Source organism: Puma concolor, chromosome B2 (assembly GCF_028749965.1).
Source record: "Puma concolor isolate L17-30 chromosome B2, mPumCon1.1.hap2, whole genome shotgun sequence".
In the NCBI taxonomy this organism is placed as follows: domain Eukaryota; kingdom Metazoa; phylum Chordata; class Mammalia; order Carnivora; family Felidae; genus Puma; species Puma concolor.
Genome location: NC_141671.1, coordinates 153,275,704 through 153,345,495, shown reverse-complemented (window position 1 = coordinate 153,345,495; position 69,792 = coordinate 153,275,704). Strand labels below are relative to the sequence as shown.

Genomic DNA, 69,792 nt, shown 5'->3' with positions numbered 1-69,792 from the left:
GTAGATCTCTTGTAGATAACTGGTCGTGACGTCTTGTTTTCTTATCCACTCTTAAAATTCCTCTTTCAACTGGTGTTCTGAGGCCATTCACACTTCAGGTGATCGATTACTGGCCCAGCTGCATTGGTATCGCCACGTCTCTAGCTAGTTTCTAGTCACTCTGCTTGTTCTTTGTTTCCATTTTTTCCACCTTTTCTTCCTTCTCTGGTTTCAATGAAACATTTTATGATTTGATTCCAGCTCCTATCTTAGGGTATTATTCATACTTCTTTCACAAAAAATCTTATGTGTTGTCTTACAGTTTGCAATATGAGTTTTCATCGAATAAGAATCTACGTGTGAATACCACCGCACCGCGTCACGGGTGATGTAGACGTCTGACCTCACGGTGTTCCCAGTACTTCCTCCGGCCTCGATGGTACCTGTGCCACTTCCTTCATTGTCTATACGCTACGGATGCCCAACACATTGTTGCTATTAGTGCTACGACATAGACACCTTCTCTCTTAGATCACTTAAAAATTAGAAAAATAAAGGATCTTACGTTACCTTCATTTATTCCTCCTCTGGCGCGCGTTCCTCTCCTAAGGCATGTTCGCATGTCTGGCACGAGTCAATCCAAGGGTTTCTCGTGTGTCCTGCGGGCGTCAGCTGGCGATGAATTCCTTCAGTTTTTGTTTCTTTGAGACGTTTTTTCGCGCTACTTTACTTTTGAAGGGTACTTTTTCTGAATACAGAATTCTAGTTTGATGGAGTCTTTATCTCTTCACTTTTAACATTCATTCCACTCTCATCTTGCTTGTGCGGTTCCTTAGGAAAATTTAGTTATAATTTATATTCTTGCTCCTTATTCCTGTTTAGGTAAATTGGGTATTTTCCCCCCTCTGATTTATTAAAAGATTTCCTCTTTGTCTTTGTCTTTCTGTAGTTTTTATTTTTTTAAAGATTTTTTACATGTTTACTTATTTTTGAGGGGGGGGGAGGGGCAGCGAGAGGGGGAGGGAGAATTCTAAGCAGTTCCTTGCTGTCAGCACAGAGCCTGATGTGGGGCTCAAAGCCACAGACCCTGAGATCGCGACCTGAACTGAAATCAAGAGTCAGACACTTAACCGACTGAGCCACCCAGGCGCCCCTGGCTTTCTGCAGTTTAAATATGACTTCCTCTATGCCAAAGTGTCCGTGTGTGTGTATGTGTGTATCTACGTATTCAATATTTATTCCACTTGGTGTTCTGAGTTTCCTGGGTCTGTGCTTTGTTTTCTGTCATTAAATTTCAAAAGCTCTTTTTCTTCGGGCAAATACCCCAGTATCTCAAATATTGGATGGTAGGGTAATACTATTTTTAACTTTTCGAGAAGCCTCCACACTGTTCTCCAGAGCGGCCGCACCAGTGTGCATTCCCACCAGCAGTGCAAGAGGGTTCCCGTTTCTCCGTGTCCTCACCAGCATCTGTTGTTTCCTGGGTTGCTGATGTTAGCCACTCTGACAGGTGTGAGGTGGTGTCTCAGTGTGGTTTTGATTTGCATTTCCCTGATGATCAGAGATTCTTGGCTGCTGTTACTTCAAATATTTTTTGAGCTCCACTATTTCTCCTTCTGGTATTATAGTAATGCGTTTCTTAAACATATTAAAGTTGTCCTTCAGTTCTTTTATACTCTGTCCTCTTTTTTTTTCAATTATTTTTTCTGTTTGTATTTTAGTTGGAAAATTTCTGCTGACGTACCTTCTGGTCACTGACCTGTTCCTCAGCTGTGTCCGGTCGACCAGTGGACCCTTCGGAAATTCTCCTGATTTCTGTTACGGTCAGTGTTTTTTATTTATGGCAGTACCTCTTGATGCGTTCTCCTCACATGAGCCATTTTTCTTGCATTTTGCACACTTACTTAAATTAGAGCCTTGCCGTACCTATGACCATCACTTTAACGCTGGTCTGATAATCCCTACACTCGTGGCGTATCTGAGTCCGGTCAGTGTGCGAATTCTCATCACCCTGCGCCATTTCCGGCCTCTTGTTGCTGGTTGGGTTACAGCGGACGTAGTGAGCTGCGCAGGGGGCCTTCCATGGGCAGTCGGGTGGGACGTGGGCTCGGCTGTGTCCTGTGGCTGTGGTGTGAGCTGCCCCCTACCCCTCGGTGGCCCTGTGCTCATTTCCCTAAGATGTTCTCCTTAGACAGAGTCTTTAGGCCGAAACCAACTGTTGTAATACAGGTGCCCACCTGCATAGCAAGGTGTGGGAGAGGAAGCGTTTCATTTATTTACTTTTTCATTGACTTTCCGCGTGTACTGGGCTTACGCCCCTGGGCTGTCCCCTTCACATGTGTCTTAGCTGTCTCCCCCTTAACTGACCCAAGGTCCCATCTTCAGGTCTGTCCACACTCAGCTCCCGCGACGCAATTCGTCCAAACTGCCACCGTGTGTGGCCCGTGTCCCCGTGAGTCTGGGTGCACTGGGGTGGAGGCTTTCCCTGTGACCCCAGCTCTCCCATGGATCGAAGCAAAGTCGCTGAGTTTCAGTTTGTTCCGAATTTCACTGTTGTGAGGAAGATACCAGCGTCCAGGCTCTGTGTGTCAGTCGGAACCTGGAATTCTGTTATCATGTGCTTCGTTTTGGGGGCTCTGCACATGCTCTGACATTTCCTGCTTTCCTGAGGCCCATGCTTGTTTCATGGACGCAGTGTCTTCTCTGAAAATATGAATTATAGTTTCTAATTACTTTGAAGCCATCTGCTGCTTTTCTGAGGTAAAAAGAATAAAAACAAAAGCCACACACTGGGAGAACGTGTTTGCAAGCCATACATCTGATCAAAGACTTGTATCCAAATATAAATAGTTCTGTCAAAACTCACAGTAAGACAACAGCCTGTTTAAAAGTGGATAAAAGGGACGCCTGGGTGGCTCAGTCGGTTAAGTGTCCAACTTTGGCTCAGGTCATGAGCTCTGGTCCGTGAGTTTGAGCCCCCCATTGGGCTCTGTGCGGACAGCTCGGAGCCTGGAACCTGCTTCGGATTCTGTGTCTCCCTCTCTCTCTGACCCTCCCCAACTCTCTCTCTCTCTCTCTCTCAAAAATGAGTAAATGTTTAAAAAATGTAAAAAATAATACAAATGAATAAAGTATTTAACTGACACCTCATCGAACAAGATATGTGGGTGACAAAAAAAATGCATGAAAAAGCGCTCCATATCACTGGACGTCAGGAATACACAAATCGAAGCCCCTGAGGGAGCACCGTAAGCCTGTTGGAATCGTCATGATCGGAAGGTCTGGCCCCGGTGAGTGCCGGGGGGGGTGGGGTGGGGGGGTGGGTCTGTCGGAGCCAGTGGTCTCTTGTCTTGCTGTTGGGAACGTACAAGCTGACTGAACACAGACTCTCGGTGCTCCTGCTCGCACTCCCACTCACCTAGGAGAAACCCAAGCCTGCGCCTTCACCAAGATTTGCACGTGGATGGTCACAGCAGCTTTATTCTTAGGAGTCAAAAACTGGAAACAACTCAAAATTTCCTCAGAAGGTGAAAGGGCAAACACGTGTAACATCCCAACAGCGGAGCCCTGCTCAGCGTCCAGGTACACGCGGCAACTCGGAGGACTTGGGACTGGGACGCCGACTGGGGGAGGCCAGGCAGAAAATCACGTGTCCTGCTGGTTCCAGGTACAGAAAGTGTAGAAAACTCAAGCCAGTCTGTAGGGGCGACGGCCTGAGGACCTTGTGGGGGCAGGGAGGTGCCAGGGACAAAGATCCAAAGGGCCTGTGGGGTCTTGTGGGGAGTGAAGCACAGACACATTACATTGGTCCTGGGGACGGTCTCACTGGTAGCACATGTCAGAACGTGCAGATTGTACGCTTCAAATATGTGCACTGATCTCACTTTCCTTATCCGTCGATAAAGGTCCTCGAGAAAAACCACCAAGGGTCACACACCGTGCAATTCCGTTTATGGGAATCGTGGAGAAGAAAAAGCCAACCCTTGGTGACAAGGAGGAAGTCAGCATTTGCCTGCGGCCCAGATGGTGGGGAAGTGTCACTGCAGAGGGGCACGTGGGAATCTGGGGTCACGGGAATGTCCCGTATGGTGAAGGTTCGCCTGTCAAAACCTGTCGGACTGCACACTTGAACTGTATGCGTTACCGTGTGTAGATTACATCTCAGCGTATTCTGTCTGGTTCCTGTGCATGGTGCCCTGGGGCTCGGCTGGGGACAATCGCAGGCCTGCACGGCCGCCGTGGCGGCCGTGGACACGCAGGTACCGCACCGACCGGTGCGATTTCTTCAGGGACCGAGCGGCTCATACGCTGCTGTGTTTCTGAGTGACTGGGCCTCATGTCTGCGTCAGACAAATATTTGTAAGATATTTGAGACAGTGAGACTGTTCATTTTGTTTTCGTGCAAGGAAACCCCACCTTAGAATTGGTGTTGACATGAATGAAGAAACTATTTGAACTATAAGGAATTCATGGGGGCAGAGGATACACTCTGTTCTGAGATTCTGATTCAGTCCACCTAATTTTAATTATTATTCTGCAATGGGTGAATGAAAACCATCTGATTCAGTCATGTTTGCAAAATGCTCTGATTAGTAACTACTTTGAATTTTTTAATTGTCTCCTTTTATATGAGTTTGGTAAAAAGACCCCTCCCCCCTCCCCCCCCCGCCCCGCCGTTTTAGTTCATATGTACAGCTTGGGTGTCACGTGAGGAACGTCCACGACTTTCGGTGCCTGGGACAGTCACGTGTGATGTCCAGGAACATCCTGTTAGCCTTTCCTCAGTGGGCTCCCGCCCCGAGAGGCTATGGATGGTTTCAATTATTTGTTGAGAGCACAAGTCTATAAAATACTAAACGATGATGCAACGGAAAGAATATTTTGAGGCAGCTACAGACGAAACCCTGCCTGTCAAGATGAAAGGCGGAGTGTGACTCACGAGCAGAGGCCGATTTGGTCCCGTTTCCTCTGCGAGGGGTCACGGCTGCGGGCCAATTGCACAACCGGGTCGGCCTTCTCAGCACGGTCCCGCCGGGCCTGGGTGGGAGGCCGGGTCAAGCCCTCGGGGCAGAGTGGCGCCACGGAGGTCCCCACACCGTGTCGAGGGGCACCTTGGGGATCCCCGGTGCGGCTACGTCTGCTTCAGAGGAGAAGACCCGGGTCTGAAAGTGTGTGCTCGTGGACGAGCTCGTGGGCGCCCTCCCCAGTCCTGGCAGACGTCGCTTCAACGGCATGGAGGGTTCACTGGAGGTCCAGGCACAGACAGTGTGGCTTTCATTCAGGTTTTGGGGGTGAAATGGTCTAAATGAGGGAGTGACAGATTATGGAAAGGCCAAGGAGACTTTTAACCAGGATGATGCCATGAATTCATGGTTTCAATACCCAACCCTATGGCGAACACAGCAGGGACACGAGAGCGATAAATAACGAGCTGAAATGTCCGTGAGAGAGAGTGGCAGGAAGCACCATTAGAAGCAGGCTTGGAACTTCCGGCAAAAATCTTCAACTCGGGGAGGCTGAGGCTGGTGACGGGGGCTTGCTTCCTGCACCCCGACACAAGGCTGGGTCACAGGTAGAAATCCTGAGCGCGGAAGACGAGGGTGCCAGTGTGAGTCACAGGCAGGGGGACGTCAGTCGCATTTTGATTATGACCTTCTCTACTGTTTCCATGGTTTTTCAGCACCTCATCTAAACATTTGCCCCTCATCTGACTGAGCGGCTCAGCACTGTCATTGCCACCCTTGGTGTGAGTGGCCTCTAATGTGTGAAGGGCTAGCAGCTCCTGGGACTTCATTCCTGCCACTGTCAGAGGCCACAGGCCCTGATTTTATTACACTTTACGGTGGCCACACTCTAAAGGGGGTGATCACAGCACTGAATCGTGATGTGATGGGGGCTCCGAGAGAGGCTGGCGAATACCGGTGTCACCTGAGAACCAGGTAAGTGTTTCTCTAAGAGGGCCCAGCCGTAAGGGTGCCCGCGGCACTGGAAAGGGAGCTGGCCGCTGTGGGACGGACCGGGAGGAAGGGACTGCAGGATGCAGGGCAGCACGTAGGAAGTCAGTAGACTGACAACCCTGTCCTCAAGTCAGCCACGTAGAAGGGCAGCGTGTTTGCTGTGGCACACGTCACAGGGTGTCACAGGAGCGTTGGCGGGGACGGCACCTACCCTCGTTGCTGGGAATAAGGAGAAGTTTCCAGAGGAATTCCCTCGGGCTGAGTGTTGAAGGAGAAGAAAGTGGTGCCCAGGTGGAGAGCCAGGATGGGGCAGGAAGGCCGTGCGAGACAGCAAGGGCACCGAAGGGCCGGAGAGAAAGGACCGGGCGGCTCTACAACCTGGGCGTCTTCGGAGGATAAGGGCAGGTGTGCAGGCTGTGAAGGTTCCACAATGTTTCCTGAGAAACCTAGGGTTTGTCTGTTGTCAACAGAGAGCCGCTGGTGGCACCAAGAACCGGAGGAGACCAGACCTCCTCTGAACGGGACCTGGTTCGGAATGACGCGTGTGGACTCGAAGGACGGCCCGGCAGTCAGAGATGGTGGGGGGTCACATCAGCAGCTCTGAGCCTCCGCTCTTCCGTGGGAACACGCCCCGAGCCGTGGCCACCTCGTGCTGGGACCCCAACGAGTTGCTCCGTCTGCCTGGCGTGTTGGCTGCACGGAGTGTGGTGCTTTGACTCAGAGAATGAATGGGTTTGCAGCTAGACAGACCTCACTCCAATGACGGTTTCCTGCCTCGCCAGCTGTGCGCAGCAGTTGGTGGGGTTAATTTCTCGGAACTTCAGTTTTCTTATCTATAAAATCCAAGGAATAACAGTCAGCCCTTCTGACGGTGGCGGGGGCTAAGTGTGCAATAGCTGGAAACTATTAACAGTGTTAATTACTCAGCTGGCGTTTCTCCCCTGCGGGCGGCTCGCTGAGGGTATAACGACATGTCCGGGTGACCTCAGGGGACGAGGTCACGGGATCAGGTTGGGAGACACTCTGGAGGCAGGTCTGTTGAAGGAGCAGAGAAATCCTTGCTGCCGCGACCTGTCCCCGGAGATCCGGGGGGAGGCTCAGGACAAGATAGTCAAGGTGCTCTGTGTTGGAGGTGAACCCGAGACACCAGGAAACAGCTGGGTCAGAACATCAGCCTGTGACCAGAAACGTGGACCTCAGAGCACGTGTGGGTCCAGGTTGTGGATTTCGAAGTACATAAGTGAACGCCGTGGTCACAGGACTGGATGAGGTTCTGCAGAACGTGCGGGAAAGGGACCCCCATGAGGGACCCCGCGAGGGGCTCGGGGGGAGGGGCCCAAGTGCGGGCGCACCGCCGGTGTCCCCTCACCTCCACACCAAACACGCAGTGGAGATTTGTGATTGTTTCGGAGTTCAGCAGAGTCCACTTGTTAACAGCACATCCTTACTTGCCCCGAAAAATCCACTGATGGTGTAATTAGGCTTGTGCTTCCTGCTTTAGGTATTGGAGCAAAGTGCTGTGATCACGTGACTCAAAATCCCAGCTTCCAACCTGATAAAATACGTAGCCTGTATTTGCTAACCAGCGCACTCTTTTCCCGCTCTTTTTTCCCTCTCCAGCATCGCAACTTGAGAACCCCGCGCAGAAGCTGTTCTCGCGGTGGAGGAATGTGGGGGCCGACCCGAGGGAAGCACGTCTGGGCTTGTCCAGGAGCAACGGGGGGCTGCTGGTTCTGGAGCATGTGCACTGCCCACGTGGGGGGCCGCGAGGGGGTCTCTTCTCACGGGGGTGGGAGGGGGCTGTCCGTCTGCCCCCGGAACCATCCCTGGGGCATCTCCACAGGAACTGGCAGAGGAGCAGAAGCTCGGTGTCTGCGTTCACCACAGATCACACGTGCCATGAAGACGCGTGTGTGCACACACACGAACACGTCGTACACACTTACCCTACACACCCCACCGGCTTGCCTCTGGCATCACCCGAGCTTCCTGCCGGGGGGTGAGTGACTGGGCCACTCCTCCGTCCGGGGCTCACTTCCTTTGGAAGATAAACAGGTTCAAATGGTGTTGAAGAGTCTCCAAAAATCAAATATTTAATTAACAACAGCTCTGTTCTATGCTTCATCCCTGCAAAGCCTTGAGTCATAGATGTGTCAGCACACGGGTGAGTTAGAATTTAATGCACTGCGTTGTGGGGACAAGCTTTACAAATGGAGCGTGTGTCCCCCCTGCTTCCTCTCCCAAGGCCGCCTACGTGTTATCTGTTCTGTGTGTCAGCTTTGAAGAGCGTGCAGTGTGGACTGGGACTGAGTGCCGTGGAGCCTCGCCCGGGTGCACTTGGGGCTCTGAGTGTGAGGGGAGGAGGGCACGGCAGAATGGATGTCCGCGAGGCCTGGCTCGTGTGTCTGAGAAGGAGGCCAGTGACTTTTGTCATAGCGTCGGCTTGTAGCAGTGATCGGCAATGAAAACTCTTTTTACAGAATAAAATTATCGTATATCTGGTGTCATGTGCACGAGTATCAACTTACTAAATATCTTGCAACATTACCTGTCAATTACACCTGAGTAAAGCTGGGACAAAACAAGCCTATCTTTTTTTTTTTTTAATATTTTTAATTTTTCTTTATTTTTGAGAGGAAGAGAGAGACAGAGCACGTGTGGGGGAAGGGCAGAGAGAGAGGGAGACACAGAATCGGAAGCAGGCTCCAGGCTCCGAGCTATCAGCACAGAGCCCGATGCGGGGCCTGAACTCACGAACTGTGAGATCATGACCTGACCCGAAGTCGGACGCTCAACCGACTGAGCCCCCCAGGCGCCTCGTTATAATCAAAACAAGCCCATCTTGTGGCAAAGCTTCCTTGATGAATGCGTGCTTTTATTTCTTTCTCACTAACACTTTTACCATAATATTAATCATAAACTAGTAAATAAGGGAAATCAATTTAATCAGATTGATGTATAATAAGATGTGTTGACTGAGAGCCTTTCCATGGTTTATGCTCGAAAAGTAATGCTCATTAGCTGTCCCTCCTAAAACTAGAAGACACAGAGTTGGGGCAGCGTGTGAGGTGACGGATGGCAGCCACGCTCGTGCACAGGCAAACACGCTTGTCGAATACCCGTGCTGTACATGCATCACTCAAGCAATGTCGTGTGTCAGCTACACTCAAATAAAGAAATTAAAAAAATCTCCCCCCCAGGTTGTACATCTTGGGCTTCAGGATGAGAAAGGGAGAGGCACCAGCCTGCTTCAGGGGCGAGTGCTTCCGTGTCCCAAGTGTCACCGGCGGTCGAGCAGCTCTGTGTCGTGGAGTCCCTCCTCCTCGTTTGCACATGTAGGGTTGTGACCGTCACTTAACTTGGGTTTACTCGTGTTGTTTCGCTGTAACTCGAAAAGACTGGGGTTTCCCATGGAGGTGCGCGTCTGAACACCCTGATTTTGTTCTCAGCACAATATTTTGTGGAAGTGGATGGTGCGTATCGACTGGCCTTCACTCGGGGTCTTAATGATAGAACTAACAGGACTCACAGGTGAAGCACCATCGAGTCATGTTTGTGAACAAAACCTTCAATTGCTTTTGTAGGTTAGCATCCAAATACTCTTCCCCTGAAAAGCTGATGGAGGTGAAGCAACCAGTGGTGAAGCCACCAGCGTCTGGCTGCTGACCCAGGACATGTGCCCCCAGCCCGGGGAGACAGGACATCGCGGTTGGCCCTTGCACATCGGTGCCCAGGTCCAGGGGCCCGAGAAGCGTATTGACCGTAAAATCCGTGTCTGATCACATGCAGCTTATCGTCGTATGTTGAGCGAGGCACGGTATTTGTGGGAACACACGCTTTATGGACTGGTTTTGTACCTGCCTGCCTCTATCTACCCCAGGCCAGGAAAGGACATGTCTTTTTCTGCTTTTTCAGCATCTTGGCGACATCAGATCCAGTTCCAGCTCAAATCTACTCGGCAGAGAGAGGTGGCTGAGAGGAGCCGTGAACAAAAAAGTCCAATGTGTTTCATACCACACATGGGTTGGCTCGAACTTGGCAATGAATATTCAACTTGACTCTTTTGTCGGAGTGGTTTCAGAGGGCTGCCTGGCTGCCTGGAGGAGGATGGCCGTGCCTGCCTCTCCTCAAGTGCTGGGTGGCATCCACAGGACTACCTTTCCAAGTTGACTGAGTCACGCCAAGTGAGTATGGCCTTTTCAGAAGTGTGCTGGAGAGGGCCCGTGTTGGTCAGTCAAACATGATATTTGAATTTTCAATGGATTGAAGCTGTTTAGATTTCAAAGTAAAGACTCTTCCTGGGAGATTTTGCAACTTTGAACTTCAAAATGTGTGTTTAAACACCGTGTAAGGTTTACTGTCAGGAGTATGTCACATGAACCTTCATGCGAACATATGAACCGAAATCCAGAGGTGCGTGGGAAACTGGATATTTGTAACAAGAGCGATTGGGGTTTCGGAAGCAGAGGGCTGAATAAGGGTCTCTCACTGCAAATATCAAAAGAGCGGAGAACGCACAGCTGTCAGAAGCTTGAAACGGTGGGTCTGTGAAATCGACGTTGAGTCTGGCCTCCATCCGACCGCCATGCTGCCTTCTCATCGGGTTGGGCTCAGGGAGCGGTGGGTGTCACTGCCTGAGACTCCAGTCGACTCTGGGCCACTGTCCTTTCTCGGAACCTCGGGACGCCCTGCCCGTCCCCTGGCCTTCATGCATTGTCTGGTCGGGCTGACCCACCTCGTGGGAGCCCTCTGGACACTTCTGGGCCGGCGACGGAGAGAGCCCGCCGCTGGGGGAATGTGACTCACGGGTCAGTGGCCGTGCAGGTGTGGGCGAGTGGTGCCGTGGCCCCAGACGCAAGGGGTGTGTCATTCTCTGGGGGCCTGTGGGGGCTGAGGGCGCACAGAGTCTGTCTTAAGGACCCTTATGCTCCTAAGTGGCTCATTAGTGTGTACAGAGGCCTGGACAGGAAACCGTGGTGGTGCGCCCTTAGGGTCCTTAAACGTCTCCCACGCCGAAGCCTTTGATGGTGGGCCCAGGGGCATGATGGGAAACTCCCTGGTCTCGAATCGTACCCGAGAGACTTCCACGGTGTGGCTTTGTGTCATTTCAAAGGACACTTGGTTTATAACGTTAAAGGTGGCTTCTCCCTTGAGGTAACACTAAACACACGTGTTTATTTGCAACAGTTCTGAGGCTTCCTTCTTCATTTTAAAAAGAGAAAAGTGTCCGTGTTGGCACTGCGGCTCTGTCTGCAGAACAAGGGTTACGCTCCCTTGTTAAAGTGTCAGGAAAGTAACGGTTTCTTCCACCTGGGATGCCGACCCGTGACTTCGGAATGTAGAACATACTTACTTTCTATTTGGGTGAATAAATGAATGACTGAACTGTTCTCACTTAGGTGGGACATAGACGTACAAATGTGAGAATCCAAAGGAGGGTCCATTTCAGTGAAGACACTCACAGTGCTCGCTGAGAAGGGCCCCTCTGAACTGGTGGGCAGGGGGCAGGGGGCAGGGGGCAGGTCGGCAGGGGGGCAGGAGGCAAGTGGGCAGGGGGGCAGGGGGCAGGTGGGCAGGGGGTCAGGCAGACTGGTGAGCAGGGGACGGGGGGGAAGGAGGCAGGAGGGGCAGGGAATCACTGGGGCAAGTGGGCAGGTGGGCAGGGGGGCTGATGGGCAGGGGGCAGGTGGGCATGTGGGCAGGGGGGCAGGGGGCAGGTGGGCAGGTGGGCAGGGGGTCAGGCAGACTGGTGAGTGGGGGCAGGGGGAAGGGGGCAGGAGGGGCAGGGGATCACTGGGGCAGGTGGGCAGGTGGGCAGGGGGGCTGATGGGCATGTGGGCAGGGGGGCGGGGGGCAGGTGGGCAGGTGGGCAGGGGGTCAGGCAGACTGGTGAGCGGGGGCAGGGGGAAGGGGGCAGGAGGGGCAGGGGCGAAGAAGCACTGGGGCAGGTGGGCAGGTAGGCAGGGGGGCTGGTGGGCAGGGGGCAGGGGATACGGGGCAGACCAGCACTCAAGCAGTGCCTCGTCAATTTGGAGCCTCAAGTCCTGTGTCATTAATTCCCCCTCCTGCTCTGAAGGATGAAGAGGGGACAGAGGACAGAGGACAATGAGGGACACGATGTCAGTCGAGTGCTATCATCCAGCGCGGGGCCGTCTGGAGGACATGGTGGGGTTTACTACCTCCTGCTGGCCACGTTGTGCAGGAGACCGGAGCGTGAAAACCACACCTGATTGTGCCAGGGAGAGAGAAAACACGGTGACTGGTCGTCCACAATGAAAGGAACGTCACGGAAGTGTTCTGGGGATGCGGTGGGTCACAGCTTCTCCAGTGTGGAGCCCCTGCTCCACAGGCAGCATAGATGACAAAGCTGGGCATCCAGCCCGCCCCGGGGGACCAGGGGAGTCACGGATGGGGCCGTGTCTCTCCCCACTAGAGGGGCTGATAGGTGAGTTGGTTCTGACCATCTGCACACTTTTTGCTTCTGTCACTTGGCTCAAAGCTGCTTTGTTCTAGACCTTTCTGGGTCCCACAAGATCAAAGGTGGTGTTGGCCATGTTCCAGATGTCAAGGATCGGTGACCAAGTGAAGGGAACGTATTGATCCCAGCGACCGGCATTTGCTGTGAACTTCATATGACCGATTATTCCCTGCTGTTCAAAGTCCCACCTCCCACAGTCACTAACATCAGGATGCATACAATACTGCTCTTCTCGTGCTGTCAACATGTGCTCAACCAGCCCACGGGGCACACGATGTGGTTAAACGTAATAATACAGCAATGCCATTATCTTTATTTTTAAAAATTTTTTAAATGTTTATTTATTTCTGAGACAGAGAGAGACAGAGCATGAGCAGGGGAGGGGCAGAGAGAGAGGGAGACACAGAACGCGAAGCAGGCTCCGAGCCGTCAGCACAGAGCCCGACACGGGGCTTGAACCCACAAACTGTGAGATCATGACCTGAGTCGAAGTCAGATGCTCAACCGACTGAACCACCCAGGCGCCCCGCAATGCCATTATCTCGACGTATCCCTGGGGTCTTAAGTTTTATGTAAATTACTACATATCAATTTATTTAAATACATCTGAGATGCGGTGCAACCCGCCCACCATGACACGGCTGGTAGGTCCCCGATCCCAGCTTGCACAAATCGGCAGTAACAGTCCTCACTGCCTATTAATCCAGAAATCAAGGAATAGAAGAGAATAGCACTTTTCCGATTATCTGGCACGGGAAACAACGGAAGCAATGTCAGGGCAGAGCTTCGTGGAAATAATTGTGCACGGTAAGTGATGTCATCACAGGATATTTAACATTTGGTGTAGACTTATTTCCAAATATCTGGTTCTCGAGAATCGGTAAAAGCAGTGAGTCATGTCACTACGTTTTGATTGAGTAGTTTGGGGCCATTCGGGAAGTTGCAAAATTAATAAACTTGGATAAAAAAATCACTCCATAATTATTTATAGCCTCTTGACTGAGTAGAAGCCAGCAAGGTGTCACGTTGGACTGGCCGGAGAAGCCGGCACTCGGACCAGTGTGGAAGGCAGCACGGAGGCCGGGCCCCGCGAGGCGGCACCCGCAGCCACGCCACGTTCCCAGAAGTGACGCCCGGACGACAAGGCGCTGAGGCAAAGCCACCTGTTGCTTATTTTACACACATGCTTCCCTGATTAGGTTTTCCAGAGCACGGACTCACTAACGGCCTGCGTCATTGAACGCCATTGGAAAATACAGCCAGAGCGAAAACTCCCTCCCTGCTCTTTGCTGTGGACATGGGCGGCCCCGGCCACGCACCCTCTCAGGACCGGTTGCGTTCCGGGGTCGCTGCTGGAGTCGATGTCCAACCGGCCGGCGATGCTCCCTACACATGGGACGGATGTCCTCGCTCCCTAGGCGGTGGATGATGCCGGGAGAACAGACAGGCTGGCTTTTGCAGCATTTCGGGTGATGTCGTCACAGGTTCATAGCTGCGGCTCCCGGGAATCTCAGCGGAGGGAGGAAGGGACTCCTGGAAGTCAGTACACGTGTGCGGGGTCCTCACGTGAAGGCGTCAGCCCCTCTGAAGGCCGTCTCCGGGGTGCTTTCTCCTCCAACAAGCCAGCAGAGGTGGTCCTTTCATCCAGAACGGGAAGGATTCTGTGTCAGTCCGCGTTTATTTGGCTGAGGGGTCTCGAGGTGTTGCCGGTGTGCCGGGCTCTTCTCCACGGCCCCTGCCTCCCTTCCCGCTCTCCCAAGTGCTCTCTGTGGGCCTCCCAAACCCAGGTCCACCTCCAGTCCCCCTCTGACCCTCTTCTCAAGTCCTGCACCCAAACCAACGTGTACCTGGTAGGTCCTCAATTAGCACTCCCCTTTGTCCCCTGACCTGCTTGAATCCTTCCCCTTCCACGCATGGCCCACGGTCAAAGTCTCAGCCCCCGTCAGTCATGGGACAGACAGGCAGTTCTACCTTCCCTGCACCCGCGACCCAGTGCCCCTCGGCCGCGCTCCCTTGTGGCGGAGGAGGTCTGCGTGGCCCTTGCATGGACGAGGACAGAGCTGGGGCCTTTCCCTGTGTCTCACGCTGTGGCCAGGACGGTCCTGGACGTGGACCCGGCCAAGGGATACGTCTGGTTAAAAACCATCACCCGCCCTGATACTTGGCTGGACGCAGGGTAATGGGGCACATTCTGCGGAGGGGAATTTGGCCATAGTTTTCAAAATTAAAAATTCACTGTCGTAGGCGACGTAGGGCACACCAGTGGCATAAACGCTGGAGCAACGTGTACATCCGCAAAGCCTGGAGGTGTCGTGACCGCGCCTCAGCAGGGACACTGGCTGAACCTCCAAACAGTGGGGTGGCATTCATTGCCACCAGAGCTGCGGCTCATCCTGCACCCTACAGGGAGGCCTCCGGGGTGTGCTGTGGCCCCACCCAGCCCCCAGAGCCCCCGGCCCCTGCCCCCCATTTCTGTGCGCACTTTCGCCAGCTCTGAGGTCCGTTCTGGCCTGTTTCTCCAGGGAGCCCTGTCTCAGTGCGTCATTCCCATGACCCCTTTTTAACACCTGCTTCTGGGAAACCTAAGTGGGGACAGTTGTTCAGCGGAGAAAGTGAGCTGCAGAGCAGTACCTAGCATGTGCCGCCCACGCGAATGACGTTTGCCCGTGCGTGGCGCGGGCTGGTGATCACACGTTTGTCTTCTGCAGACGCGAGAAACTGGGAGCCCTGGCGGGTGGGGCAGGAGTGCACGCGGACAGAGAGGCTTGCTTTTCACAAAATACCCTTTTGGATTTGTTTTTAATTTCATACCATAGGCATTTATTACGCATTTGAAAAAAATGAAAGAATATTGAAACAGACAAGCAAAATCCCGAGCCCCAGTGTTGACAGAGTGGAGGCTAAGCTCCTGTGAGTCCAGACCCTCGGTGCGTGGACCACCCGGCTTCTGTGGCCTCCCCGTCTCTCGCTCCCTCCAGGAGCCGGGGCGCAGCTTCTGTCCAGATAGGCCTCGCACACCCGTGTCCTCCCCTTGCTCAGGTAGCCTCCTCCTCCCAGGGCCTCCGCTGCGCCCTCTCGCACTCGATCTTTCTGGTGTCCCTGCAGCCGTCCTGGCCACTTCCCCGGAGCGCTGGTCTTTCCTCCTACCCAACTCCGCTGCAACATGTTTTCAGCAATATATTTAAAAATGTAAATAGAACATTTCACACTTTAAATTTCTAACAGAGCGTACCATGCACATAATAGAGGCCCACGAAATAGTAAATGACTCCAGTCAGGTTTTTACCTCTAGGAGCTGAACGTGTAAAGTCGAGACACAACCTCTGGGTTTGTCTGGAGACACAGACATGCTCCTTCACGTGATCTGTAGCAGGAAACGTTTGGTGCACGGCATGTGAGCGCAGTAGGTAGAATCCCGCCTCGCGCGTCCCCCCTGGAGGGAGGCCGCCGTGGGCGTCACCTTGACAGAGCCGTGCACATTTCATGACAAGCGTTCCCATCAGCAAATGCTACTGATGCACCTCACCTAGTAGCTTTGTGTATTGGCACCTAGCTGTTGACTTTTCCTTTAGAAAAATGACACACTGTCTCCCCGCGGGGCCTGACTATGTCCGGAAATTAACTTTGATTTGGGGCCAATTAGTTCAGAGTAAATAAGTGCTAATAGAAAAAACTTACAGCCGATGTTGACTCCTAAAATTCTGTTTGAAATGTGGTCAGAATCGTATACAAAAATATGCGCAGCGAAGCAAATGAGGGGATATTCCAAAATCTCTGGGATATTGAGAGATGTCAAAGATGACTTTGGAATGGTGGGGGCGACCAATTACTTATTTATTTCTAAATTCTTCCTTTGATTGTCTTGATTTTCTGGAGTGCCCTTCTATAATGATGGAAAACCAAGTTTCGAAAACTGGCTAATGGACGTGCAAGCTTTGCACGCAGCAGCTCTGACCTTCGAAAAGCAGTCAGGTGGCCTAGCAGGTTTTGAATGTCAAGGTGTCTTGTAATATTTCTTCAGTTGTCCTCGTAACCCTTCTGAAGACTGAACGCCTGGCAGATGATTCAGATCAATACCCTTTCCCCCACTTGACAGAGAACAATCATCGTTTACCCAGTTCTGTCCTTCTTAAAAGACAGTTTCGGGATGCCCTGTGACCTTCGAGGAGATCCTTAGGGGGTCACAGCTTACTGTATTCTGTTCATCAAATCTTCGCGGTGTTTAGCCTTCTGTGTCCCTTGACGGCTGTGGGGATACTTGGCCGTTTCTTGCCGATAAAGCGCCAAGGTTAGCGCCTGGCTTGCTCGTGTGCGCTCATCTGTGGGGAGGGTTCAGTTCACAAACACACTCAGGTAACGGCGCTCAGCCTCCGCCGCGTGTTCCTGCGTCAGGTGCTCTTGTAGAACTCTTCAGAGTTTTAAAGGCAGAGTGTCGTGCCATGATAGGAACAGCTGTAAACGCGTCTGCCACGGTTAAGGACATTTGGCAACATTTTAGAAGGAAAATTCACTAGCATCATCTTTCTCTGCAGAATGTGTACCAACGTCTCAGGAACATATTCCTGGATGTGGACCGTGGTCACGTTGGCCGCAGGTTACAGGACATCACGGTGATGACCCTGCCTCACGGTAAGGACTTCCGGAGTAAATGGAAACGGACACGTCAGGACCCGGCAGCGAGCTCTTTGACAGGACTTGTGTGGTTCGTGTTTCCTCAGGACGACTCGGCCGAGTGGGCCCGGCGCTCTCAGGCCCTTGTGGAAAACGGGACCGCAGACCGTGACACGGGCTCAGTGGCCGTGTTGGCTCACATGCCAGCAGGACCACGTAGAAGGTGTAATTACACTGAAAGCTCTGTGAGTCTGTATGAGCTCTGGGCTTCATGCTGGTGTTAATCGTGTCTTGCACTTTCTAAGTACTGCGTGCTCACCAGCCTGTGTGCCGATGACACCAGAGGGAGGCGGACGCACGCTGTCGCTTGGAGGAAGGTGCTGATTACGGAACGACTTTCTCCAGTGGAAAGCTGGGCGGTGTGATGCAGCGGACAAAACATGCAGGCCCTCTCTTCCTGTCACTCCCTGTCTTATCTGATTGAAAAGTTCTGGGTAAGTGCCCAGACTTCGGCTTAAAATCTGTGACGCTTAACAGTGCAGCTCAGCCCTCAAGGACATCCATCGGGGCCTGGACGGGGCCTGGAGGCAGCGGCTGTTGGCTTTGTTTTGGTGACGAGAGCCCTGAGTGAGAGACTGCCCAGGTTCGTACAGCTGTCTTGTGACATGACCGGTCCCCCCAGCCCAATAGATTTCTCCCGTGTGGGACATGCCTTCCCACATGCAGGTGGGTCTATGCCAGCTCGACCCCGCGGCTGGGTCTCCGAGGGGACCCTGGGTGCCATGTGCTTGTAGGCCTGGCTCGGGGACTCTGCCCCTGTTACAGGGTGATTAAACTATGGGGCGCCTGGGTGGTGCAGTCGGTTAAGCATCCAACTTCAGCCAGGTCACGATCTCGCGGTCCGTGAGTTTGAGCCCCGCGTCGGACTCTGGGCTGATGGCTCAGAGCCTGGAGCCTGTTTCCGATTCTGTGTCTCCCTCTCTCTCTGCCCCTCCCCCGTTCATGCTCTGTCTCTCTCTGTCCCAAAAATAAATAAACGTTGAAAAAAAAAAAAAAAACTATGAGCCAGTGGCGACACTGCTACTTTCTGGAAGCCGTGACCACGTTCTAGATCCGTGTGCCGGTTCAGCCCCCGGGTGGGAGCCCGCAAATGTGGGCAAGTCCCTCCTCGTGGCTCGTCACCTCACTGCTGCCTGGCGTTTGTCCTTCCTTCCAGGATTTTCACAACAAGTTGTGTAAAAACCCCTACAAAATGGGGACGTCCTTGCAAAGGAGTTTGTATATCTAACAGTTGATAACACACAGCTAGCATTCTGGATCAACCACACCTCAGAGAGGTGCTGAATTCCAAAGCAGCTCACAGCGCTGTTTCCCCCGCCCTGGAGGACCGGGAGAGTGATGGTGTGGAGTCCAGGATTTCGTGCGTCAGTTAGATGCTCTGGCCTCACCCCCATCCTCAGAAGGGGCCGACGAGCCCAATGCTGTACTCACGGCCGCCGCACAGACGAGGAAGGCCACGCTTTGAGAGGTGAGGATTGCACCCCAAAACAGCGAGCGGAACTCACACCTGGGTCTCCCAGGCTTCTTCCCTGAGCTGAACCTCCTCACCAGATGCAGATTCAAGGCAAATACCGTGATTGTATTTTTCCCTCAGTTCGCTAAATGCCTTCAGGCTCAGCTTTATGCACATTGGGATACTTGTGCTCTGTTTAAAGTTATGAAAATACTTGTGGACATTTAAAATTCTCCTACAAATTAGGCACACATAGTTAGTCTTTTGCAATGTACCCAGTGCATTTTATGGTTGGAAACTAAGTGTCTCGGACAGATTTTTCATCATATGAAAATGATCGTGAGCCTACTTACGATTACGTTGAAACAGATGTTTGAAGGTACTATATTATAATCTGAGGGCAAGATGTGCTATATAATGACCTTGAAGGCAATATGCTCGGGGAAATAAGTCTGACAGGGAGACAAACACTGTACAATCTCACTTACATGTGGCATCCAGAACCAAACAAACCAAAGCCTAGGAAAAGAGATCAGACTTGTGGTCACCAGAGGTGGGGGTGGGGGAGGGGTGGAGGGTGCGTGTGGAGAAGGGCGTCAACAGGTGCCAACTTCCAGATATGAGAGAAGTGAGTCCTGGGAATGTCCCGTGCAGCGAGGCGACTACGGTGGATGCGGCTGTGGGGTGCACAGGGCAGCTGCAGAGAGAGTGGATCTGAGAGCTCCCGTCACAAGGAAAAACCTCTTGTTTGTACCACACGAGACAATAAACTTACTGCGGCGATCGCTTCACAATGTACACAAGTCGAATCAATATATCGTCCACCTTAAATTCATCTGGTGCGGTGTATCAATTACATCTCAATAAAGCTGAAAAGAAAAAAGTTATTGGAAGCTTGAAATACACATAAGTGTCGAATGAGGATCGACTACAATAAAAAGAGACAAAAACGCGAACTAGAATGTTAAAGATACATCTACAGAGGACAAGCTCCCTCAAAAGGGGTGCAGAAATGCCACGGAAACGGGGAAGCGGTAAGGGCCGCTTACACTTACATACGGTTTTTTCTGCTCTTCCACGAAAAGGGTTTGTTCTTAGCCACAGAAAATGTGCTTGCTTTTACAAACGCCACCTGGCATTTTTAATTATTAATCTGCCATCTGCTTTGGGAGACAGAGAACCAACCACTACCGTGATTTAACGAGCATGCCACTGATACTAAAGCAAAGAAACAATTTTAAACATCAGAAATTTAAAACGCTCCTTTTAAGTCCATCACAAATGCTGCACACACAAATAGTTATTTACTGATCTTGTTCTGCTTGGATAAAACAAAACCAGAGACTACACTGTCGTTGGAACTTCAGGTTTCATCATAAAGTAAGGAAGCAGCGTAGGTGGACAAAAGCTAAGAATCTTTCGGGGTCTTTCTATGTAGAAGAACGCATTGATATAGCTAGCACCCAAGTAATTTCTATCCTTTACAACTAAAAATTAGAAGTAGTTAGATCATCTCTTCCTATAGAGCTTAACAGACTTTCACCCATGTTTTATTTTAAGCCAAGTGCACTCCAGGGTGAGTATTAAATCATTCATTCATTGATGTATCCATAAAAAGATGAACTCACCACAGCAAGCAGGTACCTGGCCAGACGCTGAACCTCTGCTGGGGAAGAAATGTGATTTCTGCCCTCCTAGAACCAGGCGTGGAGTCAGGTAAGCGGAGGGATGGGGAGATGGGGGGAGAGTTTTCCAGGCACAGAGAACACTGTGCTCAAAAGAGCACCGTGTTACCTACATGTAATCAGATAGTTTATATGTTGCCTACGTGTAACTAGAAATCAAAAGGAAAAATTTTGTCCACAAGTGACTCCATATCCTCTGACCCTATTTTTATGTTCTCAGTCCAGCGTTGTCCTGGCAAATGTCTGTCAACCAGCCTTTGAGGAAAACAGGCGTATGAACAAATGAGCTTCTTTCCGTCACGTAGGTGGTCCCAACACAGGGAATCACAATCCACCGATGTGATGCTGACTGGCTCACAAAATCATGAACATGTAACAACTGGATTTTGCAAAGCAGAACAATGTTCTAGCACGTTGTTATTGTTTTCGGCTTCAATGAGTTCTGATTATGTGTGATAAATTTCCTGTATCTAAACTTTAAGAGCATATGTTTTGACATATTGATATGCTCAAGAAGCCATTACCACACACAGACAATATCCCCAGGATGTCTGTCGCCACAGAAATTTTCTCCTGCCTTTTTGTGAGTCCTTCCTCCTTGCCCCCCAAGCCACCCCTGCACTTGAAGCAGACCTTGATCTTCTGTCTGTCACTATTGATTAATTTGCACTTTCTAGAGTTTACATAGACTCATACATTACATATAGATTTCTTCACTTGGAATGACTATATTGAGACTTACCCATCTGTTGCATGGACCACTGGCTCATTTGTTGTTATGGATGAATAGTGTCCGTTGACTGGATATGCCACATTGTAGTTAACCACTTACTTATTGACGCACATTGGGTTGTTTCCGGTTTCGGGCTACCACCTAGAAATAATAGGAACATTCTTGTACAGGCTGAATGGAAACATGTTTTTATTTCTCGGGAGTAAATGCCTGGGCATGGAATGGTCAGATCTTAGGAGAGGCGTGTGCTTACCATTTGAACAAAGGGACAGACTGTTTTCAAAAGCAGCTGTGTTACTTTCCCTTCCCAACACTGGTGTATGAAATTTCTAGTTCAGTTTTCCCACGTCCTTGCTAATACTGGGTAAGAGCAATCTTTTTAATTTTAAACATTCTTGCAGGTATGTAGTAGAATCTCACTGGGATTTTAATTTTCATTGACTTGGTGACTGGTATACTAAGCATCATATATTCTTCAATGAAGTGCCTGCTCAAATCTTGTAAAAGATTTCTCTCCCTCTCAAATAAGGATCTTGCTGTATTCTGGATATAAGCTCTTCATCCGATATAGGATTTGCAAATGTTTCTTACCAGTCTGAGGCTTATCTGTTCATTCTTTTAACATTTTTTTTTGAAAAGCAGTACTACTTAATTTTGATAATGTCCAATTATCAATGCTTTCTTTTTGGATTATGCTTCTGATGTGGTAGAAAATAAGCCTTTGCCTTAAGTACGGTCACAAAGATATTTTCCTGTGTTTTCTTGCACAATTTTTAGAGTTTTAGGTTTTACATTTAGATCAGTCATTTATTTTGCATGAATCTCTGCATATGGTGCAAGATATGGATCTAAGGTTTAATTTATTTATTTTGTTTTTGTATGTAGATATTCAATTTTTCCAGAATCATTTGTTGGAAAAACTATCCTTTCTATACGGAATCTTCTTTACAACCTTGTCATAAATCAGTTGTTCATACACGTACGGATCTATTTCATAACTCTCAACTCTGTTCTATTGAGCTTTCTATTTTTTCAACAAAAATTGAAACTGTTCTGTCAATACAATCTGTCTTGATTGGTTTTATAATGAGACTTTAAATCAGGTAGTATTAGTCTTCTAACCTTGTTCTACTGTTTCAAAACGATTTTGTCTATTTTAGTTCTTTGCATTTCCATATGGGTATTTCATAATCAGCCTGTTGATTTCTACAAAAATATATGCCCATATATTGATTGAAAATGTACTGAATTTATAGGTCAGTTTGGGGATCATTATCGTCTTAAAAATATCCAGTCTTCTGATGGATGTACATGGTATATCTCTTCATTTACTTAGGACATCTTCAATCACTCTCACTGTTTTATAGTTGTAAGTGGACAGACATTGCATTAATTTTGCATGATCTCTGAGTATTTCATATTTTTGTTATTGTAGATGGTATCTTAAATTTCTGGTCATTCATTACTAAATGTGTAAGTACAATTGTTTTTTGTATATTGACTTTATCTTCTGCAACCTCACTAAACTCATTATTCCTAGAAATTTGTTGTAGTTTCTATTGGATTTTTTACATAGATGATCATGGTGTCTGTAAATAAAGGGACAGTTTTACTTCTACTTTTCCACCCTCAAAACTCTTTTTCTTGCTTTGTTGCACTGGCTAGCACTTCTAGTACATGGTGAATAGGAACAATAAGAGAAAACATCCATGTCTTGTTCTGCATCTTAGGAGAAAACATTCAGTTTTTATCATTAAGTATGTTGTTAGCTACAGGATTTTTACAGATGGCTTTTATCAGGTTGAAGAAGTTCCCTTGTGTTCTTATTTCCCTCTTGTATTTTTATTTTCTTTTGTTTGATAGACTTCTTTTAACATTTTGTATGTTGCAGGTCCACTGGTGATCAATTCTTTCCAATTTGTTTATCTGAAAAAGTATTTGTTGTCTTTTGTTTTTGAAAGATATTTTTGCTGGGTATAGAATTCTAAGCTGATAATTTTCATTTCAGTACATTAAACATGGGGCTTCGTTTTCTGCTCATTTATATTGATTATCTCTTACAAGAAATCTACTGTCATTGTCAGTTTTGTTCTTCTAAATGTAATGTGTTGTTTTTTTTCTGGTTGTATTTACCCTTTTCTCTTTATACTGATTTAGACAATTTGACTGTTATGGACCTTGGTACGGTCTTCATTTTACTTAGGAGTGGGGTTCATTGGGCTTCATCAATATGTTGTTTCATAGAGCTCTGTACATTTGGGAACTTTTGGCATCATTTATTGTCCCCCCCCCTGCTTTTGGGGACTCCAATTACAAGTATATAAGTCTGCTTGAGGTTGCCTTATAACTCACCAATGCTTTGTTTATTTTAAAAAATCCTTTGCTTGCTCTGTGGTTTGTTTGGTTTTTTTCTTTAATAAAAAGTGGCTCTTGTTATGTCTTCAAGTTCATGGATCTCTTTTTCTTTGATGTATAATCAGAACACATGCATTTTCCAACTCACACATTATGGTTTTTATCTCTGAAGTTCTATTTGCATGTGTTTTGTATCTTCAGTGTATCTACTTAACTTTGGGGATACATGGAATACAGTTATAAAAGCTCATTTATAAATGAGTTATAAATGAGAAGAGAGGGAAATGGGGACCTGTTGTTAAATGGGCATAGAGTTTCAGTTTTGTAAGATGAAAAGATCATAAAAGATAAATCCGTCTTTTGTGGAGATGAATGTTGGTGATGGTTACACAGCATTGTGAATGTATTTAACATCACTGAAGTAAATCAGATGGCAAATTTTATATTAAGTATATTTTAGTACAATAGAAAACTGGAAAAAAATGGCAAGATAAAGTCTTGCCCAGACCAACAAAAATTGAGGGAGTTTGTCCCCCAAGACCTGCCTTCAGGATATGCTAGAGGGACGTCTGTAGTGTGCAATGGAAGAACACTGGGGCAGCACTGAGGCAAGTGAAGAATGAACCTTGTGGGCAGAATAAAGATGGGGCATGAACAGAATGCTGTGGTACTCCCAAGCAGCACATAAATCACTTTTAACCCTAGTATGAAGTTAAAACACAAAAATTCATTAAAATAACTGTATAGGGGCACCTGGGGGGCTAATTTGGTTAAGTGTCTGACTCCTGATTTCAGCTCAGGTCATGAACTCCTTGTCTGTGTTTCCAAACCCCACATTGGGCTCTGCACAGACAGTGCAAAGTCTGCTTGGGACTCTCTCTCTCCCTGTCTCTCTGCCCCCCTCCAAAAATAAATAAATAAACTTAGAAAAAATAAAAAAAAATAATAAATAGCTGTATAAAAATAATAAATTTCTTTAAAAAAATTTTTAATGTTTATTTAATTTTGAGACCAAGAGAGAGACAGAGCGCGAGCAGGGGAGGGGCAGACAGAGAGGGAGACACAGAATCTGGAGCAGGATCCAGGCTCTGAGCTGTCAGCACAGAACCCGACGTGGGGTTTGAACTCACAAACTGTGAGATTGTGACCTGAGAGCCAAAGTCAGATGCTTAATTGACTGAGCCACCCAGGTGCCCCAGTAGATTTCCTCATTTGGCCAAAGACACGTATATTCGTAGAATAAATATGGAGAAACAAATGCTGAAATCCGAGTAAAGTTGTAGCATTTTTATACAACGCTTGTTGGTTCTTGGATAGCCCAAATGTTACTTTGTTTTGCACAATTTTCCTTTGGCTTTGGACCACTGGCTTCATTTTTGAATTGACAATTTCAATGAAAAATGTGCATCACTCCTAAGTTCTTAAAGCTGTGCCAGGTGCTTTATCCAATAAATTAGTAGACTCTCAAATGAAACATTTTAAAGTTTATTTATGTATTTTGAGAGAGAGAAAGAGCACATGCACAAGCGGGGAGGGGCAGAGAGAAAGGGAGAGAGAGAATCCCGAGCAGGCTCTGCACTGTCAGCACAGGGCCCGACACGGGCCTCGATCTCATGAACCATGAGATCATGACCTGAGCTGAGATCAAGAGTCGGACACTTAACCCACTGAGCCACCAGGTGCCCCAAGAGAAAAATGAAAGGAAAACATCTCATGTGGCTTTTCTCAGTGCTCTTCTGAATCAACATAACAAAATACTTTATTAAACTTTTCAATTACAGAAAATATCTGATATTTTTTCCCAGTTTTCAATAGCTTCAAAATCAAAAGAATGAAATGAATACGATAAGAAGCACTTTCAGGATTAAAGATTTAGACCAACAGTGTTTGCTTTTATGACCTTCGTGATGTCAGCTGTGCAGACCGGTCTGTCCCTGATGTGGGTGGGCCCCCTCCGGTCAGTGGAAGGCGTATACAGAACAAAAAGGCAGAGCCCCCTGGAAAAAGAGGACACTCCGTTTGCCTGTGGGAACTGGGACATTGGCTTTCGAACTCTAACGAAAACATTGACTCTTTCTGGGTCTTAAGCCTGCTGGCCTTCAGATGGCAATGACATCGGTCCTCCCCGTCCTCTGGCTGCGTAGTCAGGCTGGACCTAAACTACTGGCCGTCCCCCACCGGTTTCCGGCTGGATGCCTGCACATCCTGGGTCTCCAGCCTTGTTGTCACGTGAGCCAGCTCCCTCTGGCAAATCCTGTAGGTTGTGGTTCTGTTCTATTGGTTCTGTTTCCCCGGAAAGCCCCGGCTGATACGTCAGGTTTGCCAAGTGCTCTTGAAAACGATCCAAAATTGACTAGAAAATAAAGTTTGTGAGCCCTTCTCATGAGGTTATGCAGATTAGGACGTCTTGCAAAATGAGGCCTTATCACCGACTTGCAATGACATTGAAAAGAAAGAAGAAACTTCTGGACTCTTTCCTGTGATTGCACTTTGCAAGGTTAAGCTTGCTCAATACTGGGAGTCACGTTTGTATCTGTCCTGCTAGCTGGGGTGTTTTATAATCACTGGAATTCTTCTGCCCTTTTTGACTAAATAAAAATTCCATAATAACATGGTGCACACATACGCACGCCGAGTGAGTGGTGAGTGAGCGCAAAGCCGCTGGCCCGAGCGTCTCCCCTTTGTCTCTGTGCTCAGATTCCTGCCTAATCACAAAAATATTGTGCAAATGTCAGTCACATGAATCTGTTTGTGAAACCCCGTTTCCATGTGCGTGTTCTCCCAGGACAGCGCGCGGGGTGATTCAGCACCAACCTGATTCCCTCCCAGAAGACACCGGGTGACACGATGTGGGGCAAAGCCCTCCTGAAGGTTAGCAAGTGTGGGCAAAGGCTGCAGAGACGCCCCCGACACTAATGCAGGTGCGCCGGCCTGGCCGCGTCTGCAGCAGTCGGGACCCTCTGGGGCCCCGGTTGTTCCGGAAGGTCGAGTGTAAGAGCGAGGCCGTCTCCAGGGTGTGAGGCAAATGACAGCACTAGTCATCCGTATCATGTTCGACAGCACAAACGTACGTAACAAAAATCTCCACGGAAAGAAACTGAGCATACACTCTGCTCTCACCGGCCTCCTGAGCACGGCAGCTGTTCCGCAGTCTGTGGAACACGCGCCGCCTGTAAGTGGATTTGGAGCCAGCTTCTGTTGGGGGTGACGTCTGCGGCTACCTTGCAGAGGCCTCGTCACCGGGTGTCTGGGCGTCCGTGAGAGGTGAGTGCCGATGTCACCTGTCACCCAGTGTCTGGGCGTCTGCGTGAAGTGAGCACCGATGTCACCCGTCACCCGGTATCTGTGTGTCTGTGTGAGGCGAGCGCCCAAGTCACCTGTGGGGCTGGGGACGCAGCCTCTGACTTCTCCAGGGAGGGGTCACCAATTTCCTTCCTGCTTCAGTCATAGGAGATGCCCCTTTCTCTCTCTAATCCCAACTCCAATAACCTTCTGGGATTGGGAGCTGCCCAAAGCCTGGTCCCGAGGCCACCCTGATCTGGCCTGTCACTGGGTGACAGGGGGCAAAGGCCAGCAGCCTCTACCATGCCGTGGCTCGTCCCTGGGGTTTGCCCTGCTGCAAACCCAGAACCCCATTTACAAGATCGCCGGGTTTTCTTTTGAACGTTGTTTCCTCGTTGAACCCAAACAAGGCCATCTGTGGTCCCTCTGGCTTCCCAGGAGCCTCACACCCTGCCTGGTTCCGCTCACTCCATTCCCACGGGACACAGCAGCAAGCCGGGCCGGGGACACCCCAGCAAGCCGGTCAAGGGACACCCCGGCGAGCCGGGCGACACAGCAGGGCAGGAGGGCCAAGGTTTGGGTTGGTCAGCGCTGCTGCCTGGTGCCCCCAACAAGCTACTGTAAGTTCTCGACCCTTAGTTTCCATAAAATTTGGCTGATAACGTCCACCGCAGGGTCTTATTGTGAGAGCCGAGATGGGCGTCTAGGCGGCAAGGGGGGGGGGTTGGCACACAGTAGGCACTTAATAAATGGTGCCTTTCGCCGCCAGTGCAGAGTGTGGGGGCGACTTCCACCTCTGGTTTCCACCAGTGATGCTCCAGCGGCTGGTTGTTCGGAACTGGATCTGTCCTCCCCTCCACCCGGGCCAGGCACGCCGCTCCGCTGGTGCTCTGTCTTCTGAACACGCCGCTGGTTCCCTCCCCTGCTCCCCCTGCACACGGGGCCCCGGAGCCCCGTCTGTCTGTGTGTAACCGGCCCACTGTGATTTGCAGCCTGAGAAAGCGACGTGGACGGAGGGTTTCTGCCAACACCAGCATGAGCGCCGCTCCAGACGGTCCCCGCTCCCGGTGGCGGCAGCCGCGCTTGCAGACTCCCTGACGCGTCCCCAGGCTCAGCTAAGGAGTTCGGTGAGAAGTCGGCCCTTGGACGCCCCCGCCCCTCTTGAGGCCGAGCCTCACGACTACAGTGAATACACTCAGTTTCCAGTGTGGTGGCTTCCAGCATGTGGTGTTTATTACTTTTATACCGATTGACTTAGCAAGTGGGCAAAGATGTTAATTAATGAGTTTCTGCTGGGCAATCAGACATTCTCCTCCGATAGCACATGTCAAGGATAAATTGGATTCCGGATGAAACATGTACGTGACTCTCCATCCTCCCCAGCTAGCCGTGTCCCACACACACAGCTGAGAGCAGGGCATCCTCACGGACACTTGTTCATTCAACTAATCTGGCCAGCGTTCACCCCGAGCACTTCCTCCAGGTTGGGCCACAGCGGTGGTGAGGCAGACGAGCCCTCACTTTCTGGGGCCTTCTGTTCTAGTGCAGAGCAGAGTGTGGTGAGAGGAGAGGCACACCATGGAGCAACAGGAAGTAGGGGAGGTGGTGAAATGCCATGCAGGGCGGTGGAGGCCAGTGCTGAGTAGCAGGGATGGGGGAGGGTCTTGGGTGGGCAGGGATGGAGGGAGGAAGGTCTTGGGTTGGACAGAATGGGTATGGGAGAGGGGGTCTTAGGTTCATCTGGGATGGGTGGGAGGGTCTTGGGTTGGCTGGGACAGGCCAGGGGAGGGTCTTGGGTTGGCTGGGATTGGTGTGGAGGGCCTTGGGTTGGACAGGACGGGTGGGAGGGTCTTGGGTTGGCTGGGATGGAGCGGGGAGGGTCTTGGGATGGAGCTGGGAGGGTCTTGGGTTGGACAGAATGGGTATGGGAGAGGGGGTCTTAGGTTCATCTGGGATGGGTGGGAGGGTCTTGGGTTGGCTGGGATTGGTGTGGAGGGTCTTGGGTTGGACAGGACGGGTGGGAGGGTCTTGGGTTGGCTGGGATGGAGCGGGGAGGGTCTTGGGATGGAGCGGGGAGGGTCTTGGGTTGGACAGAATGGGTATGGGAGAGCGGGTCTTAGGTCCATCTGGGATGGGTGGGAGGATCTTGGGTTGGCTGGGACGGGCCGGGGGAGGGTCTTGGGTTGGCTGGGATTGGTGTGGAGGGTCTTGGGTTGGCTGGGATGGGCCAGGGGAGGGTCTTGGGTTGGCTGGGATTGGTGTGGAGGGTCTTGGGTTGGCTGGGATGGGCCAGGGGAGGGTCTTGGGTTGGCTGGGATTGGTGTGGAGGGTCTTGGGTTGGACAGGATGGGTAGGAGGGTCTTGGGTTGGCTGGGATGGAGCAGGGAGGGTCTTGGGTTGGCTGGGAGGGAGCGGGGAGGGTCTTGGGTTGGAGGGAATGGGTCGGGGGGGGGGGTCTTGGGTTGACTGTTCCTGGAGGAGACTTTGGACCTGAGACCTGAATAACTATTAGTAGAAAGAACCAACCATCTGAGCAGCTGACAGGAAAAGTTTTCAGGCAGAAGGAACAGTGTTTGAGACATAGAAAGGTGATGGGGCCAGGGGAGGAAGCCTGAAGGAGGCAGGAAGTGGGCAGGGTTGACCACAGAAGACCTTGGGAGTGGGTTTATTCTCTGGACGATGGTGGCCACTGGGGCTGTAGCAGGGCACAGCCGGTGTCATTCACGCAGTGTCCCTCTGGGCCCCCCGGGGAGAGGGCAGAAGGGCCCAACGACGGGAAACCCCAGCAGCAGCAGGCAGCTTACACGTCCTCAACGTCTGCCAAGCGGTCCGCTGCAGGGGCTCTTGGTCTCCCCACGAGAAGGCATTTTCCTTTCCCTGCTCGCCTGGAGTCTTCTCCGTGCAGAAGGATTAGTGGGACTCCTGGGGTGCAGCTGCCCGCCTCGTGCCTGCTGTCCCCGGGGAGCGTCCTGTCGCGGCAGGTGGAAGGCGCAGTTGGCGGCTGGGGCCGGGGTTCAGCAGTGGGCCCGGCGGGGGACGGCGTGGGGCTGCCTCACAGCCCGGCACCCGGGGCGGAGCAGGAGCCTCCCCGGAGAGAGAAGCATCTGGAAGACGGGCGTCTTCGCCTGAGAAGCTACGTCCCCACTGATGCCTGCTCATCTGCGAAAGGCGGGCGGACGGCCCTCTTGTCCGTGGGGGCGGGGAAGGTGAGCGTATCAGGGCCCCTTTGGTGGATGTGGGGTTCGTGCGGGGCGCGTTTGGACAGAGGTGGGTGGCGGGGCCTGGAGCCATGTGGGCGGCGGCCGGCGAGGGTGAGGTTGAGGCCCCTGCCCGAGGCGAGGGCGCAGAGGCCGGGAGGGGGCCAAAGGGCGTCAGTGCCCGGAGCTGAGCACCGGCATCCCGACCTCGAGCAGCGTCCTCCCGCGTTCCCCGGGCGCCCCGCGGCCGGCTCAAGGGGTTCGTGGTCCCCGGGCCACCTACGCAGCTGGAGAGCGAGCAGCCCCCGGCGAGGGGTTCTGTTCTTTTCACAGCACCTCAGATGTTCCCGAAGCCAGATGCGCCCCGAGGGTGCAGGGGGCTTGCCGCTCCTGTGTCCACACCCGGACGGCCGGGCTCCAGCGGCCTGGCCTCGCCCCTCTGCTCCCGCCCCCTGCCCGAGTCCCGTCCCTGCTTCCTCGGCGGCCCGAGGTGTGTGGGGACCCCTGACAGGTTGCTGACGCCCTGGGCTCGCTGCGTCACCGGAAGGGCAGAGGGGAGCCCTCGAGGCCGGGGCTTCTCCACCTGTGCTGTGCGCCCAGGCCGCCCGCGCCGGCTCCGAAGCCGCTTCTGACTCGTGCTCTGGTACGCGCCCATCTCACAGAGGAGAAAGCCGAGGCCCGGAAGCGGACTTAGCGTCACAGAGCGGGCGTGGGGCTGCCCCCGGGCTTTCTGCCCGTCCCGTCTCATTTTATCACCTCTTCCAGGGAAAGGGGTCTCCCCACAGCCTCTCTGCCGCCTGCCTGCCCGGCGGCCCCGCGCATCTGACCCCCAGTCCCGCCTCTGGCATTTTTGTGTGAGGGCTCGGGACACGCCAAGAATTTAAATAGCCCGTGACCTCATCCTGCCGGGCCTCCAGCCGCATGAGCTTTTTTTTCAGGAATTTTCTCCTCCTGCTACCAGCCCTGGGCACACTCACAGAGGAGTCATACTCCGCTGCGCCTCCCCCTTCCCGGAAGCCTGGCGCCCAGAGCGGGGGCAGGAGCAGCCTCTGCTCACTCCGACCCAGGCAGGGATGAGGGGAAAACACATGTGTGACGCTGTGGGATCGCACGAGCCAGCGGCACCCGGCCCCCGCCTGTCGCGCAGCCCCGGCTGGCCCGTCACGGAGCCCGGGGCTGGCCCCCGTGCCCTCCGCGCCCTCCCCTGCCCCCCGCGCACCCAGCAAGGGAGGGCCAGTTGGCTCTCCCCCGCCAGCCCGCGCCCCTGACCCCCAGCTTCGCGCAGGGACTCTAGACCCTCTGCGGGTTGGCCTGGAGCCCTGCGGGCACCGGCCTGGGCTGCCCCTTCCTCCGAGGAAAGGACCCCAGAGGCCATTTTATTCATTTGTGAATCCATTCGTTCACCCTTTCACCCAAAGATATTTATTCATCATCTGATATGCACCGGACCCCGTCCTCAGGTGCTGGGCCAACAGCCATGGGCCTGCCAGACCCGCCTGCCTTTTCGTCTAGTCCCGCCCGCCGCCCACCACGTGGACACCCCCAACCCCACCAGCCCTGTGAACCGCCTCCCCCACTGCATGGCCCACCCCCCAACCCCGCCCAGCGTGTGGCTCCCCTCCCCCACTGCATGGACCACCGTCTTCCAACCCCACTCGCCGCCTGGAACCCCCCCACTGTATAGACCACTTTCCCCTCAACACCACCTGCTTCGTGTCCCCCAACACTGCATGGACCACCCTCTTCCAACCCCACTCGCCACGTGCCCCCCACCTGCTGTGTAAACGACAGCCCCCCATCACCAGCACCCCCCCCCTGCCCGTGGTGCCCATCGGTCAGTGGACCTTCCAGTACCCCTCCTGAGCGGAGAGTGGCTCAGCAGGCAGCTGTCAGCAGTGAACAGGAACCCTAACTCTGCTTCCCTTGGGCATAAATCCTAAATTTGTCCTGAACTCACAAACTCTGTTTCCCCATGCTTCTCCAGACGGCTCTCCACCCTGCGGTCCTTGTCCCCCAGCACCAGGGTCACCTCTGTCCTAAAAAACATTCCTGGACCTGAGCCAGTGCCCAGGGGCCATGAGCACGACCCGAGCCGGGACACAGGTGCCCACCCCCACCCCCTTCCACCGAGGACGCCAGGATGAGGTGGAGTCTGAGCCCCAGGGGAGTGTTCGTTTTATTCTCCATAAGGAGCCGCCTGGACCCCCATTTGCCCCCTCCCCGTGACTTCCAGTCTGCAGACTCAGAGCAGCTCCCACGTCGGGACCGTTCGTCAGCCCAGGGGCAGCAGCTCAGAAAACCCACTCCTCGCCAATCTCCATGCTGGTGACTCTGGCCTGGGGCCCGACTGCAGAACCAGCCCCCCGCTGGGCTCCAGTGCTGAGAGCACCCCTGTCTCTCCTCTCCTGTCCCCCTGCTCCGTGCGACTGTCCTCCGTCACGAGACCATTCCCGGCGGTCCTGAGGCACACCCTCCCGGTTCGGACCTGGGAGCGCCTCGTCCGCTCTGCCGCGACCACAAGGAAGGCTGGAGCAGCCGGCCAGGGACCACCTGTGGGATGCGGCCGGGGTCACGCACTGGGGGGTCACCGCGGCAGGGCAGTTGTGGGCCCGTGCGCTGCTCCTGAGCGGCCGGGCTCTGCGCCCCTCCGGGCGCAGCCCGCCCTCTGTCGGGTGTCCCTCTCTGGTCTGTGAACCCCCTGAGGGGCAGCCAGCCCTGTCACCCCTCACGTGTGTCCTCCCATCGTCGCCAGCGCCCATCCCACAGTGGAGCCCGGTCACCGGCTCTTTACCAGGTGATGCTGCTTTTCTGCCCTACGATGGGGCCTTTCCTCCTACCCCTTCCTGTGCTCCCCGGCCTGGCGACCGGCCTGGCAATTCTCATCCAGGTGCTCAGGCCTCACCTGCTCCTCACGGGTTCCATCTATGTCATCTGTGTCCAGGTCATGCCCTGTCCCCGGGGCCGGCCCCCGTTGTCCTGCCTCCCTTCGCCTCCCCTGAGTCTCCTGCTTCGTACCAAGTTGGGTGGTCTAGAAACTCTGGCCTGGCCCCACGCAGTGTCCACAGACAACTCTGAAGATCGGAGGAGACCCATTTTTTAGTCTGTTGGGATCTTTTGCTCTGTCACGTGATGCATTCACCGTCCGGGCTCGGCCAGCATGGAGTCTGCTCGCTGTCCCCTCTGCGTGTGCCTCAGACACTGACGGCAGTGGTTACAGGCCAGGCCTGGGGGAGACCCTTGCACAGTCCCTGTCGTGCTGTTCTCAGATCAGCCCCCACGCTGTGCCCTCAGCACCCAACACCAGTCTGCTCCCCCGAGGAGCTCGCGTTAGGAACATAGACCCCAAGATGCATCTGTCAGAGGAGTGTCTGCTGCACAGGGGGTCCACGGGACCACACTGACACTTGGAAAATGATGCCTGTGATAACAGAAGTTTCTGGACCGTGGCAGGGAATCTGCGGTAGGGTCCTAGGGTTGCCCTATTGAAACACGATATGCGGGGGAGCTTAAAAATGACCAAAATGTGTCGTCTGGCACTCCGGAGGCCCAACGTCTGCGATCCGGGCGGGGCAGGGCTGCGACCCTCTGGAGGACACTTCCTGCCTCCTCCCACTTCTGTGACTGTATCGCTTCCACCTCTGCCCTTGCACTTGGGTGTTTCTTTCCTGTGTCCCAATGTCCCGCCTCTTATAAGGACACTGGTCATTGGCCTTAGGACCCGCTCTGCTCCCACGGGGTCTCCTCTTTATCCAACAAGTTTGCTCTCACAGGTTCCTCGTGGACACGATTCAGCCGTGTGCGGCCCACTGTGGTTCTTCCTCTCTGTCTCCCTGAGATGCACACTTTCCCCCAAGACTTGACGGGCACACCGAGAATTCCTGGACTGCCCTGCCATGCCACCAACTTAGCTTTGTGGTTTCATCTACACACTTCACATCATTACTTACGGTTTATTTCTCCTGACCAGCTACGAAGGCGGTCTCGCTGGGTTCTTTGCCCTCTTCTCCCCCAAATGCTAACCAGGGCAGGATTTTGTGTTTAAAGCACCAGTCAGGGAGGCGCCTGGGTGGCTCAGTCGGTTGAGCATCCGACTTCAGTTCAGGTCATGATCTCACAGTCCGTGAGTTTGAGCCCCGCGTCGGGCTCTGTGCTGACGGCTCGGAGCCTGGAGCCTGCTTTGGATTCTGTGTCTCCCTCTCTCTCTGCCCCTCCCCTACTCATGCTCTGTCTCTCTCTGTCTCAAAAATAAATTAAAAAAAAAAAAAAAAGCACCAGTCAGGGAATGTATGTTAGAGGAGCAAATAGATGAAGAAATGCATTCAAAGCATCTTTTGATGACACGGCAGAGTGAGGTATAAACCTGCACTTTCTGGCCACCGATGAGACCAATCAGGATGCAAAGTAAGGTGAACTTGGAAACAGATGAGTATCCACCAAAGGTCCCTTTTCCCTCGCAGGGCAAGTCCATGTTTGCTTGTTGAGGAATTGTTTTCCAAAGCGGCTGCACCCTTTCACGTTCCCGGCAGCACTGTAGGGATTCTTGATCTCTCCACTCCCTTGCTCTCGTCTCTTTTTTGTTATAACCATCCTATCGAGGGTGAAGGGATGGGCTACGTGGGTGACGGGCATCAAGGAGGGAACTCTTAGGGACCGGCACCGGGTGTTGTATGTAAGAGGTGAGTCACTGGGCTCTACTCCTGACTGTACGTTAACCGACTCGAATGCGAATTTTAAAAAAGCACAAAGGGGCAGGCTATGAGGATATGAAAAGGCATCTCTCCGGAGAAGGCATATGAAGAAGGCCAGCATACACATGAAGGAATGCACACTATTATTTTTTTTTAAATTTTTTAAATGTTTATTTATTTTTGAGATAGAGAGAGACAGAGCATGAATGGGGGAGGGGCAGAGAGAGAGGGAGACACAGAATCGGAAGCAGGCTCCAGGCTCCGAGCATCAGCCCAGAGCCCGACGCGGGGCTCAAACTCATGAACCGTGAGATCGAGACCTGAGCTGAAGTCGGACGCTCAACCGACTGAGCCACCCAGGCGGCCCAGAAATGCACACTATTATTAATTGCTGGGAAACGCCAACCAAACCACGGAAGATTCTTGGAGGGAAACTGGGATACACATCCTTGGTTGGAATCAGGTAGCACTGACAGAGTCCACATACGCTTTATCCGAATGATGACTTTACGACCGACTGGCTGGCCGAAGGAAGATATGCTGCCTTAAGACACACCCATTCTTTGCACACCAGAAATTAGTACTCTCTGCTGGGTGATATGTACAGAGTTGTGTTTGGTCAAAGGCTTTCAGACGCCAACACGGTGAGCAAGAGTCACCACCCATCGCGTCGCTGCCCTAGCCTCTACCGGCCCCATCCCTGGGCGCCGAGGGACCGACCCACAGCCTGGTGTGCTGCCTGCTGGCCCTCTACGGCCCCAACCCCACTTTCTGGAACTCAGGAGGGACCCAGGTGAAGTGAAGGCCGGGTCTCTCGTGATGCTACCCTGCTAATATGTATCCCCTGGCTTGGCGTGAACTCCACGCACGCTCTCTCACATGCTTTAGGAACCACTGGGCATGGCGGCTGCTGTGCACGTAATGTCCAGGGAACACGGGTGCCCTCTGTCCAGGAGCAGCCTGTGCATCTGACCAAATTCTCTGCTGTCCACTGTCCACCCTGGCCTCAGGTGCCGTCTCATTTTCCCCCTCTGTCTACTTCTTCGCTCTGTCTACCTCCTCCTCCCTCTGTCTACTTCCTCCTCCCTCTGACTGCCTCCTCCTCCCTCTGTCCACCTCTTCCCTCTGTCCACCTCCTGCTCCCTCTGACTGCTTCCTCCTCCCTCTGTTCACCTCTTCCTTCTGTCCACCTCCTCCTCCCTCTGTCCACCTCCTCCCTCTGTCCACCTCTTCCTCCATCAGACTGTTTCCTCCTCCCTCTGTCCGCCTCCTCCTCCCTCTGACTGCTTCCTCCTCCCTCTGTCCACCTCTTCTCTCTGTCCACCTCCTCCTCCCTCTGTCCACCTCCTCCTCCCTCTGACTGCCTCCTCCTCCCTCTGTCCACCTCCTCCCTCTGTCTACCTTCTCCTCCTTCTGTCCACCTCCTCCTCCCTCTGACTGCTTCCTCCTCCCTCTGTCCACCTCTTCTCTCTGTCCACCTCCTCCTCCCTCTGTCCACCTCCTCCTCCCTCTGACTGCTTCCTCCTCCCTCTGTCCACCTCCTCCCTCTGTCTACCTTCTCCTCCTTCTGTCCACCTCTTCCTCCCTCTGTCTATCTCCTCCTCCCTCTGTCCACCTCCTCCTCCCTCTGACTGCTTCCTCCTCCCTCTGTCCACCTCCTCCCTGTCTACCTCCTCCTCCTTCTGTCCACCTCCTCCTTCTGTCCACCTCCTCCCTCTGTCTACCTCCTCCCTCTGTCTACCTCCTCCTTCCTCTGTCCACCTCCTCCCTCTGTCCACCTCTTCCTCCATCAGACTGTTTCCTCCTCCCTCTGTCCACCTCCTCCTCCCTCTGACTGCTTCCTCCTCCCTCTGTCCACCTCTTCTCTCTGTCCACCTCCTCCTCCCTCTGTCCACCTCCTCCTCCCTCTGACTGCTTCCTCCTCCCTCTGTCCACCTCCTCCCTCTGTCTACCTCCTCCCTCTGTCTACCTCCTCCTTCCTCTGTCCACCTCCTCCCTCTGTCCACCTCTTCCTCCATCAGACTGTTTCCTCCTCCCTCTGTCCACCTCCTCCTCCCTCTGACTGCTTCCTCCTCCCTCTGTCCACCTCTTCTCTCTGTCCACCTCCTCCTCCCTCTGTCCACCTCCTCCTCCCTCTGACTGCTTCCTCCTCCCTCTGTCCACCTCCTCCCTCTGTCTACCTCCTCCTCCTTCTGTCCACCTCCTCCTCCCTCTGTCTATCTCCTCCTCCCTCTGTCCACCTCCTCCTCCCTCTGACTGCTTCCTCCTCCCTCTGTCCACCTCTTCTCTCTGTCCACCTCCTCCTCCCTTTGTCCACCTCCTCCTCCCTCTGACTGCTTCCTCCTCCCTCTGTCCACCTCCTCCCTGTCTACCTCCTCCTCCTTCTGTCCACCTCCTCCTCCCTCTGTCTATCTCCTCCTCCCTCTGTCCACCTCCTCCTCCCTCTGACTGCCTCCTCCTCCCTCTGTCTACCTCCTCCTCCTTCTGTCCACCTCCTCCTTCTGTCCACCTCCTCCCTCTGTCTACCTCCTCCCTCTGTCCACCTCCTCCCTCTGTCTACCTCCTTGGTCTGTCTACCTCCTCCTCCCTCTGTCCACCTCCTCCCTCTGTCCACCTCCTCCTCCCTCTGTCCACCTCCTCCCTCTGTCCGCCTCCTCCTCCCTCTGTCCACCTCCTCCCTCTGTCCACCTCCTCCTCCCTCTGTCCACCTCCTCCCTCTGTCTACCTCCTTGTTCTCTCCACCTCCTCCTCCTTCTGTCCACCTCCTCCCTCTGTCCACCTCCTCCCTCTGTCCACCTCCTCCTCCCTCTGTCCACCTCCTCCCTCTGTCTACCTCCTCCCTCTGTCTACCTCCTCTTCCCTCTGTCCACCTCCTCCTTCTGTCCACCTCCTCCTCCCTCTGTCTACCTCGTCCCTCTGTCTACCTCCTCCTTCCTCTGTCCACCTCCCTCTGTCTACCTCCTTGCTTTGTCTACCTCCTCCCTCTGTCCACCTCCTCCTCCCTCTGACTGCCTCCTCCTCCCTCTGTCTACCTCCTCCCTCTGTCTACCTCCTCCTCCCTCTGTCCACCTCCTCCCTCTGTCCACCTCCTCCCTCTGTCTACCTCCTTGCTCTCTCCACCTCCTCCTCCCTCTGTCTACCTCCTCCCTCTGTCTACCTCCTCTTCCCTCTGTCCACCTCCTCCCTCTGTCCACCTCCTCCTTCCTCTGTCCACCTCCTCCCTCTGTCTACCTCCTCCTCCCTCTGTCCACCTCCTCCTCCCTCTGTCCACCTCCTCCCTCTGTCTACCTCCTCCCTCTGTCTAACTCCTCTTCCCTCTGTCCACCTCCTCCCTCTGTCCACCTCCTCCTCCTCCCTCTGTCTACCTCCTCCCTCTGCCTCCTCCTCCCTCTGTCCACCTCCTCCCTCTGTCTACCTGCTTGCTCTGTCTACCTCCTCCTCCCTCTGTCCACCTCCTCCCTCTGTCCACCACCTCCTTCCTCTGACCACTGTCCACACCGGCCCAGGAGATGGTGAGCTCTGGGGAGGGCAGGGTGTCCGACTGCTACCACTGTTGGGATTCTCAAGTCTTTATTCTGCAGGCTGTCCCATTAGCTGAGCCCACGGAAGCTGATGATGGGTTGTCTTTGCCACTGGGGACGAAGCGGCGGCCGGACGTGGCCCCGTCCGGGGCCCCTGCAGGGGAGGCCTCCTGGGGGTGCAGCCAGCACACGATGTGGGATGTGGATCCTCTCTGTCCTATTTCTTAGTCATCTAACTGCAGAAAGTAACATTTCCCGATTTCCCTTTAGGTTAAATATTTATTCTGCACATGATAAATTAATTCAGCCACAGAATAACTTCCTCAGCACATCGACCCCGGCGGCGTATGCTTTGCGTCTTCTCGGTCGTGACTTGTCTGCTTTGGAAAGACCTTCTCAGCCTGGCCGGTGTGAAACTTGTTTAAACCCTGGAACTTGCATTCTGTCTCTGAAGCCGAAAAGGGGAGTTGCAGCCAACCTCGCTGGTTGTATTTATAGCGTTTTATTTCCTGAGAGAAGACAGGAAAAGCCAGCGCCTGCCTGCCTTCCCCTCTCCCGTGGCTCCGCCTCTGCCGTCCCCCAGCTGGAGGGGCCGGCGGGAGCGGGCAGCCCAGCACCCGTGTGCCAGGTGCTCGGAGCGAATGCGAGATCGGAGGGGGATTATGTCACTCCTTCGAAGGATGGATTGAACGCGCTTCCTCCCGGGTCTGACTGACAGCACCACCCAGGAGACCGGAGCATATAAAGAGGAGGCTGCTGACCCCCGCTCCGCACGCCGTGGACCTGGTCCTCCGGGCTCCATCCCCGGCACCCAGTCAGCCCTCGCCACAGCCGTTCGACGTCCCAGGTAAGAACTGTATAAAAGATTTACCTTGTAAAAGTTATTAGACAGCCATTGCGTTGTACTTTAATTTTCAGAAAAGGCTGTTTTGGTTTCTGAGGAGGGAGAAGGAAAAGTGAAAACTGATCTATGCTGTAAGGTGAAGCTTGACCGTTAAAGCGTCTTCACACTTGGAAGCATCGCGTCCGCAGCGGCCGCGCCGCGAGCTCCCTCGGAGGTGGTCTGGTCCCACGGTCCTGGTGCCTTCCGCGAGCGTACCTGCCCGTGAGCCGGGGCGCACGCTTGTGTCTTTGTCATTGATGGGGGGACCCCGAGGAGGGCGTTAGAGAAAGTCCTCCCGAAAAAGTGAAAACGGTCACCAGAGAGGTTACAGACACTGCAATTCTAAGCGTCTCTGACAGTGAAAGTGTGCTTGAGTATCAGGGAGGAGCAGCATACACTGTGGGTGTGTGAGGAGCCCGGGGACCCCCGCCCGGCTGTGGCTACAAGCGGGGGACGATCAGCACCAGGAGAGGCCCGGGCGGCACCAGAAGGCGCTGCTGAGCCACGGGGGGCAGGAGGCTCCCGCGTGACCGAGCCCCTCTCGAGGGAGGGACCGCACACCTCCCGGTGGTGACCGTTGCTCGGATCGCTCGTACAAACGGGTGTGAACACGTCTGTGTGAGTTCTAATCACATTCTGCTGCAGAAAGCCTCTGGAGAAGATGGAGCCACAGACACACTGTGAGTGTGTGTCCGGGTGCCTGACTGCGTGTCCTAGGATGTGACACGGCCCGGGTGCTGCCGTGGACCAGCCGTGGGCACGGAACGGCTGGCCCAGGGATTCCTGGTCCCGCTGTGCCCTCGCCGCCGTCGCGCCCCCACTGGACAGCGTGGGTCCCTCTCACTCATGTGACCGACGGCAGAGCGTGCATACCCAGAGACGCTCGGCTTTCAGGGGGCAGAGGGTTTGATTTTGTTGGAACGGAGTTCCGTTTACGCTGTGTAGCTGACACTTGGGAAGCTGGGCCCCCAGGACTTGAAAAAGCACATTTTGGATGGAGCCCGGTTTGCCAGAGCCAGCTGTCCCCTCTGCGGGGACAGACGGCACGCATCTGGTCGAGGGGACACAGGGGAGGCGTTCCGGAGGTGCTGGCCCAGTTTCCTCCTAAAGCACGAACGCGGCTCTCACTGAGCGCCAGGTGTGGCTCTGAGCACCCGGGTGTTGACGCGTGTGGCTCAGTCCGTTGAGGAACCTATTAGCGGCACGGCTGCCCCCCGGAGAGCCGCGGGAAAAGCGGTCCAGGGGGCAGCCACGCAGCACGTTCAGCAGATGCCTCTGCGCCCACCGTGCCGCGTGAGCCTCTACAGTGTTAACTCGCCGAACTCATTTCTCGCGGTGACCTTGTCTGGCACGGGATTTACACAACTATTCCTCATTCTGCAGGTGAGGAAACTGAGGCAGGGAGGTTGGGCCGCGAGGGCTTGACCGTCGGGGCCGGCCGCTCGCCGGGGCCACGTGAGAACCAGCGGCGCCCCGACTTGTTTGCGAGGAGGTTGTGAGCGGCGGGAGCCGGACTCCGGAGGGATCCCAGGGGCCTGCAGAGTGGCCTCTTCTCCTGGGGAACATTCCTCCAGCCCAGGAGGATGACTGTTTCCAGTTTACCAGATGCTTCTGGGGGGCGGGGGGCACTCCTTAGGATTTCTGCGACCCCGAGGTGCTAACGAGCTTTGCCGCCATCTGAGAGCCGGGCCGGGGTCTCGCTTTGGCTTCGGTTCAGAGCCGGATGCCGCCCACCGCTGGGAGGGAGCTCCGTGCCCCGCGCGCCCCTGCGAGATGCTGGCACGGGAGTCCCGAGGCGGGGCAGGGGTTAACGGTGGAGCGGGCTTCCGTCCAGGTCTCCTGACTCCCGGCCCAGCGTCTGCTGGCCTGAACCATGCCAACTGAAAATCCTCAAGAATGGAAAAACAGGCCTGCAGGAAAATAGAACAGCCGAGTAAAAGTGATTGCTAAGTAGAATGCTATGTTTTTCTGTGGTTGGGACACACCGAGTTCAGTTTATTTCTCCTGCGTACAGTTAAGGTTTATTCTAAGTTAGGCCTGACTTTTTTCTTCTTGGCCATCTGCTCAACGGTGCTTCATAGATTATTGTCTCTATGGTGCCGGCATTTTTCTAAGTTCACACTTCCTGGGTTTCAGGCCTGGCCACGCTCACCAGCGGCCTTGCTCTGGGCCAGCGCTTAACTTTTCCGGTCCTTCACTTACCCATCCGCAAAATGGGGATGATAACAATAGTATTTGCCTCTCTGGTCGTCGTGAGATCAGATAATGTGAATATTGGGAATGTGATCACGCCCTGCTTTGTCAACAAATGCTCGTCCAATGATAGGAGCTCGAGCCGGAAGAGCCCCACTTGAAAGGCCCATTTCTTACCCGGCTTTTACTTCCCACAAATGCACTTACTGCTGGTTTCGACGCACAAACCGCGTAAACATTCGTGTGAGTGAAGACTGCGGTCGACACTGGAAATCACTGCCGTGCGTGTTGTGCGCCTGCGTAACCAGGGCCTGGCTTGTCCGCAGGGTTCCTCCGCCGAAGCAGGATGCTCTGGGATCTGGTCCTGCTCGCCCTCTGGGCCGCGTCCGGCGCGCGAGGTGAGTGTGGACAGAGGCTCTGCTTGTCGGGGCTGCTCGCGCCCCAGCAGGTAAGGCTGTGGCTGAGGTTCCTACCAGGGTAGAACATTCAGAACTTCCTTTTAAATAAACATTTACTTATTTCTGAGTCCACGTAGGAGGAAGTTATTTCTTATTTTTAAATCTTTGCTTAAGTTTGTTAGTTAATTAATTAATTTAGAGAGTGCATGTGCATGAGTGGGGTGGGGAGGAGCAGAGAGAGAGGGAGAGAGAATCCCAGGCAAGCTCTGCACTGACAGCATGGAGCCTGATGCAGGGCTCGATCTCACGAACCACGAGGTCACCACCCGAGCCAAAATCAAGAGTCAGGCACTCAAATGACTGAGCCACTCAGGTGCCCCAGTAGGAAATTATCTCTTTTTGGAAAGTCTAGGTATTAGAGAAACACACTCTTTCGTCTGGTGACACAACACTGGCCATGCACAGTCAGCTTTTACATTTTTACACGCTAAGTTTCTAACACTGGAAGGGCTTGGTGTTCTATAACTTCTTTTCTTCCTACTTTTTTTCCTACTTGAAAATGCAACATCAGTGTTTTTCCGTGTGCTTATTTTCACACAACACGGCCTTTAATGACTGGATGATATTCCGTCCAAAGATAGATCGTGCTGTTGTTTAGACCAGTCTCCAGGTACAGCATTACTCCAGTGTCGCCAGTGTAAGAGACGCCACAGGGAACCCAGCTGTGACTGCGTCTCTCCCGGTATTTGAGATTATATCCCAGGACAAGTTCCAAAAGGAACGTTGCTGAGTCAGAGCTGTTAACTGTTTAAGCATTTTTGGCGGATTGCCCAGCGGCTCTGCCAAGGAGGTGGCCGGCTGACACCTCTGTAAGCAGCTCTGAAGCTCGTGCTTTGATTCGCCACACAGGGGATGAAAAGCCATGCTTCGTTTGAACCTCCTGCTCAGTGAATTGCGTTGAATCATCTACCCTGTTACATTTTGGGAAGGTCCGGTCATCCAGATGGTGACTTAAAGCCCTTTACTCGCAGGCTTGAGACTCCCGCTGTCTCAGAGCCTTCCCCAGGTGCTCAGCGGGGTTGTGGATAAACTTCCGCAAAATGGAGACACCAGTGTAACTTGTGGGAGTCAGGTGGTCTCCATAAGAGAGCGACGTTGAGAGCGTGGATAGCAAGGACAAAGACGCATTTCTTCTGCAGGAATTTTTTCTGGGCAATCAAATGGTAGAAGCAGGGCTGTGCCTAAGCCTCAGATCTGGGTGGGAGAGCAGGAGAGAGCCCGGTGCGGGACGGGTTCCGGAAGGTGCACCAGGGCCCAGCTCAGGGCAGCGCTGCCTCCCTCACAGGAGGCCTGGCTGCGGAGTGCGGGCTGATCCGGACACAGCCTTCTGGCGCCGGCTCGCTCCCGAACGGTCACGGACGAGCAGCAGCTGCCTCCGGGGCCCCACTGTGGGTAGCGGCCCGGGGAGAGAGAGGGTAACGGTGCCATTAGCACCCAGCGGAAAGGGGACACCCCCTGGGATCAGGGTCTGCTGCCCCGTGTGTAAAAAGGCCCCTCCGGGTTCGTGCCCGCGGTAACCTCCCTGCTCTGTCCCCACGGGCAGCTGGTGACCAGGACGAGGACACCGCCTTCAACCTTTTCAGCATCAGCAACATAAACCGGAAGACAATTGGGGCCAAGCAGTTCCGGGGGCCTGACCCCAACGTGCCAGCGTATCGTTTTGTCCGCTTTGACTACATCCCACCCGTGAGTGCAGATTACCTCAGCAAGATTGCCAAGATCGTGAGGCAGAAAGAGGGCTTCTTTCTCACGGCCAGCCTGAAGCAGGACCCCAAGTCCCGGGGCACGCTCCTGGCTCTGGAGGGCCCCGGCGCCTCCCAGAGGCAGTTCGAGATCGTGTCCAACGGCCCGGCCGACACGCTGGACCTCACCTACTGGATAGACGGCGCTCAGCACGTTATCTCCCTGGAGGACGTGGGCCTGGCTGACTCCCAGTGGAAGAACATCACCGTGCAGGTGACAGGGGAGACCTACAGCTTGTACGTGGGCTGCGACCTGATCGACAGTTTCACGCTGGATGAGCCTTTCTACGAGCAGCTGCGGACAGAAAAGAGCAGGATGTACGTGGCCAAAGGCTCTGCTCGAGACAATCACTTCCGGGTACGTACAGCAGGGTCGCGGCCGCGGCACGAGGCACGGGGACGGGCTCTGCTGGGGGCCGAGCGGCGAGGGCATCTCTTAACGTGATGCCGTGTTGGAAGAGGTCAGGCCCGGGAGACACGCACCATGCAGACATACGTGGGCTCCCGCCACTTGCAGGCACACAGACGTGCACACACACACGCGTGCACACAAACGCACCCACATGGATACACACGCCCACACCCAATCACACGCATGTGCACACACCCACCCACCCAATGGCACCCATGTGCACACAGTGTACATGTGTACACGCACCCACACAGACAACACCGCACACGTGCACACGCACACACAGAGCACACACAGAGGTGCACGCACTGACACACCCAATCACACGCATGTGTGCACAAACACCGTACTCATGCACATGTGTGCACACCCACACTCACATGGACAACACACGCACACGCACACGCACACACATGCACGCACAGAGCACACACCCCTTTCTAAACCACAAATAAGCAGGGCACGTGGTCCCGGTGTGCTTTTTACCTGGGCAAACGGCCGTCATTTTTCCGGCCGAAGACGGATTTGATGGCCAAGGAATTGGCTCCCTTGGAATGTTCTGGTAATCTCCAGAGTCCCCGTTTAGCACTGAGAGGCGAGGAGAGCAGAGTAAGAGCCATGCTTTTCAAGGAGAGGGCTGTTGGTTTATGAGGGAAAAATTCCATGTTCATCTTAAAATATGTTCATGTTAAAATAGTTTTTGGAAGATCTTTCTAAAACCACACGGGTTTAGAACCTACAGCGCAGTGTTGGCACATCATCGTGTGTCTTCTGGGGAAACGATTGTTCGTTTAAATTCAGTTGAGCCCGAGGCTAGCATCCTTACCCAGTTGTTGAACTGACTTCTGGTGGCCGTCAGGAAGCCCCCGTGGCCCTGCCGTGGGAGCACAGACGCTCACCTTTGAGACCGAGTGTCCACGTCCGGGACCGCGTGCCTTTCCGAGCCCGTCAGCCAGACACCAGACTGACCCACGATAAAGGGAGTTCCAGCCTGCTGCGTGTAGCGGCACAGGAATAAGATTACATCTTGTGTTTTTAAAACGTCATTTAGCTTGGCATCGTTTGATGTGTATCTGTTGCTCTATTTGTCTCCTCACGTGCATTCCAGGGTTTGCTGCAGAACGTCTACTTAGTGTTCGAAAACTCAGTGGAAGATGTTCTAAGCAAGAAAGGTTGTCAGCAAAGTCAGGGAGGTAGGTGTGTTTTGAACAGTGTATTTCACATCTCATTTCTCGTCTTGGATGGATTTCTGCTACGACGGGAGTGTGTATGTGCACGTGTGTGAGTGCGTGTATCCGCGCGTGGGTGAGTGCGCCTGTACATGCATTTGCGTGCCCGTGTGCGTGTGTGTGCATGTGTGTTGGGGGGCTAGTGGGGATTTAAGAAAAAATATTGTAATAAAGTGCCATTATTGTCTCTGAAGGAGTTAGCTGGTCAACTCGGACACGCTGACATCTAAAAATGATAAACTGCTTGAAAGAGTAATTTTGAATATATTTTAATAATACAAAATAATCAATTTCATAAACCAAAAGACCAATCTCTGCATTTTAACATGATTACCTGCAAATTTTCCTGTCTGTTAATGGGTGACGATCATCTCTCTGGATAACGGCATGGGTATCTGTCGGTAGGTTGATGGAGGTTTTCTTCACTCTTCACGGCTGTTGACACAGCCCTATTCTGGAAACATTTTCGCTGCCTGAACCATTGACAGATAATCCTGCATTGAATGCTAATCGCACTTTGAATTTACCTCCAGCCATAATTGCCTACATTTTCTTGAGCATTTAATTTATGAAGTTCACTCTGCTGGGCTCTTTAAACTCAGTGTGTCACTGAATCTTCAAAACACCTTAGAGACAGGCTCGTTCATTTTACCATAAAGAAGCAGAGGCCCGGGGGTCCCACCGCTGCCGTGTGTGACCACCTGTGTGCCCACCTGGGCTGAGAGTCTCCCAATATGGTTCACGTTGTGATTTATTTGCACTGAGGCCCCTTCCTCATGTCAACTGTAAATTATGACAAAGATAAATCGTTTTCTCATGATCAGCGTGTCAGGAATACATAGGATGTGATGTCTGTAACGCACAGGTGCGGCTCTGGGACCCGCACCCCCCTAGAGCTGGGAGCTGTCCCTCCCCCATCTTAGGCGCGGGGATGCCCGCTCTGTTCCTCAGCCTGCATCTGGCTGGCGGCTGAGGGTCCCCCACGGAGGCCTCATCTTTGTCTGAGGCTATCCCCTGTCCTTTTGTCCTATCCCCTGTCCCTCTGCCCTGTCCTCTGTCCCTCTGCAGATCTTCCACACTCACTCAGTGGAAATTCAGGGCAGGTGAGGATTAGAACAGCGCGTTTTGGCCGGACTGTGGCGTGAAGGGACATTTGTAACGGCTCCTGTGACCGGCCCCTCGTTTGCCGCAGCCGCTGCGGCTCAGACCTCACCCCGTGTCTGCAGCTTGGCTAACGTGCAAACTATTGGCCCCTGTGATTTTAGCCGCTGACTTTCTTGGGGGAGGAAGTGGTCATTAAAAAGCAAAAGTTTCAGGAGGCGCTAAGATAGTGAACAGACATAGGACACTAACCCCTCCGGGAAGGCTCAACAACACGGAGGCAGAGAGCGGCTCTTGGGACCCTGACGGACGGACTGTGCTTGTGTTTACGTAAAAGCTGAGCGTCATGCCTGGTGGTCTGCTCTGTGGGCAGGGGGGGACATTTCACCCTTGAGGGGGGGAAGGGCACCCCGGTCCCGGTCCCAGCTCTGCCCCCGGGCGACCTTGCCAGGCCTTTCATCAGGGGGAGTGGACGCCCTGACTGTGTGCTGTCCTGTCCTGCTCTGGGTCTGTCTGAAATCAGGCCCCGGGGCACATCTGTGGGTGCGGGACCGTTTCCCATCTGATACCTATGGGCAGTGACTGACGCGTTTATGTCCGTGTGGTCTGTGCCCTTTTCCATGCAGCGAGCCAGGGGAACTCCCGAGGTCAGAGTGATTGCGGCAAGGATTCCTGACCAAGTAGTAAGTCCCCAGCAGCAGTCCTGGCAGATCGGTAGCTTCCAGAAGGTGTAACTCAGTAGCGAGATGCTGAGAGCAACAGGGCATTTCACTCCTGTGACAGTGACTGGAGGGCTGGGGGCATGGCTGGGCCGGCCCGGCTCCCTCGGGGGATGACGCCTGTCTCCGGACCGGCCCAAGTAGTTTGCTGTTTGTGTCCTGGCCACGTACGTCCCCTGTGAGAGCCCCAGGGGGTTTGTGCGGTTTCAGGGGCAGCGAGGGCGAGTCCCCAAGGTCGCGCTTCTGAGGGCGTCTGCCCTTCCCTCCAGAGGACACGGGAATGAGGGAGAGGCAGGTGAGGTCTGGTGGACACTTCTTGGCATGAAGACCGCCGGCTGCATCCGTCTTGATGCGGAGCAAGTGGCCAAAAAAAGGGTGTTTGGATAGAAAACAGGGTGAGCGAGGAGCTGCGGGGACACGTGCTGGGGAGCGGGCTCCGGGGCACAGGGACGGCTGTCAGCAAAGGAGGTGGTCACCTCTCCTCTGCCTGAGTCACATGTGGGCGCAGAGCCCCAGCCCCCGTGTTTCCCTCTTTCGTTCCGTCCCCAAGCCCACGTCTGCGCGGCCGCTCTCCCCCGTGCTCACTGCACCCACTGCTTCCCGCAGCCGAAGCCAACGCCATCAGCGAGAACACGGAGACACTGCACCTGAGCCCTCAGGTGGCCACGGAGTACGCGGGCCCAGGCGCGCACAGGAGACCGGAGGTGTGCGAACGCTCCTGCGAGGAGCTGGGCACCATGATCACCGAGCTGTCGGGGCTGCACGTCATCGTGAACCAGCTTCACGAGAACCTGCGGAAAGTGGTGGGTGCCTGGCGGCTGCTTCCTGCCACACAGGCGCGACCTCACCCGCAAGCCCCCTTTGACGCACTGACAAGGCGCTTGGCCCGAGCGCAGGGCAGCGGAGGGCAGGTGGGAGGGCAGAGGACCCTGAACAACAGATACCTGTGGCTCCACGTCCTCCAGGATGGCTCTTACCCGGGGGCCGCTCGTGTCCCCGAGCCTGAACAGGATGGGTGTGGGAGGACTGGCCGCAGGTCCGGGACGTAAGGGGACGTCAGAAGGAAAACACCGTCTTGGGTCCCTTCAGGTTTAGAAAAGGGCACTGACGGGAGCCATGTTCTCCTAGCTGCGTGACCCGAGACAGGCCCTCAGCTGGGCCCAGAGGACGGGAACACATGGTGCCTAACAGAAGTGACAGGGGCAGCGGGGAAGAGTGGCCGGGAAGGTCTGCAGGTCTGGGGTCGCCTCACGCCCTGGTGACGTCGCACAGCCGCTCGGCGGGCAGCCGTCCCCACCCTCTGCTCTACGTCAAGGGGCCGGGGATGGGGTGGGACCCGATCACCCCCGCTCCGTGGGCGGTCGGGAGAATGGGCACGGCCAGGACGCACGGGTGGGGAAGCACCAGGAGGAGGCTGTGCCTCTTCTGGAACTTTCCAGCAGGTGTGTGCCCCTGGGGCAGGAATGGGGGCAAGAGTTCAAACAGTACCCCCGCCCGCACCCACTGCCTCCCGCTGAGCACCCACCGTGTGCAGGAGGAAGAGGTAGGGATTCAGAGGAGGGCGGGCAGACGCCGTGGGACGCGGCCACGTGAGTGGAGCTCCCCTGGAGGGTGACAGGCGGTCGGCCGCCCGCTGGGATCGCTGGGACGTGACCCCACGTGGCGAGGCCTCACGTGGCCCCGACTCTCCTCCCGCAGAGCCGGCCGCACGGCGGGCGGTGCTACACGGGCCGGGGGCGCCCTTCCTTGAGGGAGGAGCCTCCTCTCCCGTCTGTGAGCGCGATGAGGACGTTGCTTTCGCCCACACGTAAACGTTTCCCTCGATCTTCCAGTCCAACGACAACCAGGTCCTCTGGGAGCTCATCGGCGGCCCGCCCAAGACCAGGAACATGTCCGCCTGCTGGCAGGACGGCCGCTTCTTTGCGGAAAATGAAACCTGGGTGGTGGACAGCTGCACCAAATGCACCTGCAAGGTGAGGGCCGGGGACACCTCTGCGCGGGGCAGGGAGGCGGGCTCCCCGGTCTCCCCCGCTGGCCGCAAACGCGCGCAGGTGCGCCGGGACAGCTGATACGAGGGCGGGCACGGGGCACCGACAGTAAGTAGGGCTCCAGCCCACCTCACCGCGTCGCACACGAGAGACAAGCTCCAGGAGGTGACCGGTCCGGCTGGTGTCTCCCGGGAGGCGGGAGGGGGCCGGGCGTGTGCAGCTTCAGGCCACTCCGGGGGGCCTGGGGGTGCAGGTCACTGCCCACACAGAGGTCAGTGGGTAGCTTAGCCTCTTCCCCTTGGCGAACGCACCCCGTTCTCACGATGGCGGCCTCGGGCGGGCAGCGCACGCCAGGTTGGTCCCCCGGCCCGCGGTGTGCAGAAGGCCCTCCTCTGTTTCCAGGGCCTGCGGCGTCGGGACGGGCACAGCCGCCCTCTCGGCCCTTGAGTCCCGCCCTTGCCCTGACGCCTGCTTTTGGAGACGAGGGTCACACAGACACCTTTCTCTGCTTGCAGAAATTTAAAACCGTTTGCCACCAAATCACCTGCCCGCCGGCGACCTGTGCCAACCCGTCCTTCGCGGAGGGAGAATGCTGTCCTTCCTGCTTCCACTGTTAGTGTGCAAGGAGCGGGGGGTGCCATCTGCTTCGTCCGCCTCCCGCCTGTTTGCTGTCTTCCCGGTGACCCGCAGGCGGTGGAGGGGCTTAGCGGGATGGAGGGGAGGGATCAGGGCCACTTCACCCCGAGGCCATCCACACCCACGACCTCGGAGTTCAGGGTCTTGTCGTGTCACCTGGCGGGGAGGGAGCAGTGCAGAGCGGGGACAGTAGGCTCCTTGGCTTCCGTCACTCTCCGTGGGCATCCCCACGTGCCCTCCGTCTTGCTGGGGAGAGCAGCTCTGAGTCCCAACCCAGGTGTGGGCGTCTGCCCCGCCGGGGACCCTGTTCGTGGGAGGGGACACACCTGCTCTCCTGAGCGCACGGACTCTGCCTCGTGGGCCACTTCACGGGCTGTCCGTCCGTGGCAGGGTGGGCAGAGGCCCGACAGGCCCTTGTGCTTCCCACCAGCACCGGACGGCGAGGAGGGCTGGTCCCCCTGGGCGGAGTGGACCCAGTGCTCCGCCACCTGCGGGTCGGGCACCCAGCAGAGAGGGCGGTCGTGTGACGTCACCAGCAACACCTGCTTGGGGCCGTCCATCCAGACGCGGGCGTGCAGCCTGGGCAAGTGTGACCACCGAAGTGAGTGTCAGAGGCCACTCCTCGTCCGCAGGGCGGGGCCAGATCACGGGGACGGGCTCTCCGGCTTGGGCGTGAGCAGACGCCTGGGACGGCCAGCCCCTGCCTCCCCCTGATGTCTCCGTGTTCCTCTGTGTGTTAGTCCGGCAGGACGGGGGCTGGAGCCACTGGTCGCCGTGGTCTTCCTGCTCTGTGACCTGCGGCGCGGGCAACATCACCCGCATCCGGCTCTGCAACTCGCCCGTCCCCCAGATGGGGGGCAAGAATTGCAAGGGGAGTGGCCGGGAGACCAAAGGCTGCCAGGGCACCCCGTGTCCAAGTAAGTGGGGTGGAGGCGGGGGGTGGGCCCAGCGCAGGACTGGGCAGAAGAGACGTGCTGTCCCCTGGCTGGCTCCTTACCGGAGCTGGCCTGAGGGTACATCCTGATGGTGAACCAGCTCAGTTAAATTACTGCTAACGCACAACTAAGGGACAAGTCAGCCTGACCCCTGGGCAGTGTGACGCATGCCCTTTACCGGGGGATGGGTAGACAGCATGGAACAGGGGGTCTTGGGAGACGACCCCCTGCAGCCTGCAGCCAGCTGGCCCCGGGCCCCGGGGTGCCAGGACCCTGTTCCGGAAGCCCCGTTCACGAAGTGCAGAGACAGCCAGGGACAAGGGGAGTGCAGGGTGATCCTCTCACTGCCAAGTTGTCCAATAAGATGAACTTGAGCTCCATGGGACATTACAGATGCGAGCACCTCTCACCTGGCAGGTGTGCCTGTGTGGGCAGCTTTCCACCTCTAGACCCCGGCCTGTGGGACTTGAGGGAAAAGAAAGCCAGCTGAAACCTGTCGTCCGCATCACCCCCGAGCTCAGGTTCAGGAAAGGATGCTCTTTCCAGTTTCCCTCCCACGTCTGGAGACCCCGCTCCATCCCGGCTCTTACCCCGGGAGCCCCCGTGTAGGTCAGGCTCCGCGCTGACCCTCTGTGCTCTCTGCCCTCAGTCGACGGCCGGTGGAGCCCCTGGTCCCCATGGTCAGCCTGCACGGTCACCTGTGCCGGAGGGATCCGGGAGCGGACGCGCGTCTGTAACAGCCCCGAGCCCCAGCACGGGGGCAAGGACTGCGTGGGGGACGTCCAAGAGCGTCAGATGTGCAATAAAAGGAGCTGTCCTGTAGGTGGGTGTGCGGGCGGGACACGAAAGCGCCTGTGTCCCTGTGGTCTGCACGCTTCAGCCCCTCTGAAGAAGCCACCGTGTTTTTATTCTGGTTAAAAACATAAAAATAGAAGACATAAAAAGGAGAAAAGTAGGAAATATAGAAGGGAGAGATTAGTTCTCTGCTCATGAGGACAACTGCTTTTAACACCTGTGCTCCTCCACGGTTTTGTGGAACATCCTGCGTGACGACAATCACCCATCAGCCACCCATGTGCCTATGCGCCTGTAGCCTCTATCTTTACTATTTTTTTATGTTTATTTATTTTTGAGAGAGAGGGAGACAGAGCGTGCATCAGGGAGGGGCAGAGAGAGAGGGAGACACAGAATCCGAAGCAGGCTCCAGGCCTCGAGCTGTCAGCACAGAGCCCGACGCGGGGCTCGAACTCACGCGCCGTGAGATCGTAACCTGAGCCGAAGTCGGACGCTTAACCGACCGAGCCACCCAGGCCCCCCTGTCTTTTACTATTTAAAGATAAATTCTGGGAGGGCAAGCACATTGCCAGCATATACCAAGTGACTCAGTTTCCCCTTACTGAACCTGGGTGCTGGACAGACGCCTCCCCGGGCGCAGATGATTGTGTCCCGGCGGCCTCCCGGGTGTGCCCGCCCGAGCCGACCCCGCTCTGTGCCGTCCTTCGCAGACGGCTGCTTGTCCAACCCGTGCTTCCCCGGTGCCGAGTGCAGCAGCTTTCCAGACGGCTCCTGGTCCTGCGGCGCCTGCCCCGTGGGCTTCCTGGGCAACGGCACACACTGTGAGGACCTGGACGAGGTGGGTGCCCGGCCTGGAGAAGGGGTGCCCGCGGAGCCGGGGTCGGCGCTCACCCCCGCTTATCCCGCAGTGTGCCGTGGTCACCGACGTCTGCTTCACCGTGGGCAAAGCCCAGCGCTGCGTCAACACCAACCCCGGCTTCCACTGCCTGCCGTGCCCCCCTCGCTACAAAGGGACCCAGCCCTTTGGCGTCGGCCTGGAGGCGGCCAGGACGGAGAAGCAGGTGAGCAACTGACCGCTTGTGTTCTGGGAAAAGGCCGTAGATCAGTCGGGAAGAGCCCAGAGCACTGGGGGGCAGTCAGAGAATACCAGGCGGCCTCCCTGGGCGAGGAGGCAAGGGGTGCTGACTCCTGGGAAGCAGGCGGAGGGCTGTCAGAGCCTGTCCACCACCCTGACCGATCAGCCTGGCGGGGGCAGACCTGAACTTTCCCGCAGGGAGCCCGAGAGGACCGGCGTGAACACTGTATGCTGGCGACCCCGCACGGTCACCTGCGGGCTTGGACCTCAGGATCGCTTCTGGAGAGCAGAGAGCACAGCTCCGAGGCTCTGGGTCCCTGCGGCACCCGGCGGGGGGGGGGGGGGGCCTGCACCCCTGCCCTCGTCCCGGAGCGTCCGCCTCAGACCCGCACGTGAGGGGTGGGGTCTCGGTGCGTCCTAACCACGCGGCCGCCTTCCCACAGGTGTGTGAGCCTGAGAACCCGTGCAAAGACAAGACTCACGCCTGCCACAGGCACGCGGAGTGCATCTACCTGGGACACTTCAGCGACCCCATGTACAAGTGTGAGTGCCAGACGGGCTACGCGGGAGACGGGCTCATCTGCGGGGAGGACTCGGACCTGGACGGCTGGCCCAACAAGAACCTGGTGTGCTCCACCAATGCCACCTACCACTGCATCAAGGTGAGCGCTGGGGCTCCCGCCTCTGGCCTCCTGCCTCCCCCCTACTTCCACCTCCAGCCTCCCCTCCACCCTCTGCTCCCCCCGCCGCTCCCCCCCATCCCACCTCCCACTGGCTCCAGGAAGTCCCATTCAGGGCCCCTGTGGCCACTTGCAGACAATCTGTTGTTCTGAAGAGCTGGGGGTGCGAGGTGGTTCCCAGCTGCACCCCCGCTCCACCTGGGCTTCTGCTCTCAGTGAGGGAACTTGCTGGAGAAACTCAGGTTTCGCCCACGTTCGTGGGACTGGGGGAGCCGGGCCACCGGCCCTTCGCTGGCTGCAGACAGGCCCCAGGAGCTGTGCCTCGATGGGACCTAGGTCCCTGTGGATCTGTTTGGAGGCCACTCTGGAACTTCTGAGACCCAAGGGTGAACACGACTGAAATACACGCTTCCCCACCGCCACGCAGGTTTGAATTACAACTCGGCTCGTTGAAGCCAAGTGATTTTTCTAATCATGCCGGTCACGGGGGAGATGATTTGGACTCTATGCCCTGGATTCTGAACAGAGGTCTATGCTTGACTCCTGGCACCTGTTGGCTGAGGAGGGCGGAGGGCACGGATGTGCAGAATGGGACTCTGACGTCGGGACGTGAAAGGTCTCCGGGTGTTCGGCCCTCCTCCAGGCTTCCAGAGCGGCAGCCCCTCCCTCTCCTCGGGTTTCTGCTCACCCGTGGCCGCCGGGGTCCTGGGCACAGGGCACGAGCTTCCCTGGTCTGGAAGCATGGGCGGCGGTGCGGCGTCTCCAGGGCAGCCTTGAGGAGAAACACGCGTGTCCCTGGCCTCGCCCCCACTGAGGACAGCGCGTGACCCTGGCACCATCAGCTCCATGCCCGAGGGTTTACCCTCCATCCCCCCAAGTGTTGTTATGACTCGTGTGCGCCCTCTGATTGCAGGACAACTGCCCTCTGCTGCCGAATTCCGGGCAAGAAGACTTTGACAAGGACGGCACTGGTGACGCCTGTGACGATGATGACGACAATGACGGCGTGGACGATGAGAAGGTGGGGGTGGCAGGGAGGAGAGCTTTGTCCCGGGGGCCCCGCACTCGGTGGGATCTCGCACTCGGTGTGCAGCGTGCGGTGACCGGCCAGCGCGACTGGCCGTGGGCGTCTGCGTGCAGGGGGACCACCTGCCCTCCTGTGGGTGCCAGCTGGGGCACCGCTGTCCCCACCATGAGTGATGTGCTTGCCTTTACTGAAACCTGCGGGGAAACTGTCCACCAGGTGACTGCACATTCACAGAAGGGACAGACTAGGCCGCTTGTCTCCGCACAGCCTCACCACACCTGCCTCTCCTGACCCACTAACCTCTCACTCACTCGCTCACGTGACGCTGGCAGACCTGTTGTCAGCGTGACGTATATGGTTATGTCGTCTCTGCCATGAAATGTCTCCGTTTCAGCGGCAGACGCATAAATAATCAGAAAGCGGTTTGACGGCAGGAAAGCGCGGGGCTGAGGCCGACTGGCTCCGTGTGGGTCGTCCGATCCTCCTGGAGTGAGTGACGTGCAGCCCAGCGATGTCCTCGCGGTGTCAGATGTCCTCGCGGTGTCCCGACCTCTTCCCTTGCCTTTCCGCAGGACAACTGCCAGCTTCTCTTCAACCCCCGCCAGTTCGACTATGACAAAGATGAAGTCGGGGACCGCTGTGACAACTGCCCGTATGTGCACAACCCGGCGCAGATCGACACGGACAACAACGGCGAGGGCGACGCGTGCTCCGTGGACATTGACGGAGACGGTCAGTTCTGCCCCTGCCGCGGACGCATGTCTGCCGCCTGGCGCTCCGTCCCGTGGGTGCCACACAGGCTCAGCCGCACATGCAGACCGGTGCCAGGGTAAACGGTGCCTTAAGCTGTTCTCGCGGGAGCCCGGCCTCGCCAGGCCCGTCCTTCCCAGGGTCGCTGGCAGGGTCGCCAGCCTCAGGAACTCCCTTTGTGAAACCATGGATGTGGCATCTTCCTTCCGTGACCCAGGCCCCTAGTCCTGTGCCCTGTGTCCTTCACGCTTGTGTCCCCTGTTGGCACTTGTGACCGTGTCACCGTCAGAGGCCCAAGTGTTCGGTCCTGTGTCCTCACCAAACCACACTGCAGGCAGGCGCGTCTGCCGCCCTGTCCCGGGTTTTTTCTGCCCACACCCTTACTTCCAGCTATTCACGGCACGGCCATGGCAAAGCACCCCGGGCGTCCCCGGCTGTTAGGAGCCTCGGACACCATCAGGCCACGTTTAGCCGGAGAGGCCGGTGCCCCGGAAAGGAGCCCATCCGCCAGCAGCAGTGGTCGCCCGCCGCCCGCCCACCAGGCGTCTGCAGGCTGAGCCGACTCACGCCTCTCTCTGTCTCGGCAGCGGCTGGAGCGCGCGCCAGCCCTTCTTGGGGGTCTGTTCCCGCTGCCCCCCGCCCTGCTCCCTCAGGCCCCACCTGGCCCAGGCGAGAGGCGCCTCGGCCCGTCTGGCGCGTTCCTCTCGATGCAGCGATCGTGAGGGTTGGCTGTGCCATCGGACGGGGTTGCTGCCGCCGCTGTAAATTCAGGTTTCTCACGGCCCCAGTGTCCTAGGATCCACTATCCACTTCCAGGGCTCTTGAAGTAAGGTATTGCACCTGCCAGCCTCTGCCGCGGGCACGCTCCTCTGTGTAGCATGTCCACGCTCAGTTCCTACGGGCTCGACACGGGGAGCTCAGAGGTGACACGTGTGAACACGGGTGACAGCTCCTTGCCATGCAGAATCGCCCGGAAGCCTCCGAGAGTGGCTCTGTTTTAAACTAAGGCATCTTGGGCTTCAATGGGAAACATGACATACGTTCTTTCACGATCTGATAATATTTATACTTTCCCGTATTCTTAGCTCCTTTTTTACGAAACCGAAGTTCGGCTGTAAGTTACTTGGTGTGCCGGGAAAAGCTCTGTGCTTTTTCTAAGCTAGCACACTCATCTTCCCCGAACATCTGCAGACGTCTTCAACGAGCGGGACAATTGTCCCTACGTGTACAACACCGACCAGAGAGACACAGACGGGGATGGCGTGGGCGATCACTGCGACAACTGTCCCCTGGTGCACAACCCTGATCAGGTAATTGATTAGGTGACTGATGGGGGTGTGTGGAGCAGAAGGGGGCATCGGGGCACCTAATCGTTCGTGGATATACGTGTCCTTGTGGCTTTCCATTAGTGCTGCCACGCAGGGACAGCGTGGGCTTTTCAATAATTTTAATTGAAAACTTTCATTGAGCGGGCTTCAATCTCGGTGGCCATGGCTGCGTTCGTGGGCCCTCCCTGTCTGAGGGGACCCGGCACCCGCCCTCCGCTATCTGCCTGTTTCCCTGGCACAAACGTGGGGACTGGCTTCTCTTCCAAGACTTGCGTCTGGAAGACACAGCACGTAAGGTGTTGCTGTCGTATGTGGGATACACTGTTGCAGATGACGTCACAAAGGCGCTTGCTTCTCCGGCCTCTTCTTTCCGGGAAGCGAGTCCATGTAGCTGGGTCACGCAGGTTGCTGCCCAAGTCACGCACTCGGCCGCTCGCCTGCAGCAGGGGGCGGCCCAGCCCCAAGGTCCGCGGCCACGACCAGCCTGGCGCCCGTCCACCCGGCAGGTGCTCAGCCCGTTCCCTGCCCTGTCCCCCAGACCGACATGGACAACGACCTCGTGGGAGACCAGTGTGACAACAATGATGACATCGACGACGATGGCCACCAGAACAACCAAGACAACTGCCCCTACATCCCCAACGCCAACCAGGCCGACCACGACCACGACGGCCAGGGCGACGCCTGTGACTCAGATGATGACAACGACGGGGTCCCAGACGACAGGGACAACTGCCGGCTTGTCTCCAACCCTGGCCAGGAGGACTCCGATGGTAGGTGCCCCGCCCCCTCGGATGATCCGTGCCCCGCCCCCTCAGACGGTAGGTACCCTCTGAGGTACCGTGCCCCACCCCCTCGGGCAATCCGTGCCCCGCCCCCTCGGGCAATCCATGCCCCTCCCCCTTGGACGATCCGTGCCCCGCCCCCTTGGACGATCTGTGCCCCGCCCCCTCGGATGATCCGTGCCCCACCCCATCAGACGGCAGTCGCTCCGCCTCCGCAGACAGTATGTATCCCGCCCCCTCGGACGATCTGTGCCCCACCCCCTCGGGCGATCCGTGCCCCGCCCCCTCGGGCTATCCATGCCCCTCCCCCTTGGACGATCTGTGCCCCGCCCCCTCGGATGATCCGTGCCCCGCCCCATCAGACAGACGCCCCGCCTCCTCAGACAGTATGTGTCCCGCCCCCTCGGGCGATCCGTGCCCTGCCCCTGTGCAGCAGCTTCGCGCGTGCCCGCCAGCCCATAGGCCACGGGCTCCACGCAGAAGTTATGAGCCGTCTCTGCAGAGACATGCCCGTCATGAGCGGGATGAGGTGGGATCTGGGCTCAGAGAGGGTTGGGGATTTATTCTTTCAAGGACAAAGCAAAGGAGAAAGGGGTGTGAAATGTCAGGAAAAGGAACGGGGTTCCCCGCGCGGCCCGCAACCAGTGGGCAGCGTCGGGGGCAGGGTCTTGAGGAAGTGGGGCCACGGGGAGGGTGTGGAGTAGGCGGCGAGGTGCACGCCGTGTTCGGGGCCCCGGGGGAGCCGTGAGAAGGTGGCTTCGGGGGCCCCCGCGCGTGTGGGCCGCCCAGCCTTTGGGACCGGAGATGGGGTGTGGGCGTCCGAGCCAACGTGACTCACAGGCGAGTGGGGGACCCGGGATCTGAGGGCGGCTCCGGGGGTCACGGCAGAGCCACGCGGGCGACTCCAGCAGGGGTCGGGAACCCTGCCTGGAGCAAGCGCTCGGCTCAAGCTGACCCGCGGGAGCCCGGGGACGGGCCGGGGTGGGGAGAGGCCGGCCCTGAGCGCACGGTGTGCTTTCCGGCTCCTCCTGCGCCAGCGTGGGCCTCAGGTGCGAGCAGCCGAGCAGACCCCGAAGGAGGCGGCGGGAATTAGCCGAACTCAGTGTCTGTTCTCCTGGTGAAATGAGCTATAGCTGAGAACACTGCCGTCCGACCCTCTGGACGGGACAGCTGTGGGGGTCACAGGCCAAGGCCCCCCGCGCCTCCCCCTACCAGTGATCTGGGGGCCTGCCAGGCCCGCACCCCACCGGACAGGTTGAGAAGAAGGTTCCAGAAAAAAGTCTGTACCTCCCCAAGGAAAGTCATTGGTAGAGTAAGAGTTCCGCTTTAAATCCGAATAGATTTCAGGCAAGGGTGATGATGAAAGTTGTCAGGAGACGTTCTGGAAACTGTCAGAGAATAAGCTGGAGGTGCAGTCCCCCTCACCCCCAGCCTGAGGCCTAGTCTCGGGGGACACCCGCGGGGGTGAGCAGGAGCCTGCTGTCCACACTCTGAGCACCGCGCCAGGCTCCTGGAGCCCCCCAGCCCCACGCAGTAGGGAAGATGAGCATGGCCCCACAGAACACCAAGGAAAGGCTGACGGCCAACCACCCACCGTGTGTTCTCTTTCTCGGCTATCCGCCGCCAGGGGACGGGCGTGGGGACGCTTGCAAAGACGACTTTGACAACGACAGCATCCCAGACATCGATGACGTGTGTCCTGAGAACAGCGCCATCAGCGAGACCGACTTCAGGAACTTCCAGATGGTCCACCTGGACCCGAAGGGCACCACTCAGATCGACCCCAACTGGGTCATTCGCCATCAGGGCAAGGAGCTGGTGCAGACGGCCAACTCGGACCCCGGCATCGCTGTCGGTGAGCCTTCGAGATTCGCACCGCCCTTCGTGGTTCCTGGGGGCAGGGTGCCCACGGGGCATGCGGGAGGCTCTGTATAGCCGCGTGGTGGGGTCAGGGTGGTCTCTCGGGTGCCTGTCCTTCCACGCCTGCCAAATGGTCTCGACCGAGGGAATGGGAAGGCAGGCATCTGTGAGGTTGTGCTCAGTAAGCCATCTTATGTGTGGATTTCATTTACAAAATACTGTGTCACACAGTAACGGTCAGCCAGACTCAGGAAGTGGGGTCTGAAGTTGTTAGATCCCAGACATTCATTAACCCCAGAGCCACGAAGCGGAGGTGGGTGTGAGACAAGGGCCCAGCCCAGCCTCCTCCCGCCCGTGCCCACCGGTCCCGGGGCCGAACCGGGCACGTCCTCCGGGGCCGGGCCCGCCTGAACCTCACCACCGAAAGTCCGCTTTGACATCCAGGTTTTGACGAGTTCGGGTCCGTGGACTTCAGCGGCACGTTCTACGTCAACACCGACCGGGACGATGACTACGCCGGCTTTGTCTTCGGCTACCAGTCCAGCAGCCGCTTCTACGTGGTCATGTGGAAGCAGGTCACCCAGACCTACTGGGAAGAGCAGCCCACTCGGGCTTACGGCTACTCGGGTGTGTCCCTCAAGGTGGTGAACTCCACCACGGGCACCGGCGAGCACCTGAGGAACGCGCTCTGGCATACCGGGAACACGCAAGGCCAGGTGAGGACGGCGAGGCGCCGGGAGCACGCTCAAGAGAGCCGTTCTCGCCCCGAAGATGCCCAACCTTTGTGTTTTCCTTAATTGTAACCCAAGTGACAGTAATTTTAACAGTCTCGTAGTGAGCGCCTACCTGATTAAAGACGCCATGCCTGGTCTTGGTGTTTCCGTAAACACAGTCGATGATCCTCTTGTAAGTTACGTGTGATTCCACTGTCTTCTAGAGGTGAGGACAACTGGGTTTTCAAAGGCTAACTGTTTTGCCCGAGGTCCCATGTTGAGGAAGCAGGGGATCCGGAATCGCATCCGTGGCTCTGGCTCTGACGCCTGTGCTGGTGGCACTGACCTGCTGGCCCCTGTCGGCGGACTTGGGTCCGCTCCCGGGGCTCATGGCCGCGTGAGCCACGGGCACTCCCGTCCGTGCTGTGAGACGGCACCCGTGCTCAAGAGTGATGTTTTCTCAGGTGCGCACGTTATGGCACGACCCCAAAAACATTGGCTGGAAAGACTACACTGCTTACAGGTGGCATCTGACCCACAGACCGAAGACGGGCTACATAAGGTGAGGGTGGCCCAGTGCCAGCGACTTCTACCCAGTGTCCCCAGCACCAGCGAGAGGCCAGGACGGGGGAAGCGCAGACTCACTGAACGTGAGGCTTACTCGCCCACGTGCTGCCCTCTTGTCAGGGAGCCGTCAGCACATGGGGTCCTGCTCCGGGCATTAGGTCGGGGCCCCCTCCCTACCACCTAGGCTCCAGCCTAGAGGGTGGGCCCGGCGCACGTGGCTTCAATGTCACCTGAAGGCCACGGGGAGGGAGGCCGAGGTGGTGGGGACTGGAGAGCCCTCTGGCTGAGGCTGAAGCACCTGTCGTGGGGAGGGGTGGGTCTTGGGGCGGCGCCCCGTGAGGACGGACCTCCCGCCCTCTGCCATTCACACCTTGTTTCTTTCCCCCCGCACCCCTGTGTTCAGAGTCTTAGTGCATGAAGGAAAACAGGTCATGGCGGACTCGGGACCCATCTATGACCAAACGTATGCCGGCGGGCGGCTGGGTCTGTTTGTGTTCTCGCAGGAAATGGTCTATTTCTCAGACCTCAAATACGAATGCCGAGGTGGGTGAGAACACGGCTCTATGGGCGGCTTGTGGCACAGAGTGGGGGAGAGACAGACGTGCATGTAACTTTGCTGCCTTGAAAGGCACATCACGGCAATACGCTGATGGCAGCTGCTTTGTTTGCTGGCTTGCGTCGTGTCCTGTTTCGTTACCTGTTTGTTTTAAATTGAACGTGAATGTCTCTGGTGGAGCAAACACTTTCCAGTTATTCCCAGGCTCTGCCCATTCACCTGGCGTTCCGTCCTGTGACTGTGCATTCCTTACAGCTTCTGGGCCCCCCGTGGCATTTTAGATTTTAGATTGCTACCCTTGCTGAAAACAGGAAGGGGGGGGGGAAGAGGGAGGAGGGAAGGAGAGAAGAGGGAAGGAGGAAGGAAGGAGGGAAGAGGGAGGGAGGAAGGAGGGAGGGGAGGGGGAGGAAAGGGGGAGGGAGGGAGGGAGGGGGTTCTCTGTAGTTACCTGTCTAGAAAGATAATTGGCTCACCGTACTGTCTGACCCCATACCTTCACGAGGACATGAAAACATTCCCTCCTACAGATGAGGTCAGTAAGGCTCTGAGATGCTTCTCAAAATTCACACACTGAAAATTACCCACAAGGGGAGAAAGGGAACGCGAGCACATTGCTTCTGGCGAAGTCTCCTTAGCCCTCCGTGGGGCAAAGACCTGACGCGTTCCCACACACGCCACCCTTCACACACCCGTCCATACTGTGGAGGCTTTTTAAAACTAAAATGATATTTCGGTTGCAGGTAAAACAAAACAAAACGAAGCAAAACCCATGGTGCAGCCACCCTCGTTCTGTGTATTGTTTATTTTGTAGATGTCTAAACAAGACCGGCTGCATTTCCAGAAATGTACTGTAGACGCTGTTGCCTAGACCCCTAGTCTGTGCTGGTGCTTCCGGCTTCGCTCTCTTTAGCAGCAGCTCCCGTCCTTGACCCTGACGCTGGGGGTCCTTCACCGACATCAACCCCACGCCCAAGCGCCTTCAGAGGGGACTGGTCGTGGGCCCCACAGGTGAACGTCCAGCCCAGAAGACAGCTTGATGATGCAGGAGACTCCGTGCAGTGACAATTGAGCTCGACATTACATCGCTTCTTGTTTGTTTAAAAAGAATGACGTTTACATATAAAATGTAATTACTTACTGTATTTATGTGTATATGGAGTTGAAGGGAATATTGTGCGCAAGCCATTATCATAAATTAAGCAGAAAAAAATATCGCTGCACGACTTTCAGTGCTTAAAGCCATTTCCACTCTTGGGTCCGAGCTGTCCCACAGCAGCCAGTCCTGTCGGGTTCACGGAGTCTGGAGTCGTGCTGGTAGCAGAGGTCGGGAGACCTCGTCCGACGTGGGGGGCCGGCTCTCTAACTGGAACTTGAGCGGTGGTCACGAGGACAAACGGAAGCCCCTTCCCCCACTGTCCCCCCCCCCTCCCCACAGCGGTGGAGTCCGAAGTCCCGTACTTGGCCTCCGTTGGTGAAGTTAGCGGAGAGAAGTGGGCGATCCCACTGCGGCGGGCTGGAGGGAGCTCCGCGTGTCCCTTGGTTCTGCTCTCTGAGCACCAGGGTCTCTGCGTGAGTCTTTTCCGGGGCCCGGCTCCAGACCATGCGTCAGCAAGAGCACTTTAGCATCTAATTCCTCCTCTGGGCTTTGCAACTCTGCAAAAGTTGCTTACCTAGTTTGGCAACACTTTTCATTAAGGTTCCAGTTAGAAATGCTAATATTTATTAAATGACTTTAGGATGCAGCTTCATTCACCATAACTTATTTTAAATGTGTCAAGTAACACACGTATAGCATGATTTCTAGGGATACACGTAGAGCACACATATGATACAAAGATGTTGTTACAAGGAAATACCTTCCTGCCGAGATACAAGCTTTACAGTATGCTGTTGTCCAAAGCGTGTTTCAAATGAAGGGGAATAAATAAATGATGACGAAGACTTGATAAAGGAACCTTAATTTATACTGTTGCCAACGCACTAATCCAGTATGTGCCCCTGTTCTCTGCTGTACGTAGGATTTGAAACCTTAAAGGCTGAAGAAAAATCAGCATCAAGCCTTGCCAGACACACCTGTTAATCAGTCATACAATGATATACACGATTTTTTGTTTTTTGTTTTTGTTTTTGGTTTTTTGTTTTCTCTTTAAATTGCATGTTCTTTCTGCAGGAAATATTAATCTCCCTCCACATAAGGGGTTTAATAAGAGAAGTTTGTCTTACTTGTCTGATGCGGGCGAATCTTTCTCCCCTTTCTGTTCATAGTGATCTTGTTTCTATGTTTCTATCTCGATTCCATAGTGTGGAATACAGAGGATCCATAACTCTTGTCCTAACTTGCACATTTCATTTGATAAAGTTGTGTTTGTCGCTTCCTTTGAGGTTGACTTTTTGTTTTGCTGCACTTTCCACTTAGTTTTTGGAGCTGTGTTCCCAGACGGCGGGGGTTTGGGAACTGGACTAAATGTAACGGCCGCGGAGAGTGCACAGGTGTCCGTGTGGCTGTCGCTCGGACGAAAAACGCAGTGCTGTGCGATGATGATGTGAATATTTAGAATGTACCATATTTTTTCGGTAAATTATTTATGTTTTTTTTTTGAACAAACTTCTCTTCCAGATTGATGAAACCATTTGTTTTGCCAAAGACTGTAAATATTTATTTATTTGTTCACATGGTCAGAATCTCACCACTGAAACCCTGCTTTTATCTAGCTGCAGCCTCATTTTTATACTTTAAAGATTAATAACAGGAAATAAATTGTAAAAAGGTTTTCTATAAACGAATCTCTTTCCCTTTTTTAAGAAGAATTAGCAGGGTTCCTGCTGGGGGGAAGGGAGACATACCCCAACAGGGAGGGGGTGACGTGTTGCTCCCCTCAACGTGAGCCCGTTTGTCTGCAGGTCCCAGCTGTGCCCCCACCCCCCCCACCGAGGTTAAGGTGTAGGTTTGGGGTCGTCGTGGAGAAGGAAACCCCGTGTGGGGCAGCCCCACAGCCGAGCAGGACACGGCCAGTAGGTGCCCCTGCCCGCCTGCGGCTCGAGCTGTGCGGCGAGTTTCGGGGGGCGTCCCCGAAGGGACTCAGAGGAGCACTGACCGCCCGGGAGACGCCCCGTTAACGCGAGCGGGACCCGTGCGAGCTGTACTCGTTCCAAACCAGGGACGGAGGCGCACCGGGGCCGGCGGCAGAGACACAGACAAGCCGGCGCGCAGCGGGAGGGTGGTGGGCTTTCTCTGGGTTCCCAGCGGCCTTGGGTTTCTGTTACGTCGGAGTCAGATATGGGGGGGAACACGGGCGTTTGGCAGAAAGAAGCAGGAACGAGTCACACGCCGGAGCTACACGGCACGGGACCAGTCATCGGGGGCAGGAAAGCCCTGCTTCGAACTGGGGGCGCAGGGGGGATTCTGTGACATAAAGCGGGGGGACCGCGGGGCCCCTGCACCTCAAACGGGAGCCTTTGGCAAATTGAGAGAGAAGTCAATTAGGGAAGTGATTCGGGTTGGGCCGTGGTGGCTACTGGAGGGAGCGTCATGCACATTTTTCCAAAGACACAACTGGACACACTTCAGGACGACGCTCGAGAGGCGGGTGGGAGTGTGAGACGCGTCTCTCCGGACGTTATTTCTGTGTGATTTATAGCAAGTAGAAGTGTGTGATGGACCCCGGGGCCGTCCTCTCCCAGGACTGACCGACTGACCGACAGGAACGCGGCGCCCCTGGAACAGGACACATTTCGTGTCCCACTCTGTAGTCCTCTTTTCCTTCTGGGCAGGGTTCCCACAAATGTAACCCGCATGCCCCCAATCTTATTTGTTCCGGAAAAAGCTGCAGCTGCATGGATGTGGGGTGGGCTTAGCCCCCGGTGCCGTGAATGCTGGACCCAGAGCCGGGTCCACTGAACACTGGACCCAGAGCCGGGTGCCGTGTGCACACGCCTTCACTGGCACAGGAGCCCTGGAGGAGGCAGTGCAGCAGCCTCTCACAAGGATCTGGAACGGGGTCTGTTAGTGCCGGGGAGGGGAGATGGTCCCAGGACAGAGTCCGGCCCTTGGCCATCACCGGCAGCCGGCATCACCAACTGTAGGTTACATGGGGTCCCTTCTGGGGTTTCTGTGGGTTTCAACATCTCAGGCAGGTCTTTCTCAGTTAGTCTGAGTTACACAGCACGGTGTTTTTGGCAGGGACGGCAGGATGGGAACGGACGGCCACCCAGCACGCCCAGGCCCTGGGCTGGGGGCCTGCGGCGTGGACCCCGCACCTGCCGGGTAGGGCTCTGCGCAGAACAGAAAGACCCTCAAAGAGATCCGACTGAGCCGCAGCCTGGAATCCCGCGGAGGCGGGAACATCCCAGTACTCTGGGCACAGCCCGGGCCTGGCCGAGCCCTGCTCCCAGGGGAACGACTTGGCAGCCAAGGTGCGGTCTGGGGACCAGAGTAGCCGTGGCCAGCGCCGCGCAGCGCCATCTGCTCCGGGGAAGCCGTGGGGCGTTCCTGCCAAGCGTCAGCCCACGGCCGCCGGCTGAGCCTCACTGTCCTCACACAGCGTGGGCAGCCCTGTCCCTCCACGGGGTCCCTACCTGCCAGGCTTCCCTGCGGACGGAGGCGGGCCGGCCCCTCGGTGGTCACGGGCCCGGTAGTCGCGAGCCGGCCTCGCCGAGCGGCGTCCAGCTCACGTCTCCCGGCACGGCGGCCCCGAAAACTCGGCGTTTCCAGATCCTGCCTTCTCCAGAGCGCGACCTTTCCCCCCCAAGCACATCACACGCTTTAGGAGAAGTGATGTTTCGACACCACAGCCTTCAGGCAAGACACACTCGGAATACGCCGTGACGAGGCGGCTTCGGTCTGGGCACCGCCAGGAGCACGTCTAGGTCAAATGACCGCACGTGGGTGGACCCGGGTGGTGGGACCAGCTGCCCCAGAGGGGCGAGGGGGAGGGCTCCCTGCTGCCCGCGGGTCACACCTGCCTCGTCCCTGAGGCCCCTGGGACGCGCCCACCTTGTCCCCTTGGCTCCCAGGCCGCACCCGAGGCCCCCGGGACACACCGGGGCTCAGCCCTCACTCCGCCCCCGGGGTTCCGTGCTGTGATGGCATGTCGCAAGGACAGTGTGACTGCAGGTTAACTGTGAGCATACGAAGGGTTTGGAAAAGAAAAGTCGAGCAAAAAGACCAAAGGGTGTTAGGATGATAAAACTGGATTACGCTTTATTTTACACACTATTTATTTACTTCCAAGTTGTATTATTTGTATACATTTGTTTTATCATTCTGTGCATGTATTTTTCTATTTGTGAAAATTTTTCAGTTGTTCTGGGTTGGGACACAACGCACAGTGGAATTATTAACACGATTAACACTGGAATTATTTTTCTTTTTAATATGACTTTCTGGAACAAAGACCTATTGTTCCTGCATTGTTAAACAGGACCTATATATTAAATACATTATTATATATTTAATATGGAATATTTAAAGATCTATATTTAAGGTTGTATTTAATATTATGCACACAGTTGGGGTACCTGGGTGGCTCAGTCAGTTAAGCATGATTCGAGCCCTGTGTCGGGCTCTGTGCTGACAGCTCGGAGCCTGGAGCCTGCTTCGGACTCTGTGTCTCCCCCTCTCTCTGCCCCTCCCCCCCTCCCCTCTCTCTCTCAAAAATAAAAAACGTTAGGGGCGTCTGGGTGGCTTAGTCGGTTAAGCGTCCGACTTCGGCTCAGGTCATGATCTCATGGTTTGTGTGTTCGAGCCTCGCGTCAGGCCCTGTGCTGACAGCTCGGAGCCTGGAGCCTGCTTCGGACTCTGTCTCCCTCACTCTCTGCCCCTCCCCACTCACGCTCTGTCTCTCTATCTCTCTCTCAAAAATAAATAAACATTAACAAAATATTATGCACGCAGTAAATGTGTACCTTACAGAAACAACTTCTCCGTGAGGAATAATCTTAGAAGTTGCTTCCTTGCAGGTAAGAATCGTCGCATTCAGGGACAGGTTTCCCGCTAACTCTGGAAGGAGGAGGCAGGGGATTCACAGAAGGAGGATTCCATCAGATTTTGGAGTTTCTCTCTTGTGTTTGGGGAGAATCAGCCCTCACCTGGTGGGCCCTGAGCCAGCTCAGAGCAGGGGTGGGGACCGCAGACTGAGGCTCGCCCCAGGCAAGGGGACAAAGAAACACGCTCAAACAGCCTAGCCTGGCAGCGTTTGTACAGCTCACTACCCTTTGGGCTTTTGCATGTCATACGACACCCGACCATCCTGAAACCTGTTGCTAGAATGACCAAATATTTCAGGTAAAGGACTTTTTAAGATAACAGCCTTTTTTAATTCCCAAGATCTTTCTCTTCTAGTGCTGTAACTTTCAGACATTAAAAAAATGGGAGTACACCTTAAATTTAATGACAGTGTTTATATCAATTGTGTGCCCACACGGAGGAAACAGTGGGGAGCTCAGCAGTTGAAGAGTGACGCCGGGCGTGTTTCGACCTCCCTGCGATACATAATCCGAAAAGGGAATGAAGAAAACCATCCGGCTTACAAAAGCATCAAAAGCAACAAAATTCGTAGAAATAAACTCAACCAAAGAGGTGAAAGTGGAATAAAACTGGATAATGTCGCTGAAAGAGACTAACACCCACCTACATAAGTGGAAAGACCCATCACGTTTACAGATGGGAAGGGTTATCGTGGGGCAGAGCCAGCAACCCTGGGCCTACAGACTCAGCGTTGTTCCATCAAAGTCCTTACAACCCGATTTGCAGAAATGGAAAAGCGGAACCTCACATTCCTAAGGGATGGCAAGGGCTCCAAACAGCCAAAACACTATTTCAGAGTGACAAGAAAGCTGAGAAGTCACATTTTCTGATTTTAAGACTTGGTACAAAGCTGCTGTGTTCAAAACTGCCAAAGACAGATAGAAGAGAGTCCAGATGATTTTCAAAAAGAGTTCCAAGACCACCCGGTGAGGAAGGAATAATCTCCAATCAGGGACACTGGATTTCACATGTAAAAGAATAAAGTTGTCCCTCATCTCCCATGACATACAAAAAATGAACTTAAAATGAATCAGCCACCTAACTCGAAGAGCTACGATCACAAAAATCTCAGATAAAAACACAGGTAAATGTTCACAACTGTGAATTTGGCAACGGATTCCTAAGTCTGACACAAAGAAGCTTGAGTAGCGGAGCAAACAGTGGACAAAGTGGACTCTCCCCAAATGAAAAACATTTGTGTATCAGAGAAGTAAAAAGACAAATCACAATGGGGCGTCTGGGTGGCGCAGTCGGTTAAGCGTCCGACTTCAGCCAGGTCACGATCTCGCGGTCCGTGAGTTCGAGCCCCGCGTCGGGCTCTGGGCTGATGGCTCAGAGCCTGGAGCCTGTTTCCGATTCTGTGTCTCCCTCTCTCTCTGCCCCTCCCCCGTTCATGCTCTGTCTCTCTCTGTCCCAAAAATAAATAAACGTTGAAAAAAAAAAAAAAAAAAGACAAATCACTAATGGGAGAAAGTATTTACAAATCGTAGATCTGACGGAGTCTAAGAATCCATAAAGAACCCTTACAACCCAACAGCAACAAAGGCAGAAAAAACAAGAAAACAAAACAAAACAAAACTCCATTAAAAAATGAACAGCACACTTGGGTAGACATTTCTCCAAAGATGAGCAAATGGCCAATAAGCAGGTGAAGAGTGCCCAACGTCACTGGTCGCCAGGGAGAGGAGATGCGAGTCAAAGCCGCCTGACACCCGCCAGGATGGTTACAATGAAAGAAAGATGAGTGTTAATTAGCAAGGACGTGGATATTGGGACCAATGGCTGGTTGGACAAAAAATGGATCAGTTGTTGCGGGAAAACCATGGCGGTTCTTCCAAAGGTTGACCGTGGAGATACCGCATGAGCCCAGACATACACCCTAAGGACGTAGAAACAGAAGCTCAGACCGATACTGGTACCTGAATGTTCTTAACGCACTGCCCACAGTGGTCCAACAGTGGAAACAATGCAAATGTCCTTCAGCAGGTGGAAGGTAAACGAAAGGTGGCGAACCGAATGTAAAATGCTGTTGTTCATCCATAAGACGAGGCAGCCCAGACATGCTGAATGTGCATGAATCTGAGTAATGGAAAGAAACCAGACAGAAGGTTACATGTCGTACAATTAATTCCCTTCATTTAAAATACTCAGGGGGCCCCTGGGGGCCCAGTCGGTTAAGCATCCGACTCTGGGTTTCAGCTCAGGTCATGACCTCACAATTCATGGGATGGAGCCCCGCGTCGGGCTCTGTGCTGACAGCGCAGAGCCTGCTTGGGATTCTCTCTCTCCCCCTCTCTCTGCCCCTCCCCTGCGCTCTCACTCTCTCTCTCTCTCTCAAAAGAGATAAATAAATGTAAAAAAGTAAAAAAAAAAAAAAAAATTCAGATTAGCAAAGTCGCCGGAGACACGGAGCAGATATGAGTGGCCACAGGGCCGTGAAGTGGGGGATGGGGCTGCTTGCTCAGTGGGCACAGAAGTGTCATTTGGGGTGGTGACGTTTTTGGAACCAGATAGAAGTGATGGTTTTACAACCTGGTGACAGCTCTAAACCCCAGTGAGTTGTGCACTTTACAGCAGCTAATTTTGAATTTCACCTCAATGAGAAAAAGGAAACTGAGGAACACACATCTAACTGTAGTCCATGAGCCAGACCGGTAACTCAAACTGATCTCAGGACGCTTACTTTGTGGGGATCAAGGCTTCAGGTGATCACGGACGCGTCGGCGCCGGGCCGTGTGCCCCGCGGCTTGTGGCTTTGCCCTGTTTCCTGGTCCCAGTTCCCACCAGGCCTCCTCAGTGCCACTAATCGTGGTGGGATCCTGACGTGGGAGGAAAGAGAAAACGGACTTAGTGGTGGGAACGGGCTCCGGAGTCGTGTCTGTGACCTGATCTCTGACTGTGACTTACAGCCTGAGCCTCGTTCCTCTGGGCCCTGAGCCTCCCTCAGAGGAAGGGAGACAAGGCCACAGTGACCGGGGTGGCTCTGCCCCTCCGTGTGGGCGCAGACAGTGTGGGGGGAGTGGGGTAGATCCACCGAGTGAGGAGTTAACGGAGGCTTAGCCCCACATCGGGGTGGGGGGGACCGCTGGGCACGCAGCTGAGTCTCTGTGGCCCAGCCTCTGTCCCCGTGCAGCCCTGCCCCTGCCGCGGACCCCAGCTGTGCCACGTGAGCCACGGGTCTTGCTGCCACAGGGACTCCCAGACTCCCCAAAAACCGCCGTGAAAGATGAGGGACACGTGCACCTGCTGTGCTTCCGACCGGTGAGTCCGCGGTGTTCCGTGTTGCCCAGAGATCTCTGTGACCTCCAAGGGTCGACAAACAACTACGTTGGGAAT

At 55.1% G+C, this 69,792-nt stretch overlaps 1 protein-coding gene and 1 long non-coding RNA gene across 4 annotated transcripts; both read left to right on the top strand.

Moving 5' to 3' along the window:
* Positions 1-26,133: 26,133 nt before the first annotated feature.
* LOC147581383 (uncharacterized) lies at positions 26,134-27,801 on the top strand. Its single transcript, XR_015250899.1, has 2 exons — positions 26,134-26,575; positions 27,586-27,801. It is a non-coding gene; the product is annotated as an uncharacterized LOC147581383 (long non-coding RNA).
* Positions 27,802-38,516: 10,715 nt separating this feature from the next.
* On the top strand, positions 38,517-63,211 carry THBS2 (thrombospondin 2). 3 transcript variants are annotated; one of them, XM_086708330.1, is made up of 22 exons: positions 38,519-38,846; positions 41,402-41,473; positions 43,077-43,633; positions 44,796-44,880; positions 47,343-47,539; positions 48,569-48,709; positions 49,240-49,336; positions 49,791-49,961; positions 50,101-50,277; positions 50,945-51,118; positions 51,801-51,928; positions 51,999-52,151; positions 52,609-52,827; positions 53,759-53,866; positions 54,445-54,604; positions 55,814-55,932; positions 56,489-56,723; positions 58,363-58,590; positions 59,040-59,311; positions 59,773-59,870; positions 60,279-60,418; positions 61,243-63,211. In XM_086708330.1, exons 2-22 carry the CDS (start codon positions 41,422-41,424, stop codon positions 61,248-61,250), a joined length of 3,519 nt encoding a protein of 1,172 aa, XP_086564456.1. In that variant the 5' UTR covers positions 38,519-38,846; positions 41,402-41,421; the 3' UTR covers positions 61,251-63,211. The 3 variants fall into 3 exon arrangements, with proteins under 3 accessions (XP_086564458.1, XP_086564456.1, XP_086564457.1); XM_086708331.1 differs by lacking the exon at positions 38,519-38,846 and adding an exon at positions 38,926-40,265; XM_086708332.1 differs by lacking the exon at positions 61,243-63,211 and having other exon boundaries at positions 38,517-38,846; positions 60,279-60,426.
* The last annotated feature ends 6,581 nt before the right edge of the window (positions 63,212-69,792 follow it).

Excerpts from the sequence above, each read along its gene's own strand:
- THBS2 (XM_086708330.1), top strand. The coding sequence starts at position 41,422 with ATGCTCTGGGATCTGGTCCTGCTCGCCCTCTGGGCCGCGTCCGGCGCG. Across the intron at positions 49,337-49,790 it reads CTGTCCTTCCTGCTTCCACT|CACCGGACGGCGAGGAGGGC; the intron begins GTTAGTGTGCAA and ends GCTTCCCACCAG. Across the intron at positions 59,871-60,278 it reads CCGAAGACGGGCTACATAAG|AGTCTTAGTGCATGAAGGAA; the intron begins GTGAGGGTGGCC and ends CCCTGTGTTCAG.